Below are 71,674 nucleotides of genomic sequence, written 5' to 3' on the forward strand. Positions count from 1 at the left end.
AATTGGGTAGCTGGCTGGGGCCCCCACACTTCAGGCCCCCCCGAAACCTTGTACAAAACCTTAGGTAAAGGTAAAGGGACCCCTGACCATTAGGTCCAGTTGTGGCCGACTCTGGGGTTGCGGCTCTCATCTCACTTTATTGGCCAAGGGAGCCGGCATACAGCTTCTGGGTCATGTGGCCAGCATGACTAAGCCGCTTCTGGCGAACCAGAGCAGTGCATGGAAACGCCGTTTACCTTCCCGCCAGAGTGATACCTATTTATCTACTTGCACTTTGACGTGCTTTCGAATTGCTAAGTTGGCAGGAGCAGGGACTAAGCAACGGGAGCTCACCCCGTCGCAGGTATTCGAACCGCCGACGTTCTGACCAGCAAGTCAGTTTAACCCACATCGCCACCCACATCCCATTTATGGACCTAACAGGTATCTATTTGCACATGTTGCCATGCAACCAGTCCATGCAGAATGTAGGCACCCTGTATATGGAAAGGAGCAAACCAGTGATAATTTAGGGAGCAGGCTAGCAGGTGGGACCCATTACTTACATCATAGGAGCCCACACAACACAAAACACTGTTGCTGTATGTAGGTTTTATTTTATTTGTTTTTTGTCTTATATTTGGGAAATGTACATCCAGGTTTTTTTCCTTTAATTTTTTTGGGGGGCCTCCCAAGAGAGTGGGGCCCTAAGCTATAGCTTGTTTAACATATACATAAATCTGGCATGGCACTTACCAGAAATTTAGGAACCCTTCAAGACTGGTAGGGGTTATTTATTTATTTATTTGCAAGTGGCTTCTGCAAAATGTCATTGAAACAATAATAGTCCACTACTGGGCCATCCACATATTGTGTTATGCTGACCCAGGTTCATCACTGATAGAGGGCTGCTCCTACATAAATAAATAATGCAGGCTGGGTGATGTTACTGTTGCATGGATGCACAGCTGATAGAACAACCATACCCATTAATGGCTCTGTGTCAACCTTGGTTGGTTGGAGGTCTCAACTGGAGTTCCAACAGACTTCGTCATGAGCCCCTGACTGTTGAACATCTTTATCCATGAGTGGGATAGAGAAATAGAGGGGATGCTTGTCAAATCTACAGATGACACAAAACTGAGAGGGGTAGTGAACACCATAAGAGACAGAATAAATATTAAAAATGAACCTGACTGGCCGGAAAGCTCAGCCAAAACCAACAGGATGAAATCCAACAGAGACAAAAGCAAAGACCTGTATTTTGGCACCAAGAACGAGAAGCGCAAATTAGGGTCAGGGGAGATCTGGCTTGGCTACCAACCTTGCAGAAGCTAAGCAGGTCTGGGTCTGGTCAGTGCCTGGATGGGAGACCTCTTGGGAACCACATGTCCCACCAACTTGGATTCCATGATGTAAGAAATAATAAATAAGAACAAAATTGTAACAGCAAACTATTAGGCTGCATTAACTGAAAGATGGTGTCCAGATCAAAATAAATTAACAGTTCCACTCTATTTTGCACTGGTCAGACTGTTTCTGGAAAACTGCGTCCATGTACTTTGTATATGGCACTCTAGCAAGGTAAATATCAGTCTAGTAATGCAACACTAATTGATTTATTTTCCCCAGGCCTTTAAAAAAAGAAAAAAGGTATGGTTTTTGCAAACTTGCTCCCAGCACTTTAAACAGTAGTTGGTCCAAATAAAAGTATCATCATATTTCCTCTTTGTTTCAGGGGGAGCGATCTCTCGCCGATTTCATTTCTGCCTCTCTCCATGTTTTGGGCAGGGAAAAGTGAACCTGCAGCTTTTAAAGCACATTCCTGGGTTGCCTACAAAAATTAAAAAAGTGTTAACTGATGCATGTTGCAAACATTTCCCTTTCCCTACATGCTCCAGTCCCTTTGAAGTCAATATGAAACCTCCATTCATAAAAGGCCTTTAGGCAAAATACTACTTTTCAATCAATGCCACAGATCTCACTAGCCACTTGCATTAAGCACAGTATATACATTTGCTCTTTTTCCCCATGAAAGCTTATGTGTACACCTAATTCAGACTGAGTGTTTGAGGCGCTGGATAACCACAGGGACCCATCGTGCCTCCAGGCCATACTGCAGTTTCTCATTACAAATAACATAGGAAGAAGTCTGTGTACGTCTCCCTGAGTTTGGGTTTTGATGCTCTGGAATTTCTCGCAAACCAGATATTTGTTATGATTTATCTCATGTTTATTGTGGCAGATCCCTAATAGAAAAGGATGGTGGTAGGGTAAAAAAATTTTGGCTAAGTGTTTTCAGGACAGTAGCTGGTATTAGAAAGGGATTAAAAGAGCTATTTAACAAATAACCAACTGCAAAAGTGCCCAGAGAAATCAATCCACATTTCAGTTGCAGTGTGCAGTTTTGAAAAGTCTGTTTTGTAAAAGTCATAATTTCAGGGGTGTAAATACTCTGCATTATTATTATTATTATTATTATTATTATTATTATTATTATTATTACTAAACCTAATTTACCTGCCAATATATTATTATTATTTATTTCACTTGTTTCAAGACAAACCAAATTTTGCCCTTAGAAAATGTGCCATCTGAAGAGATTGTGTACGCTTAGCAAATCTGCATATATGTTCTTATTCTGTACTGGGTAAAGACAGGGGTGCAGGTTTTTGAAATGTTGTTGTTGATCTCTCACCAGACGCTGAAGTTACATGTGCCGTGAGAATCATGAGAAGTACTACACATAAATTAGGGTAAGTATGAATGCTGCACTTACAAATACACTGAAGGACTTACCAACCTGTGTGTTTTTCTTGAGGGTGAGATAACCTAAAAGAATTATTGATCTCACTCAGCAACTTTGTTGAATCAATGCCTTGCTCAAGGTGCACAGATACATTGTGGGGTCAGTGTTAGGTGGGTGGAGATCCCGCCTTTTCCCTGCCTCAGGCAGATATTCTGCTCAACAACTGAGTTACCCTCAAGTGCCACCTCCCTGTTCTTCTTTAGCTCCTAGTCAGAGCCAGTACAAGAGATCGGAAGACAATATTCTTTCCACTCTGTCAAGGATCCAGAGATCACGTTAAGGGTGGCTGAATTCTGCCATAAAACTTAGGGAACAAGCTGTGCTACCATAATGACTAAGGCCTTAAATGACAAGTTTAGGTTATATTTTAGTGATTAAGATTTAACTTATATATTTTTAACTGCAGCTATATCTGTATTGCCCGTTATACCCAATTGCAAATTGAAATGTATCCGTATCCTGTTTTATGACTTCCCTGATATTGTATGCAAGCTGGAACTGCTCTGTGACTGAAATTAATAAATTCTATTCTATTCTCTACTCTGCTTAGGTTTCTTTGTGAAAAACAAAACCCGTGAAATGGTGAATCTCTTCTCCTTTCCCCTCTGACAAATACAAAATGGTGGCTGCCTTCTCCTGACATCCTGAGTGAAGTTGGCAATTGGGAATGGGCAGAAGAAAAGGCATAGAGACAGCTCCTAGTCAAGGAAGTAGGGTAATACTGATGTGAATGGGTCTGGCTCTAGGGGTTGGAAAGTCTTGCGTTTTGTAGGAAGGCACCTGCTTGTCTGCAATTTTGCTGAGCCAAAGACAAGGCAGGCTGAGACTGGCTAACTATAAAGGATACAGGTAAGGTTTTGTACAGGGACGCGGGTGGCGCTGTGGGTTAAACCACAGAGCCTAGGACTTGCTGATCAGAAGGTCGGCGGTTCAATTCCCCATGACAGGGTGAGCTCCTGCCAACCTAGCAGTTCGAAAGCACGTCAAAAGTGCAAGTAGATAAATAGGTACCGCTCCAGCGGGAAAGTAAACGGTGTTTCCGTGCGCTGCTCTGGTTCGCAACCCCAGAGTCGGGCCACGACTGGACCTAATGGTCAGGGGTCCCTTTACCTTTAGGTCCATAAATTACCATATAGCATATATTCAACACAAAAAACAGGATCAATTAGTTGTTGACAGGGCGTAGCGTGGGTTGTCAGCACCCGGGGCAAGGCAAGTAATTTGCGCCCCCTAACCCGTGGATTTGCGCCCCCTAACCCGTGAATTTGCGCCCCCTAACCCTAACCCCCAGATGTTGTGCCCGGTGCAGCCGGCCCCCCCTGCACCCCCCCGCTACGCCACTGGTTGTTGACAAAGGACAGCTGGACATATAAAGGGCTCCATTACCTTCAGTAGCCTAGGGCCTCATCAAACCTAAATCCGGCCCTGGGTAAGTGCTTGAATCCTGCTCACAGAATTATGCTGGGCAGAAACTGACCCTATAGTGTTATTGGTCCAGTCCCACAGAGCATCATTCAGCCAGCACCTTCTGTGCCAACTTTTAAATGCCTGCTGAAAACTTTTCTATTCTGCCAGGCCCAAGCAGTCAATTAATAGCACACCCCCCACAATGGTTTGTTTCTGATTTCTGTTTGCTCTTAACTTGTTTTAAACTTGATTTTATTTTATTTTCTGACTTTATGTTTTTATATTGTTGTGAACCACCGTGATATATTTTAATGATACTGCAGTATATAAATGATTTAAAAAAATAAATAAATAAGTAAGTAAATACATAGATACATGCAGTGTGGAGGTACCCTGAAATTGCTCCTCCTCTCTGCCTTCTATTTCAGAGGGAAACCAACAGAGGACAGCTGTGGAAAATCAGTTCTTCATTCTGACTGATCATGCCTGAAGTTATGGAAAGTGCCCAAATAATACTCCCTGTAGCTAGGCTAACACCAGCTTCTGAAAGGGGAGGGTTCAAAGGTTGAAAGTTCTGCACAGGGCTTGAGTTTCCAGCTCTAAGATTTTCTCCAAGCTCCTTTCCAGCTTGATGAATTTTTAACCTTGAGTTTTTAATCCTATTTCAGTTATGAACAAGCTTTGGTAAATAGCCGTGTACTAGGAAGAAAGGGGGACAACCCAAGATGGATGGAGGTTCTTTGACCTTTCCAGTCAGCCAAAGCATCCGATAGGCAGACACTTAATGGGGAAATCAAATAAAGTGACTCTAGCGGCTTTTTAAAAGTCCGCAGGGAAAACAGTACATATGTTACATGCTTTTCATTTCCACATTTCAAGAGCATCAGCAAAAGCAGTGGCTCAGGGGGGGAACAGACCCATCATCTTATCCCAAACAGTTGTTTTTCTTGTCTTCAGAGCTGGAGTCTTTTTGCACATTTTAGCATGTGAGAGGAGTGAGATGGACGTCTCCAGGATTTGCTTTTGTAAAAGGGGGGGGGGAGAAGAGACGCATTAGGAAAAGGCAGAACTGCCTCTTTAAAACCATGCCTTGAACTATGTATGTCTCTAGGGTGTTTATTGTGGTCTGTGTACAAAATGGTACCTAGTGTCTTCTCTCTCTCTTTTTCTTCTGATGAACATACATGTTTCAAAATCTGTTTTCTTCTATGTCTTTGGCAATGTATGGAATAGTTCTCTGAGGTGAAATAGCAAAAGTGGGGGGGGGGGAGGATGAACTTGAAGATGTGGCAGAGCCAGTGCTTTTTTCTTTAAAAATGTTTAGGGCTACTCTCATTTTGCTACCCATATTGAGATACTGCCCCTCAATGAGGCCAAACTTAGATTCACAAAATGTTTAGGGGTATGCGCACCCCCAGAAAAAAAGCACTGGGTAGAGCTGATTGCTGGTGTAAATTAGAACTGAACTGAAACCATGCTGTGGAACCTTTTCTAGTTCAGACTCCCTCTGGTCAACCTTCCAGGATCCACATGCCAGATGTCAGAAGCACTGGAGGTCACTGTGGACAAAGCAACAAATGTGAATTTTATCTTTACAACAGGCTGTCTTCAACATACACTCAGCCACTCAAATATCCATTTAGGCAACCAAGCAGACTTCAAAGACACATTGCAGCCAGGCAAAAACATTCAAGGAGCAGATGGATTAGGGTGGGTAAAGTGCTGTTGCTTGAGGGGAGTTCTGGAGGCCAGCTAGAAAGGCCTGGAGGGCCACGTTCAACCTGTGAGGCTGAGGTTTCCCACCCCTGATAAGTTTTTCACATTGTCAGAACAGGCCTCCTTTCTTCAACAGTGCTATGGCACTTCTTATTCAAATATTGAAATATTCCGTTGTTCATTAAAATTCCCCTTTCTTGCTCATAACTCAGTTCATTCGCTATACATGATGCTGCCATGTAAGCCAATTTGATTAGCTACCTGGCATTGTGCTGAATGTCACCCCATTCACAATATGATCACTTATTGTCCGGCCCAGGAATCATTGCCCTTGCTCTCAACTGCCTTCAGTTCCCCTTAGTGATGTCACCATGTAGCCATATCTTACACAAAGTTCCAATGTCTTCCTGGACAGTATATAATCCCCAATAGTTTGTGATCACCAGTCTTTCAGAATGCTGATGATGGTGGGGGAAAAAAGGGCCACAACATGTATATACTCACAAATAATTTTTTGGAAAATATTTCTGTCCGCCCCCTGAATTTACTACTTGTGAACTGAAAATTAAAATGGGCTAATATTCTGCACAATCTTACAGTAAAGTGTTATGTTTTATTTTGCCCTTAAGCAGGCCTAGACTTGCTACTAAAATTTGAAAAACTCAGATTTCAGAGCATTTTGAGGAGGGACCCAGTAGTATTGAAATCCCTATAGAAATCCCTATAGAAATTATTGCAGTGAATTTGAAAAATTGCATTTTTAAAAGGGGGGGGGAGGAAAGATGTAATGGTTGCATAATTGAGCATTACTTCATTTTGTGACAAGTTCATTCTTATGCTATTTAGCCTTCCTCACCAAATTTGCCACATACTGCAGCATTTTTCATACCACATGCCTTTCTTCCAGACTCTCCAGCTTTCTCAAGAAAGGTCAGATCCAGTTGTATGAACTTTCACACACACACACACACACACACACACACACAAGCACCCTCTTTGGAATTTTATGAAAACTATGTTGCAGGGCAACCAATCGGTAAAACACATATTGTGAGAACAAGTAGATATTTGACCCATGATGCAGTGTGTCTGTCAGTGAAAGAAACGTGAATAAATATCTTGAGACTGCAGCCTCCAATGACTTAGTAGCCTCTGAATGAAAATGAAACTATCTGAAATCCATTGCTTTAAACAATTTTCTTTTACTATGTAATTTATTCTATGAGTTTTATACACCCCCAGGCAAGACTAGGAGCCGCAATCCTCAAACCAGTTATTCTGCTCTTGTCTCTTGCCTCTTTGACCAAAGTGGGGATCTTTTGGCCCTCCAGCTTTTGCTGGGCTGCAGCTCCCATCGCCCTCAAGTCACCCAAACATAGTGAAGATTTCAAGGAATATGTAGTCCAGCAGCAATACCTGGAGACACATTAAGTTCCCCATCCCTGCTTTAGTGAGGCTACTTTTTTGGTAAATGCCTTAAGACAAACATTTTTGGAAGCCTGGGAGTCATTCTGGACTCACAGCTGTCCATGGAGGTACAGGTCAATTCTGTGTCCAGGGCAGCTGTTTATCAGCTCCATCTGGTACACAGGCTGAGACCCTACCTGCCCGTGGACTGTCTCGCCAGAGTGGTGCATGCTCTAGTTATCTCCCGCTTGGACTACTGCAATGCGCTCTGTGTGGGACTACCTTTGAAGGTGACCCGGAAACTACAACTAATCAAGAATGAGGCAGCTAATTCTCCTGTTAATCCTTTTGGGTTAAAGCAGGTTTGTAACTAGCCACTTGCATATTCACCCGTGGCAAGTAAGAATTGTCTCCAGTCAATTAGTCAGACAAAATGTACCCTGGAGGAGAGTTGGTTGTCTCTCTCTGCCCCCCCCCCCCCGCCTTCCAGTTTCTTGACATGTCACAAATTGGTTCCAGAGGTGTTTGGGAGAACGACAGGCTGGTCAAAAGAACTGGGAGCTAGCAGTTTTTGTGGACTTGTTCCCAAGGCTGGTTTTTAAGAAAATGTAAATCTGAGATGTTGTATGCTGTCCTAGGATTGAAAGAATGATTTCTACTGCTGAGATTGGAGAAAGTTTATTTATTAGAGTTTTCATATCATGCCTTTCCCTCATAAAATAGATCCAGCAACAGTGAACAAATTTAAAATAAACAAAGGTCTTTATAAGTAACTTTAACTATGCCATATCAAAAAGCAACAGAAGCGGTTCAGAAAAGTCAGCACAATTTATTGGAATTAGGAATCATGTTTAAGCATGCTTGGTGCTAATCAACACTTACTATAGGAATAATGATCATTCTCTCGATGATGAAGTTATAATTTTTAATCTGTGATTGCAATTGTAGGAAGAGAACAATTTGGCTAAAGTCGATCACGACTGGACTTAACTGTCAGGGATACCTTTATCTTTTTTATGCCTTTGTGACTCTCCCTTTGATTTCAGTTGTACGAGGTGGGTGAAAATGCAATGTTTACATCGAGAAAAGCTAATGGATTTTATTCTGTGAACCACCCTGAGGCCTCCAGGTGTAGGGCGGTATATAAATTCGAAGAAGAAGAAGAAGAAGAAGAAGAAGAAGAAGAAGAAGAAGAATACAGTGGTACCTCAGGTTAAGTACTTAATTCGTTCTAGAGGTCCGTACTTAACCTGAAACTGTTCTTAACCTGAAGCACCACTTTAGCTAATGAGGCCTCCCACTGCTGCTGTGATGCCGGAGCCCGATTTCCGTTCTCATCCTGAAGCAAAATTCTTAACCTGAAGCACTATTTCTGGGTTAGCAAAGTATGTACCCTGAAGCGTATGTAACCTGAGGTATCACTGTAATAGCTTAAAAGTGTAGATTGATAGCTGACATGTTTAACTTGCATGTAGAAAACAAAAGGTCACGTCCCAACTCAAGAATCACTGGGTGGCATTGAATAAATCTCACACTCTCTTTCTGCAACTGTAAAATGGGGAGCGTTGATCACTTTTTTTTGCAGGCATGCTGTGAGGTAAGAGAGTTACAGGCTGCAAGCAACTTGGCACACAGTTAGATAAAGAGTTCTGGAGAATGTGAAAGCTTGCACACACTTTTGTGACATTTGGGTTGACCCAGCTATGGATCTGCATGCAGAATTATCAATAGCAATAACTTTCAAAATGTTCATCCCAGCAGTGAAATGAACTGTTCTTCAGCAAACAAAGTGCTTGAAGGATTTGTATGATAGAGATAATAGTCTTCTTTCCTCCTTTAATCCATTCATAATACAGGATCATTGTTGAGGGCAACTGTGCCTTTTCGACGCATTTCACGAAAGGGCCCAATTTTGCGCAGAGGCCTCTAGGCGCAACAGTGAGACGAAAGAATAACAGTAATTAAAGAAAGCAAGAAAGGAAAGGTTTGGTGATAATTAGAAACAAAGTAATTAAGAATCCAATAAATTATATGCACACATATAATTAGAACACAGGTAAACACACTGGGCATTTGCTCTGTTGGGGAATGGAATAGCAGAGTGTTGAGAATGCAGAGATTGAGATATAAAATTAGCTGCCGTGAAATGTTTTCCACTTGGTTTATTGCTTGTCCAGTTCTGACTGGTGTAACTTGTAATTAGCTTCTCTGCCTACACTAGTGTGGTTCCAAAGAACTGTGGATTAAGGAGAAACTCTAGAATTTCTCAGCGTCTTGACAAGTTACAACCTGAAATGCTACACTTAGTCCATTAAAGGGTTTTTCCCCCCCGTCTTCCTTCCCCCCTTCACAGTGACATTTTAGTGTAGCTAGGGAAATTTGCCATCTCGCCATTTATCATTTTCAGGGCATGGATAGAAAAAAGGAGGTTGCTATGAAGAACACAAATAAAATGGATTGCATGTATAGAGGTGAGCTGAAGAAAGCTGATAAATACACTCCCCTGAATGTCAGCAAATGTCACTTGAGAAGCCATTTGCTGCTACCATAAGAGCCTCATGAACCAACAAAGAGGAGTAGGGAAACCAAGCAGAGCAAGCTGGGCGGACGCGTTTCTACATGAATAAGCAATGAGCGTGCTCAGAAGTTACACCAGAGAAGTTGTTAAACTTGATAGATGAAGCTTTTCATTCGAACCTCTCTCCAGCCCCATATCCTTAAGAGGCATCAGAGAATATAGGAGACCTCTTTGCAATGCATTGTGGGGTTAAAACATTATATTTCATTCCTACTTGCTCAAAGAAATAGCTTTATTAAATCACTGTGTTAAGCCACCCTAGCAGCACACACATTATCTCGGAACAGAACAAGTCGACAGCGTACAGAAAAAATGAACAGGAAGGAAATAGTATAGCACCATCTACTGGATGGAGGTGCAACAAACCAATCATTATGCTTTTATTTTTATCTGGCCACACCCTCCACACTTTCATCTCTTCTGTAAGAACAAATCTTTGTCTGCATGGCTATTGGTCGATGACTTCAGTGGTGGTCATCTGGCTATGCTTCAGCAAGACCTTTGGTTCCACATGCTTCCTTACTTTATGCAGTGGCGTAGCGTGGGGGGTGCAGGGGGGGCCGCCCGCACCGGGCGCAACATCTGGGGGTTAGGGTTAGGGGGCGCAAATCCACGGGCTAGGGGGCGCAAATTACTTGCCTTGCCCCGGGTGCTGACAACCCACGCTATGCCACTGACTTTATGTTTAATATTTCCTTCCATCAATTTTTCTGGAACAGACATTAGGCTAACCACCCTTGCAATTTTCAAAATCCGCTCTGGATTCTCTTTTAAAAAGTGGTTTGCATTGGCCACTTCCCATTCCTCAGATATGGCTGACCTTAGGGACAACTTACATTTTTATTTTTAAAAAAAGGCAGCAATTTCCTCCTTTCTAGCATAGGACCTGGGGATCTGGGGGGGTTGTATTTAGTCCAGATCAACTAGTGTGGAGCACAAGATTCCACAAAACTAAAGAAAAAAGTATCCTAATCAGGTCTCAGTCATTCGATGTTGCAAAACCTGAGTGGGATTTAATTCTTCTAAGGCAGCAAATTGCGGCCTTCAGTTGGCCGTGAGGCTAAGTAGACACCGGGAGAGGAGCAGGCAAAGTGTCAGCATGCCATTTGGCCAAGAGTTATAATCATAGAACTGTAGAGTCGGAAGGGACCCTGAGAATCATCTAGGCCAAGCCCCTGCAGTGCAGGAATATGCAGCTGCCCCATACGGGGATTGAACCTGCAACCTTGGTATTATCAGCACCATGCTCAACCAGCTGAGCTATCCAAGTACTTTGTTAACATTTATTTTTATGCTTGCTGGGTTGCTGTTTTTTAATATGCATGACTCAGCCGAAGGTATGAGTATACATACCAAAGATATACAAAATAAAAAAATTCCTTCCAGTAGCACCTTAAAGACCAACTAAGTTAGTTCTTGGTATGAGCTTTCGTGTGCATGCACACTTCTTCAGATGCACACTTCTTCAGTTGGTCTTTAAGGTGCTACTGGAAGGAATTTTTTTATTTTGACTATGGCAGACCAACATGGCTACCTATCTGTAAAAGATATACAAATTATATAAATAAAACATTTGGCTTGTTGTTATATTGTCTAGCAAGGGGAGCATGCGCCATTATTCATCAATTTTCCACTTGTATGGGATCTGCCATGCGCAGAACATGTTTCCCTAGCTATACAGTCATGTTTCCCTAGCTATACAGTCATACCTCATATTACGTCCGCTTAATGTTACGTTCTTTCAGGTTACGTCCCGCGGCGACCCGGAAGTACCCGAAAGGGTTACTTCTGGGTTTCGCTGCTCGCGCATGCGCAGTGGCGCAAAATGACATCATGTCCATGCGCAGAAGTGGTGAACCACAACCCGTGTGTGCGCAGACATGCCGCTGCAGGTTGTGCTCTTTTCATGTTGCGAACGGGCCTCCAAAATGGATCCCATTTGCAACCAGAGGTACCAATGTAAAGTCATTTGTTTCAATGGCAGGGTGCATACAGCCTTTGCATGAATGGCTCTCCCTCAGTGGCGTAGCGTGGGGGTGCAGGGGGGGGCCAGCCGCACCGGGCGCAACATCTGGGGGTTAGGGTTAGGGGGCGCAAATCCACGGGTTAGGGGGCGCAAATTACTTGCCTTGCCCCGGGTGCTGACAACCCACGCTACGCCACTGCTCTCCCTTCACTGACATTAGCGAGGCACCTTCTCCTGTACATCAGAACTCTCTGTATGCAGATTGTTCCCAGATCCTTGGCTAGTGGTAGCTGTGCTCTTCGTTGGAGGTGATTGTGTATGTTTCACTTTCCAAATAGAGGAATAAAGTGTCCTATGAACAGGGTGCAGAACAAAAACCATACTGCGTATTTTTAATTTAAATGGCCAAACACTGTAATGCTAGCTAACCAGCCATTCTTGTCTGTTAATAGCATCCATTGGTTTGTAATAATAATAATAATAATAAAAACGGGAATACTAATGACTAAAATTTTGTATGCATTGCCTTTTTGTGTTTTCATTTTTTAGGCCTCATTGGCATTCAATATGGCACACTTCCTTTGAAACATATTTATAAAATAACTACGGTATAATTAAATCAACAAAGCCATCTTTAAAGACACTTAATAGCTCAGTTTTTCATTTCATAAATTTGTTTTATTTTTTAAAAAAGAGGGAAGACAAGAGTTCTGCCTCAATTCAACTCTTCTGTTTCCCTGGGATTTTTTTTCTCGTACTCCTTTGCATCTTAAATCTGTGTATATCTAATTTTTTGACAACTATTGATTATTAATAAAGTGCTCATGAAAGATACGCTTCATAGCTGCTTCAACAGGAATAATGTTTTTGTTAATGGGGAATGTAACATATCTTGACAGATACAATATAGAAAATACACCTCTCCCCCTCTAACAGCCCACATAATCGCTAATGTTGTGGTTCTGAATACACAGGAAGTGGCTCAACAGATATGGCAGGTAATAATCAGAGTGGATGCTATTTTATAAAATGTAACTAAAAATATTTTAATGATATAAAAGCAATAGATAAATAAAAGCAATTACATTTAATTTGGCTTTCAGCTTGTGAGCAATTTTTTGTTAGCTTTAATAATGGAGAAAGCTCATGCAGAAGGGCTAATGGTAGATTTGGTGTTAGCACCATTCATCAGGGCTTCTAAGTAGTACTTAGCCTGGGATATTTCCCAAGTAAAGGTAAAATATTCTCTGGGAGGGAACCTGGGACAATAATGCATTTGCCAGTATTTCCCCTAACATGCAACTTGATGGCATTCTTCTCAGGAGTTTGCAAATATTACCGTTGATTAAAATAATGCACAGGCTTTGTAAAGATAAACAAAGACTCCATTCACAGGAACAAGCGTAAGCAGCATTAGGTACTTCTGTGGGAGTTGTTCAGGAGTATGTGCCTGTTTTTGTACTGTTCCTGTGCCTTTTATGCTCAGGTGTAGATTCCCAAAGTTATCTCCACAAGCAGAGACATATTTTCATTGAAGCCGTGTGGAGGTATTACATATATCTCTCTCCAGGGCTGGCCCATGTATGAGGTGGAGTGAAGCAGCCTGTCTCAGGCAGCAGAATACTGTGAGGCAAAGTCCCCACAGGTGCCCCACCCACCCAACTGGGGTTGGGGGGGGGGGGGGCGACTTCCAGCAATATCTCGCAGAACTCTCATGAAATCGCATGAGATAGCCATGGCAACCCCGTGAACAAGGCTTCGAGGGAGCAAGGAGCAATGGGGACAGCAACACCCTGGTTTGCCTCAGGTGGCAAAATGAGATGGGCTGCCCCTGTATGTAATCCCAGAAGTAGTGATTTCCTAGCAAAATACAACAACAACAACAACAACAACAACAACAACAACAACAACAACAACAACAACAACAAATTTTATTTATACCCCGCCCTTCCCGGCCAGAGCCGGGCTCAGGGCGGCTAACACCAGTAAAATTACAATAAAAACATAACGCGAAAACAATTTATAATACAGGTTAAAATGCAATTTAAAATGCAGCCTCATTTTAAAAGTAACTCATGGATCAAAACTGTAAGGGCAGGGAAAATGTAAGGGTCAGACTGAGTCCAAACCACAGGCCAGGCGGAACAGCTCTGTCTTGTGGGCCTTGCGGAAAGATGTCAAGTCCCACAGGGCCCTAGTCTCTTGTGACAGAGCGTTCCACCAAGTCGGGGCCAGTACTGAAAAGGCCCTGGCCCTAGTTGAGACCAATCTAACCACCTTGCAACCTGGGACCTCCAAAGTGTTGTCATTTGTGGACCTTAAGGAGTAAAGGACAAGGAGTAAAGGGAAGGGACTCCAGCTCAGAGTAAGTGGAGGAGGCTTTGGGAAGGAGTTGGATTGTGAGGATGTAGAGGGGTTATTGAGTGAAGTCAGCAGGGGCATCAGCCACTTGCATACCTACCCAGCCTACCCAGATGTTCAGAATAATAGTAATAATAATAATTAATAATAATAATAATGATAATAATAATATATACCCTGCCCATCTGGCTGGGTTTCGCTTCCAACAGAATATTAAAATACAGTAGTCTATTAAACATTAAAAGTTTCCCTAAACAGGGCTGCCTTCAGATGTCTTCTAAAAGTCTGGTAGTTATTGTTCCCTTTGACATCTGGTGGGCTGGTGGGAGGGCGTTCCACAGGGCGGGTGCCACTACCAAGAAGGCGCTCTGCCTGGTTCCCTGTAACTTGGCTTCTCACAGCGAGGGAACCACCAGAAGGCCCTCGGCACTGGACCTCAGTGTCCAGATGGAACGATGGGGGTGGAGACGCTCCTTAAGGTATACTGGTTTTAACTTGTTTTAGTCTATTGTGGTTTTCTCTTCCTGTATGTTTCAAATTATAGCTGTAATTTTTTAGCGGTGAATTTATTGTTTTATCGTTTTTTCAAAACTGCTTCAAAGTTTTTTCTGCAATCAAGTGGTATATAGATTTTATGAAATAGATAAATAGTAAATGTTTGGATAGATAGATAACACACACTTATAGAGAGAAAGATAGTAGAAAGATAGTAGTTCACTAACTTTTATAGATATACAGTAATACTTTTGTAACATATTAAATTTTTAATTTATGGATATATGTATATATATATAGTTGGTTATATATATATATTCTTGGATATATTAATCTACTCAAAGGAAGCCAGCCAATCACCTAAACACACATTAATCCAATGTCAATCCTGGGGGGGAAACCAATAAAAATGATGAAATTCTAGCTACTCAGAATGTTGAATCCGCCTTTGATGTTTTCTTTAAATTCATTCTCTCACAGAAGCAATAATTCTTAGGCTCCTCCTACTGTAGAAATACGGTAGACATCATTGTTAGATTCATTATTTAAATTGTTACCAAGGTTACAAATTACCATCACTGTGAGCAACAGGTCCCTCTGAAGCAGTATCATTACAGATTAACTGTAATGTGTGGGATTATAATAAAAGGCATAAGGGATTAGGTGAAAAGGGAGGGAAATGTTAATAATAACTCAGATACAACCAGTACATATTGTGCAGGCATTGGCTAAAGGCACATTTCTAGGGCTCATGGCGTGTGTGTGTGTGTGTGTGTGTGTGTAGCTTGGGCATTTCCAAAGGACTGTCTTGTAACATGTAAAACTGTTGAAAACTTCAAGATCTAAAACAAGGCTGGCCTTAATGGAGGTTGTTAACGTGTTTTCCTCAGGTGATGTGTGCTATTTGGGAGTTATCTGGCTGACAGGAAAATATGTTCCAACAATGTGGGAAGAAAACAGAAATTAAGATGTGGCTGCAATGAAAAGGGAGGTTTGTGGCGGGTGGCCAAGGCATTTTGCCACCTGAGGCAAAGGACAAGATGGCTACCCTTCTCCCAATTCCATGCACAGAAGGTGGCTGACTTGGCAGTTGGTAATGAGGTAGCGTTGGTGGTGGCTGGGGCCTATTGGGACTGGTGGGGTGGAAAGCAGGGAGACCATGCCTGGCCATGTCTTCCTCCCTACCTGAGGCCAGCAGACAAGGTTAGCGGGTACATAGGCAGTTGTCTTACTCTGTCAAATAGTAGGGCCATCAAGTCGTTCCTTTGTACCGCTCCGCTTCCTGCAGTGTGTGGAGCCACATGACATCTGGAGCAAGAAGGAGGGGAAAGTGCCATACAGACTCCTGTTTTGCTGCGGCAGGAGTTTTTCCCAGCCGAAAACCTGTATAAAATTGCGTAAGGTAAGTTGGGAAAACCCTAAGGGATCAACTAAGTTAACAAGCTGCCTGGGATCAGGGTATACTAATCTTCTTTAATCCAAGTACTTTTGCTTAATTGGGCTGTGGATAATGCATGTATTTGTACCTCTCCAAAAAGGCAATGTGGGATATCAGCAGCACTACCTCCTCTGAAAACTATTGCACTTGCTGTTTATCTGGCACATCAAGGTATTCGAGGTGTTGCATGTATCTCAGACATTCTAACATCCTCCTTGTAATTAGAGGGCAAAATCCTCATTCCCTTATTGCAGTTGGGTAGGATGATGATGAAGTCCCACTGTGTTCAATGGGGCTTAAAGGTAAAGGTAAAGGGACCCCTGACCATTAGGTCCAGTCGTGACCGACTCTGGGGTTGCGGCGCTCATCTTGTTTTATTGGCCGAGGGAGCCGGCGTACAGCTTCCACGACATGTGGCCAGCATGACTAAGCCGCTTCTGGCGAACCAGAGCAGCGCACGGAAACGCCATTTACCTTCCCACCATCTACTTGTATCTACTTGTACTTTGACGTGCTTTCGAACTGCTAGGTTGGCAGGAGCTGGGACAGAGCAACGGCAGCTCACCCCATCGCGGGGATTCGAACCACCGACCATCTGATCAGCAATCCTAGGCTCTGTGGTTTAACCCACAGTGCCACCCGCGTCCCTGTTTAATGGGGCTTACCCCCAGATAAATGCACAAAGGGTTTCAAACCTAAGTTTTCTGATTCGCAGCTCACACTGGGTTGTATCCAATGTTAGTGTTGCTCATAATGGACCCACTGGAATCAGTGGACACGATGAACTTAGGCCCATTAATTCCAATGGGTCTACTCTGTGCAGGACTTGGTGGTGGTGTTTGGAGTTAACTTGGAAGCTTAATGGAACAGAGAATATGTGCCGGAGGAGCACACTTTATCCTTCAGATAATCACACTGAGACTCGCAGCGTAGTAAAAATAAGAGAGCTAAGTTTATTAAAGGAAATACATACTTGATAGGAAAGTTCCTGAGGTGGAGATACAAAGAGCCAAGCTTGCACTTTGTCAGAAGCACGAGATTCCCCAAAAAGATGTCTCCTCTTCCAAGATGAGGATGAAGCAGCAGGAAGCAGGAAATGAGGTCAGCAACCTTAGAGTATCATTCTAACACATCAGCACAAAAATGACAGTCTAGGAAGGTTGAAGGTCTAGATACCCTTCCCATTTGCAGTGCAAGCTGAGTTGAATCCCAACACCTAGTAGGATACAACAGAATATATCAGTGCTTGCAGATCCAGCGTGGCCCACAAAGACATCTCCATCCACTTGTTACAGCAGCGTCTGATACTAAGGACATGCCCTGTGTGGTATAATGGCTAGTGTTGGGTCTGGACTGGAAATCTGGGCTTCAGGGGCCCACCTAATTATGAAGCTGATTAGATAACCTTACCTGACCCAGCCTGGCTATGCAGAGAGCAAAAGATGGTGAAGTGCCTGAAAACCAAGTCCTCTGAATAAAGGTTGAACATACTGGAAATGATTAACCTGGGGAAGAGACAACTAAGAGGTGACATGACCGCCATCTTCAAATGTTTGAAATGCTGCCTCATAGATGATAGTGCATATTTGTTCTCTGTTGCTCTCGAGGGTAGGACACCAAACCAATGGGTTCAAATGACAAGGAAAAGGGTTTTAGCCTAAGCAATAAGGAGAAATTCCTGACATTGTGAGCTGTTCAGTGGTGGAACACAGCTATCCAGATACTATAGCACTAGATATTCTGAGTCAACAGGGGACTGGATTAGGTTACCTTTGAGGCTGGTTCATTTGTTTAGGTTGTGCATGTTTTTCCATGTACAAATATGGACACTTCTCTGCTGGCAGTAATCAGATTTGGGGGAGGAATCCGAACTTCTGAAAACTACTCTATGTCATTGTTGTTGTTGTTATCATTATTGAAAGATTTAAAAAGTACATAATTACAAGTGTACAGAGTAAGATATTGTTGTTATTCTTATTGCTATCAGCAGCAGCAGCATTTTGCATGACTCACAAAAGAGACCCAAAATCACTCACAACACAGTATAAACACAAAACCAATTACAAGAAACAGACAAAGCCCTTTAAAATCACATCTATACATATAAAAGGCAGCTCCTACAGGACCTGATCTACTGAAAAAGGCCACAAGGACTTGAAACTCTTCAGATTAAGGGCCAAAAGCCTGAGGGAGGTGAGTTTTTGCCTGGTACCTAAAAATGAATAAAGATGTTACCCGGCAAGCTGGATCAGGCCAAAGGCCCATCTAGTTCAGCTTCCTGTTCATAGTAAATCAGATGTTTTGGGGAAGCTTGCAAAGAAGACCTGAGGGCAACAACACCAGCAGTTGCAATCTGAAGCTTCCATGGAGGAATGGCAAGTGGTCCTATCTGCCTCTAAATGTCCAGGCAGGAGAGGTTCAGTTGCTTCCCAGCCCTCAAACTTGATGAAACTTGAATCATTTAGAAATTATTATCTCCATGGATTAAGGGCAGGGACATACCAGAAGCACATGGAATGAAGCTTGACCATCACCAAACCCCAAAGAGGTATGTGTAAAGTGGGACTAAGGGCTGGGGAGACAGATCTCAGTTCCTACAGTCAAGGAAGAGGAAGGGATTTTGAATGGAGAAAATGAAATAGTATTATCTTTCCCTGCCCCCAAAGAGCCATCCTATTAATATGCTTCTTATTTAAAGAAAGCCTAAATAATATTTATTATTTTCTGCATTTATTTGTCACTTATGGCATAAAGGTAAAGGTAAAGGGACCTTCTGATCGGCAAGTCCTAGGCTCTGTGGTTTAACCCACAGCACCACCCACGTCCCTCACTTACGGCATAAAACGCCTCAAATCAGCTCACAATGCAAAATTCAAAATACATCAAAAAGATACCTAAAGGTTGTTGACGAAAAGTATTCGCCATGCTGCAATGTTAAAACGACAACTCCAGTTCCACCTTCCTGAAAGATGAAGAAATAAAATAACAATATAATATAGCCTTGTGCACGACAACCCGAAACACCTTTATTCAGAAGTCACATTGTCTCCAACAAGGCTTTGCTTCTGCGGGAGTTTGTATAGACTTCCACATTTACAATGTGAACTCAGTGGGACTTATTCCTGGGTAAACATCCTTTGGGTGTGGAGAGGAGCTGCTATAAAGAGAGAAGATGAACATGGTAGCAGCCCTGGAACTGTCAGGACTATCTGTTTGTTGTTTCTGGGAATATATCCCCCCCATTCAAAAAAAAGAAGAAACGAAATAAAAACTGTTCATATTTTTGTAACTGGCAAATCTATTTCAGGCCTGGACTGCCTCCTAGGTGATGGTAGGACGTGTCTGAATGGGGTGGAGATAAGCATTATTTTTCTTGTGTCAGAAAGGAAGGAATGAAGAACAAAGGAACGAAATGGTCCTGCTGGATCAGTCCAATGGCACCTCTTGTCCAGAATCCTGTTCTCACATTGGCCAACCAGACCAGATGCCCCAAAGCAGGACCTGAGCACATCAGTGCTGTCCCAACTTGTGATTCAGGGACCCACTGAAAGCCAGTGTCTTGTGATGGTTAGAGTGTTGGCCCAAGATGTGGGAGGGGGGCTGGAGGGGGGCAGTTTCTAGTCCCCACTCAGACATGAATCTCACTGGGTGACTTTGGGCCAATTACAGTCTATCAGCCTAACCTGCTTCACAGGGTTGTTGATAGCATAAAGTGGGGGGGGGGGAGGAGAGCCAGATAAGCACCTTGAGCTCCTGACGGAATCGTAGAAACTTAAGAGCTGGACTCTGTGGGTCATCTAGTCCAACCCCCTGCAATGCAGGCATCTCAGCTAGATCATACATGACAGATGGCCATTTGACCTCTGCTGAAAAACAAAGGAGAGTGGGGATAGAAATGAAATGAAATGAAATGAAATGAAATGAAATGAAATGAAATGAATGAGTAAATGATGCCATGGACAGCAGAGGGAGAGCATAGTCACCCTGGCTGGCAGCCCTAGGAGTCCGAGGGGACTTAGATTTCCCCAATAAAATATTTGAAGGGGCCACCCCCCAAAAAAAGGTTGATGGGCATTGCCATTCAAATGGTGTACGTGCACCGCATCATGTGATCAATTGTGCAGGGCTTACCAGCCCCCCTCCACTATTTTATTCAAGTTGGCACCCCTGCTGGTGTGGGTGGGTGGGTGAGGGAGGGAGATTTGCTAGCGAGTGGCCGTCTTGCCTCTGGCGTTTGATCTCCTGAAGACTGACGTACTGAACTCTTGAGCTGTCCTTTCCCGCTGCCGGCGTCCCTTTCCGTGGGGTGTGTGTGTGTGTGTGACATCTAAGAACAGGAGGGGGGGTGAGTTGGAGGTTGAGCCAAACAATTCATCTTAGCGCCGCCGATCTAAAGAAAGCCAGAGAAGGACCCAAGACCCGGGAGGAGACGTGAGAGATGACCGCCTGGCTTGGTCATGAACTCTGCTTGTTATTTTGCCCCCTCTTCAAAGGTCGAGCCCGTCTACTTTTAGATGAACTTGGGCGGGCAGCGTGGCCTCCATCCTCCCCAAACAATCCCTGGACGGCGCTCTCTCTCTTTCGCTGCCCTTGCAGAGCGGGCCGAGGGCAGCAGGAGGAGGTGGCCGGCCGGTGACGCCACCACCGCGCTTGTTTTCTCCTTTTGGGCCGTCGGGGGGGAAACTGGAAAAACAAACAAGGCCGCGCTGGCGTGAGAAGGGCGGGGAGCGCAAGGGAGGGGAAGAGAGCCGGGCACGTCCTCCGGGAGGAAGGAAGCAGGGTCCCCAAAGGGAGCACACAAAGGAGGTCGAGGAGGAAGGAGGAGGCGCCTAACCCCCTGGTGAACCGACGGCCTCCCCGTGGACCTGGGAGGGCTTCCCACTGCCTCCGTCGGACGTAGGGCTCTCTGCTTGGACGCCAGCCAAGACTGGGCTCCTCCTGCTCTTAGATCCTGTTCTTAGATGCCCCGATGGGGTTACGCACGTCCTCGCCACTCCCCGATCATCTGGACTGAAAAGCGCAATTGGGCGGGCGGTGCGGGTGGGGGAAATGGTTAATTTCTAAAGCTGGGGGCTTGGGATTCATGCCATCGGCCCCTTTTGACCCAGAGGTCCATCTTTTTCATTCTTCCATCTTCTGTTGAGCTGGAGGGAAGGAGCAGGTGGAAGCCGTTTGGGGTCTTAGATGCGCTTTACAGACCGCACCTTTAAATCGCACACTCATCCTGTAGTTCACTCTTCACAAGCTAAGATTCCCAGCGCGAACTACAGTTCCCAGGATTCTTTGGGGAGCAGGGATCCACACTGAATGCGTTTTAAAGCTAGGACTATCACAAAAACCGTTTAGTGAAAACCTTTGCAACTTGGGTTGATTGCCCAGCAAAATTTTAAAAGCAGTTGTGATTATATTTATATTTATATATATCTCCTATCCAGCTTTCGGTTTATTTTGCGTTCCGTACACATATAGATAGGGATGCGGGTGGCGCTGTGGGTTAAACCACAGAGCCTAGGACTTGGCGATCAGAAGGTCGGCGGTTCCAATCCCCGTGATGGGGTGAGCTCCCATTGCTCAGTCCCTGCTCCTGCCAACCTAGCAGTTTGAAAGCACATCAAAGTGCAAGTAGATAAATAGGTACCGCTCCAGTGGGAAGGTAAACGGTGTTTCCACACACTGCTCTGGTTCGCCAGAAGCGGCTTAGTCATGCTGGCCACATGACCCGGAAGCTGTACGCCGGCTCCCTCAGCCAATAAAGCAAGATGAGCACCGCAACCCCAGAGTCGGCCACGACTGAACCTAATGGTCAGTGGTCCCTTTACCTTTACACGTATAGATGGCCTACAGCCTCCCTTATCTCCTATGCTTTTTAAAGCTGACAGCAGGCAGATGTTCAACAGACAAAGCCTTTCCCAGTTTTCTGCGTACCATAGAACTGTTCACAGAAACAAGAGTAGCCACTGTCATCTCAGCCCCAGATCACCTTTTCAGTGAATCTGGTGTAATTTGTGCCTTGGACCCTAACCGGATCCCTATGGGAAAGCAGGGCTAGTACACTGCAAGGTGGTTGTGGTTGTGATCCACCTCTGTAACCTCCACCTACGAAGTATCCTGTCAGCCCTCTGACAGGTCATTCACCCAGTAAGGGGTCATCCATAGAACCATAGAGTTGAAAGGGGACCCAAGGGTCATCTAGACCAACCCCCTGCACTACTCTCAGCACTAGGAAGCTATCCAATCTGCCTTTTTCAGTGGGTGGGAGTGGAGAATATCCAGTGGCGTAGCGTGGGTTGTCAGCACCCGGGGCAAGGCAAGTAATTTGCGCCCCCTAACCCGTGGATTTGCGCCCCCTAACCCGTGGATTTGCGCACCCTAACCCTAACCCCCAGATGTTGCGCCCGGTGCGGCCGGCCCCCCCTGCACCCCCCACGCTACGCCACTGAGAATATCCACTCCAATGGAAGAACAACCGCCTAACCCAGAGGCTCCATGTCTCCTAATTCCAGCTTCTGAACAAAGGTGTTATCAAAGCAGGGCATTGGAGGAGAAGTCCAGAGCCCCCACTCCCCAGCAAGGATGGCTTGTCATATTTTGAAGCAAGTGGAGTGGGTGTTGGTGCCCATTAATGCCAGAACGAACATCCCGAGTCTCTTGAGAGTCCCATGGACTGCAAGAAGATCAAACCTATCCATTCTGAAGGAAATCAGCCCTGAGTGCTCACTGGAAGGACAGATCCTGAAGCTGAGACTCCAATACTTTGGCCACCTCATGAGAAGAGAAGACTCCCTGGAAAAGACCCTGATGTTGGGAAAGATGGAGGGCACAAGGAGAAGGGGACGACAGAGGAAAAGATGGTTGGACAGTGTTCTCAAAGCTACCAGCATGAGTTTGACCAAACTGCGGGAGGCAGTGGAAGACAGGAGTGCCTGGCGTGCTCTGGTCCAGGGGGTCACGAAGAGTCGGACACGACTAAACAACTAAACGACAACAACAAACAAACAATCAAACAACTTAGGGCAGATCCACACCACACCTTTAAACCACATCCAATGTGCATTTAAAGCCCACATTTAAATCCTGGGAACTGCAGTTTCCCCCATTACAGAGCTACAATTCCCAGCAACCTTAACAAACCACAACTCCAAGGATTCTTTGGGGGAAATGCATGTGCTTTGAATGTGGCTTGGAGTGCCCAGAATTCTTTTTGGGGGCAATGGAGAATGTGCTTTGAATGGGCTTTAACCTACACCAGCGGAAATGCATTCTTCATCTCAAAGAATTATGGGCACTGTAGTTTACTCCTTACAGAGTTGCAAAGTACTGCAAGAATAAATGTGATGTGGGTCTCTAAAGAATTGGAAATAGGAATTTTTAAAATCACTGATTTTGCCAAGAACATTATCGGATCATATTTCATTAATTTTAGAAATGCAAAAAGGAAAAAACCCTCCAGTTTCGGATGGAGGTTAAATGAAGATCTATTAGATAATCAAAACATATTACAAAAAGCAGAGAAAATATTGAAAGAGTATTTTGAATTAAATGTAAATCAAGGAACAGAGCTCCAGACAGTATGGGACGCCAGTAAGGCGGTGATGAGAGGCTTTTTTATACAACAAAATGCATATTTAAAAAAAATGAGGGAGGAGGAAAAAAGAGAGATTCTGGAAACTCTGTTTAAAAAAGAAAAAGAATTTATAGATAAACCAAATAAGGAAAAAAAAACAAAGCAGACAATTAAAATGTTACAAACACACAATGCTTTTGCAGGCCTTTTTGAAGCACATTCTTCCCCTCAAAGAATTATGGGCGCTGTAGTTTACTCCTTACAGAGTTGCAATTCCCAGCAGCCCTTGGCAAACTACGATGCCCAGGATTCTTTGAGTGGAAAACTATGCTCCAGTGTGCTTTAAAGGTGTCATGTGTAGACACTTGTAGTCTGCTCCTGCTGAGAGTTTGAGGGTCCTGCTCATGCCTCTCTCCACCTGGCCTAGGGCGGAGCTCGATAGACTACAAAAGGACTGCTATTGCCCAGCAGAGAGTACAGTTTATGTTCTTTTATCTAATTATTTTTTTAAAAAAATATTTTCAAATTTTATAATCACAATAATTCATAAATTAAACTGCCTTTTAATAGTGTTTTTTAATTTTTAAAATTCTTTTTATGCATTGGGGGGATTATTCAGCTGTTTCTGTTTATATTTTGATTATGCATTTTGTGTTTTTATATTTTAATTTTATTTTGTGAACCGCTGGGTATATATAGGGTGGTATATAAATTTAATAAATAATAACAACAATACTCCAGCATCATCGGGGTTCAGCCAGGCAGTGCAAGGTTTCTGTTGCAGTCGCACCGAAGGTCGTCCGCAGTTCTTCCCAACCCTTTCTAACAGACGTTGACCTAGCAATCAGGCCCTCTGATTCCATCCTATATGCCATGGATGTTGTTGGGCTCCGGTTCCCATCAGCCTCAGCAAGGATGGTCAATTGGTCAGCGATCATGGGAGCTGCAGTCTCACAACACCTCAAACTGGGCTCCCCAGATGTTGGACTACAACTCCCATCATCCCTAGCGAGCAGGACCAGTGGTCAGGCTGATGGGAGTTGTAGTCCAACATCTGGGGACCCAAGTTGGAGAAATACTTGGACGTTAAGTCCCCTTGAACGCAGTTGGGCTTAATTCCGAAATGACTGTGGATAGGATCCGGCAGCAGACCGAGTGGAAGGAATCGCGCCAGGGTCGGTGGACGGGAACCTAGCTGCCCAAGTCTTACCCAGCGCGCATCCCCACCTGAGGCCGCTTCCGCGACAACGGGGCCCCTCTGGTTTTCCCTGGAGGGTCTACCGCCCCCCTTGCCTTCCCGGGTTCTTTGCTCCAGACGTGCACGTGGGAAGCCGTGCCTTAACCCGCTGACCCCCAGTTGGCAAGGGAGGAATCGCTTCTGCTCGGCTAGCCCTGCTGGAGGCAAGCGGTGTCTGTCTCCAGTCCGACGGCGAGGTCCCCAAAGTGGTGGGAGAGCGCCTGGCTTGCCTTTCCTCCAGGAAGGCCTGTTTAAGCGAGGGAGGCTCCAAAGTTAATGCAGCCACGGGAGGTGCCTCTTTCAAACAGCTGTTCCTCATACATATTCCATTACACCATCAGATAATGCGTCCCACCACCTTCTCAATTATTCCCAGATAAACATTTTCGAGACGTTTTGACATCTGTCTTAGTGCCTGCTATTAATTTAGTAATCACGGGAGTTGGGAAAATAAATGGAAAACGCGTATGTGTGTGCGCGCGCGCCTGTGTGTGTGTGTGTGTGTGTGTGTGTGTGTGAGAGAGAGAGAGAGAGAGAGAGAGAGAGAGAGAGAGAGAGAGAGAGAGACTTCAACCACACGTCGGTCTGCAATCCTATGCGCCCTTCTCGGATGGTTCACTCCGCTTAACGCAGATGGACTCGGGGGCCTTAAACTATACGAGTTGAAGCCGAATCAACAGGGAATGGATCCGGGAGGAAGCCTGCACGTCCACGCCCAGTTTGCGTGGGGCTAAGCGCGCCGTGGGAGTAACGCAGCGCGATCCTAAACCATGTCCGCACAGAAGCAAAGCCTCTTGAATTCAGCGGGGCGTACAATCAAGTTAAAGTCATTTCGGACCCAAACGGAGACCGTTTGTGGTGCAGTGGTCAGAGAGCTGGGCTAGGACTTGGGTTCAAATCCCCACTGGGCCGGTCTATTTCTCTGCGTTAACAACACCCCAGGGTTGTTGTGAAGATGCAATTTGGGGGGGGGGCGGGGAGAACCACGCACTCCGACATTTGGTCCTTGGAGGAGAGGAGAGCTCTAAATGTAATCAGTAATTAATAGCTATAATAAATAAAGCAAAACGTGTTCTTCAGCGCGACAGCGAAGACACAGAAAACATACAATCCCATTTCGAAGTACGCGAAGTAATAATGCACATTGCCACCTAACAAGCGTGGGCTCTCATCCATAGCTGTCAACTTTTCCCTTTTCTTGCGAGGAATCCTATTCGGAATAAGGGAATTTCCCTTTAAAAAAGGGAAACGTTGACAGCTATGCTCTCATCAAAAGAGAGGGTTTTTCTTTTTTTAACGTAAAGAATGCCGTTTCTGTTTATAGTCTGGTTGTTTTATAGCACCGATGATTATATTTTTATTTTATTGATTTTAAATTGCCAAGCGACCAGAAGACCCAGTGGATCGGGTGGCGTAGAAATGCTGAAATAGTTAAAAATAAAATAAAAGGAGGCCCATTAAGTCCGGAGTCTGAAATCCTCTAACTGCACCGCTCTCTCCACTTTTTCTAAAGGGCAGCTGGATGCAGCCCGGAGCTTCCGAGAAGGCTGAAGAAAGAGGAAAACCACAAAGAGGGAGACAGAGACCTCTTCCCTCCCCCAACCTGACCTCTGCAGGACTAACACCTCATCCAAAACACATTACGTCGGAGGATACCCCATTCATCCATTTCAATGGATATGTTTCGGATCCGGGTGACCCGCTGCGCCTCGTAACACTCGGGAAGCCCGTTTCCCTGGGAGTCAATGGAGCTTAGAGCCAAGTCAACGCTTCGGGGACTAGAACTTAAAACCAGTTTCACCATCTGCCCGGCATGTCGGCTCTCGCTGTTTCAGTCAATCCGAATCCCAGCTACGTTTACTCGGGAGTAAATCCCCGATCGGCGTGCTGGAGGGGTCTGTCCATAAGGCCGCTTAGGGCTGGGGAACATTCGGGTCCCCCGTTTTGCTCTCCTTTACAGAATGGCGTTTATGGAACGTAAAGATTTTGGGCTTAAAATAATAATAAAAAAACCCTGCCTTTTCTACCAAATGAACGCCAATAAGGTTTTTAAAAGGAATTAATACAACAAACAGGATGGACTACTCTGATCCACAGGGATATGCCTTCCAAAGAAAAGCCGCGTGTACCACCGCCTTTCCGGGCTTACTTCGAAATAAAATCCCCACTGATTTTTTTATTCCAGTTTAGTTTCCTCCTACAGGCAGCCCGGTTCAGCTGGAATGGACCGCTAGGCCTCAGTTCTATGCACACTTAAGGAAAGGTGCGCCATAGGACTGAGTGAGGCCTAGAAATCAGATCCTGGACACGTTTTCCTCTTCATTCGATGGGGCTTACTCCCGAGTGAGCGAGCATCATCGTAATGTCGGGTTGGACTTGCGGGCGGCTCGCTGCCAAAAGAGGCTGCCAGTTCCGAGCTTGAAAAATGAAGCCTTTTGCAGCGGGATGCGCCCACTTGAACTCTGAAATAAGGAAGATAAATAATGCGGCGCCTGAACGCGAGAGGCAAGAGCAACTTCGCTTCCACAGGCGAACTTTCGCAGTGTGAAACTAAGGTGCCCTTGCCCTCCCAAAACAACCCATTCAAAACCTCTTGCCAAAAAGAACAAAATTATTATTATTATTATTATTATTATTATTATTATTATTATTATTTGTTGTTGTTGTTGTTGTTGTTAAAGCATTGTTTTCTTAGGCCATGAATACAAATGCAGAATGGAATGAGAGGCATTTGGGCAGCGATCCGCAAGCCTGTTGTGCCGAATAAAAGCTCCTTGAAGATTAAGCTTAAGGCCTACCCCGGGGTAGTTTTGTCCGGGGTCCTTCCCAATGTATTTCGATACCTTCATTCAGGAAAGGGGCGCCGTGCCTTTCGCCGCTAAATCGAAACTCTTTTGTGGCTATTTCCTGTCCTTAATCCCTTTTCTTATTTTTTTTAAAGAAAACTTTTCCTAAAGTAACAGCTGTTGCCCATTCTCCATAAAGCGAGCAAGTCAAATGCAGGAGGAAGGTAGAGAAGGGGGTGCGATGGGGAATAACTTTCAATACCTCCCTGAGCTTTCCTGCTTCTTAAATAAACCTTTCAGCGCCTGCACCCTAAATCCGTCCCCTACATTTTTATCTAGGGCGGGAGAAACTTGCTGGAAAAGTACGTCTTCCAGTCCAACCTGCCCAGCTCAGGTTTACTAGCTCATTTTGTTCTCGTTCTTAGAAATACTTTGCTCTTGATTCCTTTTTCTTTTCTTTTCCCTCAAAAGAATTTAATTACAGTTAGATGGAGAGGAAATACCTTGCCAGTAAAATGGGGATTTGCGTTTGTTTGTTTTTAAAGAAAAGCTTTAGAAAACATTTTTTAATAATTAAAAAAAGACGGCAAAATCGACACATTAGGGGGGTATTTCCTTGCTAAACCCTCATGTTTATATCCAGAGGTGGGGTTTTCTACACTTCTAGAATCCCTGTTTGCACATCTGGGAGGGAAACCCCTTAGTTCCATGCACATCTGGTTGGAAGCAAGACCTCCTAGTTTCAGTCAAGACTCGGCCCGGCCTTGCCATAATAATAATAATAATAATAATAATAATAATAATAATAATAATAATAATAATAATTCAATATCCCACGGATTTCAATGCGAAAGTTAAGCATTAACTCTTCCGGTTCAAAGTCGGCCGGAGGTTCAGAGCTTCGTTCGAAACCAATTTACCCACTGATTTTCACAGGGTTTATTCCCTAATAAGTGTGTTTAGGGTTGCATCCTGGAAAGGGGACTGATTTGAACTAGATTCTGCCCCTTGGTATTTCTACATAAATAATACGCAGACGGTAGCAGACTTTTCTCCACAACTCCAGGTCCCGAGTGCGGTTTGGCCTGCTTTGAAATTATGTTCCTTATCGGATCTATATTGAAAATAAGCCCACGCAGAGATGGGTTTACTTAAATGCGTAAATACACATTTTTCTTCAAGAGGACAGAGAAAGTTGCTGTGAAAGAACTTGTCAGTAATGATTGCCGGCAGCAGTCTTTCTATATGCACGTTAATCTGAGAGTAAACCCTATTGAGTTCAATGGGGTTTATTTGCGAGCAGACAGAATTGATCTGTAAATTGACGCGAATCTCTGTGACCACGTTAATATTCGCTAACGGGAATTTGCAAAACAGAATCTCCCTGTTGTAAACGGGCCTCTCCTTTGTCTGCTCCTACTTTCAATCATTCATTTCAGCCCAGCTCTATACCCGATTACCCTAAACTGCAAAAAGCATCTTGAATCTTGACCCCCGGTTGTCTGTCAATCACTCGAAGCCTCCCACTAACGTTCTCACGTGCCCTGTGTATTGCGCTTGCGCGGATTTAAATGCATGGTGTGTGTGGTATTGTTTTTTTTCATGCGAGTGGGGAAGATCCGTTTCACGGTTCTATTCATTTGGAAAATGTAAATCCTGAATGGGGAAAAAGGCTTCCCCTCCTCCTGTACAAACGTTTGTCTTTAGCTTTCAGTGAGTCAACCCAAATAGATAAACGAGGAGTTCTTTTCCTTTTTCCTTTAGGAAGAAGGGACATCTCTGTGGAAGTTTATTAAAATTAAGCAGGGTGTGGAGAAAGCAGATAGAGAGAATATAATAATATAACATAATACTAGAACTGGGGGGGGGGGGGATTTATGAAATGGACGGTCAGTTAGATTTAAGCGGAACCAAAGTTATATACTCCTTAGCCTGACTCATAATTATCCTACGGAACTCCCTGCCACAAGAGGCGGTAACAGCTTTTGGCACAGTTAGCCTTTAATGGGTATGCTATACAGATCTCTCGCGGCTGTTAGCGGGATGGACTCCACCCAAGTTCAAAGCCTGTCTGTCTTTGAATACTAATCGCCTGCGGGGGAGCAAGGAAAAGGGTGAGTTTTAAAAAGTATTATCCATGGCCTGCTTGTTGCCTTCCCAGGGGCCCCTGGCTGGCTGCTGCTGGAAATGGACTAGAATCTAGATCAAGAGTAGCCAACCTGGTGCCCTCCAGATTTTGCTGGAGGACAACTCCCAACGCCCGAGACCATTGGCTAGACTGGTTGAAATCTGCCTGATCTCTGGAGGGCGCCCCGTTGGCTAACCCTCTTCCAGATGGACCCTCGGTCCAATCCAGGTGGCTTTTTGATGTCATCACATTCTCACACCTTCTAATCTTTCTTTGAAGCGCTTCGGAATTACGCATTTAAGATCAGGAGGGATTTTTAAAATGCGTTTATTTCCAACTTTTTTTCTCCAAGGGGCTCAAGATGGTGCACATTGCTTCCCCTTCCTCATCTAATCCCCACAGCCACTCTGTGAGGTAGGGCTGGGAGGCAGTGACCAATATCACCCAGTGAGCGTCATTCGTGGCCAAGTGGGATTGGTGTCCGGGTTTCCCAGGTCCTACACTCTGCCCACCGCAACGCATTGGTTAAACGGATGTGAAAGGTGAACAGGCAGAGTTATATATTGCCAAGAAACCACGCGTTTTCTCTAAACAGGTTTGGTCACAGGGTGGTCAAAATAATCACCCTATAAAGACAGGAGACAATTAACAAGGGGAGCAGCCTATCCACAAGCCATTTAAGTAGGAGGATTGGCTCTCAATTGTTTTAAAGCGGATTAAGTGACAGCTTGTATAGGAGGCATATATATGGTGAACATCTCCATCCGCATACGTTAAACTGGAGGATTTGGGAGTCAGCTAGCAGCCAGCCCCTAACCCAGCTAAGGCCAAGCACTTTGACTGAAACCAGTAACCCGCCCCTTCCAATTTCCTCCCAAACGGACTCAATTGTCTGCTATAGTCCGTAGCTTCCCGTCTGGTAAATCGGACATCCCTGAAGCCTGTCTGGGACCTCAAGCCTAATCAGGCATAAGGCTGCATAGGGTATCCTCTTCCTGGAAGTTGAAGTGGATCGTGGCCACTCTGTTGATTGATCGCACTTATATATCACCTCTCCTCAAAGGAGCGCAGGGTGGCATTCTTAGTTCTCCATCCTAACCCTCATTATCCTCACAACAAACCTGTGAGACAGGTTAGGCTGAGAGACAGGTGAGTGGCCCAAGATCTCTAGGTGATTCGGACCTGCGCCCCTTCAGACCGATGCCCGACCCTCTAACCACTGCACCGCACTCCTCTGTTAGACCCAAACTTAGAAAATAAGCGTTCTTTGTTCAAGTCCTTTTGCGTTCTAAAATAGGAGAGGAAAACGACCCCCCCCCCAAAAAAAAACCACAGTCCCCACTCCGTCTAAGAACATACTTCGACGTTAATCCCTCTATGGTTAGTGAATGGAGTTTACTCTCAAATGAAACCACAATCTTCCGTGTAATACGGTAATTTGGGAATAAGCTCTAGTGAGCTCGGCCGAATTTCCTTTCCAGAAGAGACGCGTAGGATTGGCTGCGTATGAATTTATTAGTTATATATCTGGCACTTTGGGCTAGACGTACGTCTGAAACCCTGGGGAGCCTCTGCTAGTCTAGACAAGACTGGCCTGACTTGGCGTAAGTCAGCACCCCATATATGTTCCGGTTATTCCAACTGTTGTTGGCCGCCTTGCGCCCAACATGCAGAAAGGCGGCGTATAAACTGAATCACTCGCGTAGGGACAGGGACAGTCAGAGGAAAGCCATACTCACAAGAATCCGGGAGGTGTGGCCACCATACATTAGCTTGTTGCAGCAAAAACAGGATTTGGGGACACGTTAAAGAATAACCAAATTCAGCTATCCGTTTGTGCCTGTCGTCGGAAAAAGTTGGTTTTAGGTGTAAGTGTAGAGGGTGGGTTTTGAGCTCGACGTCGCAACACCCTGAACATAGCGAATTCAGACGTTCTTGAAGTGGTTTTTGCAATGAACGCCTTTGATAGTCAGCTACGGGCTATCCACGTTTGCAGGGCGATCCCTGTGCCCCTGGGTCCGCAGTGCCTACTCAGAAGTAAGTCCTATTGAATTCAGTGACTCTTACTTCCAATTCCGTGAGGTTAGGATTGCAGCTTCAAAAGTGCATTTGCTCCAAAGTAAGGCTGCAAACTTTTTATTCACTTAATTTACTCACCCAGGAGTCAGTTTCCTGCCCCCACCCCCCTGCCCAGGTGTGTATAGGATTGCACTGTAATCCTACACTCTGCAACCTTACTCAAGTTCCCATGTAATTGGGTGTAGGATTGCAGCCTTAAATCTCCTTGGATTTCGGCAGAACTCCCGCTGGGGCTTTTAGAAGACTCGCAACCCTTAAAAGGTCCGGTTGTTCTCGCCTCCCCTGCCTGCTTGCGAAAAAGAAGTGTATCCTCGATTTCAGAGCGGAGAGCGCAGCGGCCGAGGAAAGGTTGCAGAATCCGAAGCCCCTCGAGAACGGATGCTCCCTCCCTCTCCATTTAAAAGTCTTGCGGCGACTTCAACAGAGGGGTGGATTTGCTCTGCCATCCTAAGCATGTTTCCTTGGACGTATGTCTGGTTGTGTTTAATGGGCTTACTCCCTTGTAAGCGCGCGTGTGTTTAGGACGCGTGTCTTGATTGCGGTGCGTAGCCTACAGCGAGAGCGCCCTTTATCTGGTGCAAAGAGTCCAGAGCGCTTATCCCGTATAAATCCGCCGAAGGTGCTATCCTTGCATACCCGGAAGTGAATATAATTCATTCCTATGGAACTTGAAGTGCAATTCTACATCTATCCGCTCGGAAGAAAGGAACATTGAGCTCGATGGATCTGGTGTCCAAAATAAAAGCAAACCCCCCACTTATCTGGGTGGTTTGTCTATTGCTTATTATTATTTATATCCCGCCTATTATTATTATTTATATCCCACCTTTTCCTCCAAGGAACTCAAATTAGTATACATCTCCTCCCGGTTTAGGATCGCGCTGCTGTAGGTCTTTAAGAAGACACAAGATTCTTCCCACGTAGCTAAGACTTTGGACGGTGATTTGGATATTGGTCGCTTTCTCCACAAGTGACCACCGCCGAACTGGGGCTATTTGATCGTATGAATAAACACGTACACGTATATATGCCGATTTTCTTACAGTAGGGTCCTAGCTCGGTGGTGCTTTGCATGGTCCCAGGTTCCACCTTTGGTACGTCTCCCGTGAGAAAAGGTCAAATGTTGATGGACAGACAGTTCTGGGCTGGTTTGACTCGGTTGAAGACGACGAATAGGCGGGATCTTTGAAGCCTTGGGAAGAGATGATGGTTCATTGCTAGAGCGCAGAACTTGCATGCTGAAGGTCGTCCCAGGTCCAGTTCTCAGTATCTCCAATTAAACAGGATCAAGAGATGGGCAGGACCTGTGCCTGAGACCACCACAGGGTTGCTGCCAGTCAGAGTAGACGATATTGGCCTCGATAGACAACGGGTCTAAAGCAACTTCCGAGGTTCCTTAAGTGGTGGGACCTGCTATACTACGGGCCTTGTCCCGTTTAACCCTTTGTGCTATGGGGATGTCTTCCGTTCCCGGCATGAATTAAAGTTCGTTATAACTGCAGCCTTGGATCCATGGGCATAGCTGCCCCCACCCAGTCAAGTAAATCAATAAAAATACTTAGCTAACTGGGGTTCTGCCCCCCCCCCAAATCCTGGCTACGCCCATGCCTGGATTTGTTGTTCTGCGGCAGAGCAATTGAGGTCCCGCTCCACCTCCGATGGTTTGCATCAGAGCAGGACTTTCGGACCATAGCTGTCAACTTTTCCCTTTTCTCGCGAGGAATCCTATTCGGAATAAGGGAATTTCCCTTAAAAAAGGTGAAACGTTGACAGCTATGTTTCGGACAGAAGTCCAGGACCCAACTCAGCAGTAATATACATTAGTCTCTAAAGAGGGAAGCGGAGCACAAGCGCATTAACTCGAGTGTTAAATGCATCTCTCTCTCTCTTTCTCTCTCTCTCTCTCTCTCTCTCTCTCTCTCTCTCTCTCTCACACACACACACACACAGTCTCTCTCTGAGTCGTCCATCCTTCCTTCTCCCTATTGATTGCGCTCTATCCAAACAGGGAGAAGAGATGAGAATTGTATTGGACGGACGCTGCTCACTCGTGAATAACAGGTTCAGTGCTTGTGCTGGCTCTCGCCATTATCCTGTAAGTTAGTATTGAGTAGCAGTAGCTGTCTAAATAGCAAAATCTTTCGAGAGGGGAAAGCACAGCTATGACCCTTTCTAGTTGACCTTCAGCAACTGCACTCTGGATACAAGGGCAGCAATGACAGGGATGTATTGGAGGCTGTGGGAGGGGGCCTATGTCCCCCTTCCTTCCTTCCTTGAAAGTCAATTTCTATTTGCAGTGATGCGATCCTAAGCATGTTGTTGTTGTTTAAATCTCCTTTGGTTCAAAGTGACCTGCTGCAACCCTAACCATGTCTACTCAGAAGTAAGTCATATTGAATTCAATGGGGCTTACTGTGGGTTATTTACAGCGCAGTCAAACCAACAATGCATGCTTGCCAGATAGGCACATGATAGGAGCTGAAGCTCACAGAGTTTTCCTGTCAGTTTCCTAGAGAGGACTCTAAGTGACACACCCACTGTGCCCTGTTAGGGGGAGGGACTAAAGATACATAACATCTCACCTGCCTAGGCACTTCCTCTTTGCCCTTTGCCCTCTGCTTTCTGAACTTCATCTCAGCAATGTAGAACATCTGCATGGCTGAGCTCCATTGCTCAGACTCCATTTTAAACTAGACTAAAGTATGTCTTTGTAACTGGATTACCATTTTAAGCCTGCCTGGACAAAGCTGCTGTATCTGTTACTCTTCAACAAGTATTCTGAGTGAGTAAATGTTATTTTTTACATTTTAAAAGACTGTTTGTGTGACCGAAGGACTTTTCTTTTTGGAAGACACCTGTGTGTGAATTTGTTTTATGTGTGGAGATCAGTGCACGCTGATCAACACACAGTCTTCGCAATAAGGCTATACAGTGGTACCTCAGGTTACATACGCTTCAGGTTACAGACTCCGCTAACCCAGAAATATTACCTCGGGTTAAGAACTTTGCCTCAGGATGAGAACAGAAATCGTGCTCCGGCAGCGCGGCAGCAGCAAGAGGCCACGTTAGCTAAAGTGGTGCTTCAGGTTAAGAACAGTTTCAGGTTAAGAACGGACCTCCGGAATGAATTAAGTACTTAACCCGAGGTACCACTGTATTCTGATGGCATGAGTATCTCAACGATTGATAGTTTCTTATCTGCTGCAGCCTTCATTCACCTTCACAGCCATTGTAACATGCCACTTAGAATCATAGAATCATAGAGTTGGAAGAGACCACAAGGGCCATCGAGTCCAACCCCCTGCCACTTGTTATCTTCCACCTGTTCTACCGCTGAGGACTTCTTGGATCATTCTTTGTCTAGATCCTCCCCTTTGACCATACTGCCTTGGGTGACCCTACTGGGAGTATGAGACCCCCAACGGCTTCGCTCACAAGGATCATAGGAATGTGCAAGCCCACTCACTACACAAGGCGATGATCCCAGGAGTGAGTACCGAAGGACTACCACAACTTAACTGGGTTGCGAGTCAGCGGGCACAAATTGGATTTCCTATACACAACCCCTTTCAGCTACTGGGCTACACAGATTTAAGTTGATCTGAGTTTTAATTTACTTTATTGAGTTTATTTACTGCTTCCCACAACCAAAGGAAGTCCAGAAGGATGTGAAGGTGTGTGTGTTTCAGTTCTAGAGCATATTTGCTCTCTTTTATGGTTGAGGTTTATGGGATCACTTTGTTAAATGATTATATATATTGTATAGCATTAGCACTCTTCCTTCCACCTTTCAAGTAGCCTAATTGTATGGTTAAAAGATTATCCCCTTTAGACTTTGTAGTTGGAAATGCAAATGTGTCGGCTAAAGTCGAGGGTGCATGGATCAGGGTCTTTAAAGTCTTCCATTCTAAGTGTGTCTTGGTGAGAGCAAGGTTCATTCAAATGACTGGGTTTTTTTACTTCCAAGTATGTTGCAAAAGGCAGGGCTCTGGAGATTTACAGGGCTTAATATTGCTACATGCTATGAAGTGGTGGGGTGGGTGGGTAAGGGAAGGAGTTGGTCAATATTTTAATAACCCTTAAATTGTACACAAGAAATATACTGATGGGAGCAGGCTGCTTGTCTAAAATGGTCAATTTTCTTCATTGGTCAACTCTATTTCTGAACATTCACTGGAAAGTTAATGTGATTTCCAGATGATATACTTTCAAAGTTCCAAGAAACAACGTGTTTAGGAGGGAATGAGCATTAGGCTGCATTCCTCCATGAAACTTCCTTCTGAGCTGACTTGTGTAAGATTGTACTGTTGGTGAACTTTTGGGTAGAGATTAACGAGTGGATTACAAACCAGTTCTACGCTCTTTTATTCCATTAGCTGCATTTCCCAGCACTTTTGACTCATATGTGAGTTCAGTGAGCTTACTGTGGATCTTGTGCAGCTTGGCATCAAAATTCTGAGAGCATCTCTTTGGAAGGAAGTCTAAAAGGGTTCAGTGGGTGTTAGAGACAGGATGGAAGGCTTATTCAAAGTAACATCGACTGAGACATTGTGGCTGATGATATCTGTAGACTAAATAGTATAGGCAAATGGATCAGTAGGTACCCTGATCCTGAAGCCTATCACAGACCTCATCATAGCTGAGATGTGTTTTGTTATGAAAATCCATGGCAGCGTATTCACAATGAGTTAAACCCTTTATGCTCAAAGTGTTGGGATGCAACTCAACTTGCTTTGGGGTACACGTGGGAAAGAATAAGTAGAGGAAGCTCCAAGTTTTCTACACTTTCCAGTTTAACACCTTCTCTCAGGTGTTAGACAGATACCCTTAGGGTTGCTGACTTCATTTCCTCCTTCTCTACCATCACTTTGGAAGAGGAGACATCTTTGTGTGTCTCTCCTGCTGAGAAAGAAGAGAAAGCATGGATCTTTGTATCTCCACCTCAGGAACTTCCTTATCAAGTATGCATTTCCTTTAATGAACTTAGATTTCTTATTATTCCTAAACTCAGAGTCTCAGTGTGATTATATCCAGGGTAAAGTGTTCTCCTCCAACAATGATTCAGTGCTCAGTTAAGCTTCCAAGTGGTGTGATCTCTAAAGACAACCACTAGGTTATACAGTATCTATTTACTAACATTGAAATCTCTTGACTGTCTAGACAGGTAGAAACCAATGTCCTATGCTGTTAACTATTTGACTGCTTTGACAGTCTCTCTTCCTTTATACCCCACCAGAAAACCACCCTTTCCATCAAAGTCTTTGTCTCGGCTCCCTTGTCCTCATCCCCAGCTGAAACAGAACTGATCTAGGCATCTTGAGAGCCAGGGATCAAAGCCCAACTTTGTCATGAAGCTCACTGGGTGACCTTATAGAATTCTAGAATGGTAGAAGGGACCCCAAGGGTCATCTAATCCACCCCCTGCAATGCAGGAATCTCAGCTAAAGCATCCATGACAGATGACCATCCAACCTCTGCTTAAAAACCTCCAATGAAAGAGAGTCCACCAATGTCAAATAGCTCTTACCAATCTTGAGATTAAAAGGGAAGTTTTGGTCTATATTTTATACTATCATACATCATTTTGATGGACATTGCTGTATGGAGTTGCTGGGAATTGGAGTCCAGTAACATAGAAGCATAGGGACACGTGGGGCGCTGTGGGTTAAGCCACAGAGTCTAGGACTTGCCGATCAGAAGGTCGGCGGTTCGAATCCCCGTGACGGGGTGAGCTCCCGTTGCTCACTCCCAGCTCCTGCCCACCTAGCAGTTCAAAAACACGTCAAAGTGCAAGTAGATAAATAGGTACGCTCCGGCGGGAAGGTAAACAGCATTTCCGTGCGCTGCTCTGGTTTGCCGGAAGCGGCTTAGTCATGCTGACCACATGACCCGGAAGCTGTATGCTGGCTCCATCGGACAATAAAGCGAGATGAGCACCGCAACCCCAGAGTCGGCCACGACTGGACCTAATGGTCAGGGGTCCCTTTACCTTTACCTTTAACATAGAAGCATAGAGTTGGAAGAGACCTTGAGGATCATCTAGTCCAGCCCCCAGCTCTGCAGGAATATGTAGCTTTCCCTGATGGGGATCAAGCATGAAACTTTGGCATCATCAGCTCCATGTTCTCAGCAACTGAGCTATCCATCTGGAAGGCCACAGGTTCCCCAAACTACATAAGAAAAGTGATCAGTGTGGTAAAGATGACAGTTTGAAGGCAAAAGAGTTACTGAATGGTGGGAAAAGAAATTGTGAGGGTAGGGCTTCTCCCCCAAGCATACTTGCTAGGGACTAAGCCCCCATTGGACATGTAATGAGACTTTGTTCTAAGCAAGCATGAAAAATATGGTGCTGAAAGTCAGGTTTCACGGAGACAGTGGAAATACAATGCAATCCTTTATCTGCCTACTCAGAAGGAAGTCCCACTGAGTTCAATGAAGCTGGCTCCCAGATAAGTGAATTGCAGCAACAATCCTATACTCTCTTAGCTGGGAGCGAGCATCACTGAACTCCATGGGGCTTCCTTCTGATTAGACAGGTGTAAGAAAAAAACTGCTCCTTTTCCAAGTAAGGGATTGTGCCGTTAGTCTGAAAAGATCGGGTAAAGTCCATTCAGCTATCAAATCACAGTAGTAGTGTCTTCCCCTACGGCCTACCCTTCATCCTGAAAATTATTCTCCCCACTTTCCTGGAAGCTGCCATGAAATGGACCCACCACCTCAAAGTCATGTAAGGCAATGCAGAGATTTCCTGCCTCTCCTCAGAGTATTGCATGTCAACAGGACTTGGGAACCAGCTGGGGAGGGGAGGGGTGAACCTGCTCACAGGCCAGGGAAGGGGGTGCCTCACTCTGAAAGGAAATGTCCAAACTCTGCCACTATCCAAATTTAAAAAAACCACACCACTGAGACTTTCTGACCCAACCATTATGTTGGAGTAGTATCCCAGTCAGTCAGCCTTCAATGATGCAATTAGGCCAACATTTCCAGGGCATAGCCCACTCTAGATTATTGCTCTGTCTTCACTGGTAGGCAAGTAGTGATCAGTTTTGCTAGGTTCTGGGTCAGTCGAATATATTTCTCTCTGTATCTTTTTCTTCCTGGCCATGATTCTTTCCTTTAATCCTCTTCTCTTGCAATTGGTAAGCCTGGACAGATGATGTATTATTGCTGCTGCCCTGCACAACATTTAGCACTCTCTCCGTGCTTATTAAGTGTCCTAGTTCAATTAGTGTCATGAAAACTGAATGTTCTGCACCTAAATGACTGAGAGTCAGTATAGTGTAGTGATTAAAGCCCACTGAGTCTCTTGGGCTTGTCGATTGGAAGGTTGGCGGTTCGAATCCCCGCAACGGGGCGAGCTCCTGTTGCTCTTTCCCAGCTCCTGCCAACCTAGCAGTTTGAAAGCACACCAGTGCAAGTAGATAAATAGGTACCACTGCAGCGGGAAGGTAAACGGTGTTTCCGTTCGCTCTGGTTTCCGTCATGGTGTTCCGTTGCGCCAGAAGCGGTTTAGTCAGGCTGGCCACATGACCCGGAAAGCTGTCTGTGGACAAACACCGGCTCCCTCAGCCTGAAAGTGAGATGAGCTCCACAAGCCCATAGTTGCCTTTGACTGGACTTAACCGTCCAGGGGTCTTTTACCTTTTTACCTTTAGTGGTTAAAGTGACAGAGAAGAACCTAAGTGACCAGGGTTCTAGGGTCTCCACTCAGCCATGAAGCTCACTCTGTGTGAACGTGGGCCAGTCACTATTTCTCAGTCTAACCCTACCGCACAGGGTTGTTGTGATGAAAAAAATGGGCAGGAGGAGAACTATGTATGCCACCTTGATTTCCTGGCAGGAAAGTTGGGATGTAAGTGCAAAAAATAAATTAAATAGAATAAATAAGAAGAGCCCTGCTGGATCAAAGAAGAAGAAGAAGAGTTTGGATTTGATATCCCGCTTTATCACTACCCGAAGGAGTCTCAAAGCGGCTAACATTCTCCTTTCCCTTCCTCCCCCCCAACAAACACTCTGTGAGGTGAGTGGGGCTGAGAGACTTCAGAGAAGTGTGACTAGCCCAAGGTCACCCAGCAGCTGCAGGTGGAGGAGCGGAAACGTGAACCCAGTTCACCAGATTACGAGTCTACCGCTCTTAACCACTACACCACACTGGATCTCCAAAGGCTTGTCTAGTACAGTGACCAACCAGATGCCTTCAGGAAGACCTAATTGCAACAGTGCTCTTCTCACTTTTGACTCCCAGTAATTGACTTGCAGAAGTGTCCTTTCTCCAACAGCGAAGATAGAACTTCGTCAGCTTGGCTAGCAGGCATTGATCTCTTCAGCTATCCCATTATAAATGGGGAGCATACTAGCAGAATAAAAGCTGAACAAGAGGGGAAAGTTGCTTGGGCCTCTCTATGTAGTAGGGAGAGAAACACAGCCTACCCAACAGAAGTGTGTGGGGTCCTTAGCTCAGTAGTAGAGCACGTGCTTTGAGAGCAAAAGCTCCCAGATTCAATCCCAGGTATCTGCAATCAAAATCATTGCCAGTTTTGGACAAAAGTTCTGCTCAATATTATGTTCATATGCCATATAATTTGCCTTCCTGTGTTGCATGTTTATGATCTGATCCCAACAAACAAGCGAAATGGAAGTCGTGAAACATTCCAAATACTTGGTAGCTGCAAGTTGACCCTCTTGGACTGGGATTTGGAGAGCAGTAGAGTGAAGTGCCACCTGGAAGAAGAGCCCGGCTGGATAAGTGCAAAGGTTAAGACTCACAGAGCTCCTGTATTCCTAGAGAAGACAGGTCTGTGTGATGTCATATCCTCTACTTCCTGTGATGGGAAATAGGACAAGGGATCTTAATCTTTTCTCCTTCCTCCTTGCCTCAGTCTCTCTCTCCCTTTCAAGCCAGTGATATGAGCAGACATACATGCCTGCGCTCTGCTTAGAGCTCAGGCTCTATTTTTGAAACTAATTTTGTTCTTTGTAACTAATCACTATTTTTACCTGCATATTTGCTGCCTGCATTGAAATGTAAGTAAACCTTTTTGTTTTTACTAAAAGTGGTTCAGTCTTAGTAAAGGGGACAGAGAGGGGAAAGATCAGGTGACCACAAATAATTGCCTAATTCCTGTCTTCCAGTAAGCTACCAAAGTGCAGAAGTATTTTTATTCTGCCATAAAGCAGTTCACAGTCTGTTTACTCTCAAATTTCTCACACACACAGGGACAGGAAATTTAAATTTACAAATTTAATCTTCAGTCAATCTCCATCATTGATGAGGCCTGCATAATACCTAAAAGACAGCTGAAATCCATAAGTGAAAAAGGCAGGGAATTGTTGTTGTTGCTGCTGCTGTTCTCTCTTACCATTTTGTGCCTTAAGACCAGCCTTACCAGATGCAGATTTGTGGTGTTACTACCAACCAAGCATCCTGTCCCTTCTTTGCTTATTATCCAGTCTGTTGAAGAGGTCTGGAGAACTCAAAAACATGACTAATGTTTTGTGATATTTTGGCTGATCTAAGAGAGTCAATGGAGTTGTCTATTAGGGCATGTGAGGCGCTGTCCCAACAACCTCTGCCTTCCTCATCTATCTCCCACCTATCTACCTTCTTAGTAAGCAGTCCAGAGGGTGGTGGCGCTACCTGTCAGGTTCCTCTTCCTTAGGCTCAGTTGCCCTTGTAGACTTCAACAGGGAGGAGGAAGGGGTGGGAACTAGAATTAGTTGGCTTGGCTCTGCCTACTATTTGGGCTCCCTGCATTTGGCCCCACTGCATTCTCAGTGGGCACCAACCACTACTGAATAAAGGCATTGCGTTCATGAGAATGTTGTCATTTCTTATTCTTGTATCTTGTATCTCATTAATCTACTGGCAGAAGTATTTAACTGACTTCTACAGTGTATTCCATGAGGGCCAAAGACCCTTCCCAACAAAAACACCTTGCTCTGGGGCACTTTACATATTAAGACCTATTCAAATTTTTCTGGGAGTAAGCTCCGTTGAACCCCATTGTAGGATTTAACTGGATACTGGATCCAGCTGTTTCATTAAAATCCCTGATAGTCCCTCCTTGATTCTCCTTGTGCAAGCAGCTCAACCCTACCTGAATAGGGCTTTCCCATTAAGGGGAGATAGATTAAGAAGAGGTCTGCATGGATTTCAGCTGTTGGACAAAAAGATGCTGCTTGTTATGAAGTTAGTGCTGCTGGTTACAGTAAAAAATGTGGTATGGGTGTGCTTCTTGAACCTAAATGCAGTAAGCAGAAATAAATTATGTTGGAAAATTAGTGGATGAAAAGCTGGGAGCAAGTACTGCTGATTTTGTTGTTGTTGTTCTCTCTTACCATTTTGTGCCTTAAGACACTTCCCTGGCCAGCCTTACTAGTAACACCATTTGTGGTGTTACTACCAACCAGCCCCAGCACCTGTCATTTTTTAGCACAGCTTACACCCTGGCTCTCTAGCTTAAGGTAAGCCAAATATAAGGGGCTAGGCCAGGGATGGCTAACCTGTTAATCTCTAGGTATTGTTGTTGCACTACAACTCCCATCATCCATAACCATCTGCAGTAATGGCTGGGGCTGTTGGGAGCTGGCCTCCAAGTACATGTGCAGGACCATATGGGTGAAATAATCAGACTTGGTTCAGGTTCTGAATGGGACTATTTTCTGTGTAAGTGCACCCAATGTTACTTAGAACTAAATGTCATTCACCATAGGCCTGCTTGAATAGTGCTCAACAGCCCAATCCTAGGTACTCAGAAGTACTCAGATGTAAGGAAGTTATTAACAAGTCCTTAACAGGGGTTTCCCCCAAGTAAGGGTGTATAGAGTCGCAGGAACCTAACTCTAATCTGAAAGGTTCCAAGACACAATGCCTTCAGACCTGGAACATCTTATTTCTTTTCTTGAAGTCCCAGCTGCTGGATCTGTTGCTCTTCAACAAGTATTCTGAGTGAGTAAATGTTGTTTTTAGCTTTTACAAGACTTTGTGTGGTTATTGCTTTAAAGGGGGAAATACCAGGAGAATCTACTATGCGTTAGAGCATCCCGGATTACTTAAATTAAAAGGCTAAAACTAGTCTAGCAAAGCTACCTTATTTCAAGCTGTCTTCTCTGGATATCAGTTTCTGATATCTAGTCTTGTGTGATACTAAACACAATATGGGTTCCTCTGTATACAAAATCTACACAGCTGTACTTCCAAAATCCAATTTTACATTTACTTAAATAGCTACGTGTAAGGGTATTACATGCAGGCAATCTATAGATATGTGAAAGAATTCTGTGTGCATGTAGGGACATGTTAAATCATACACCTGTGCAAATACCTGTAAAATTAAAATTTGGGCATAAGCATGGCCGGTGTATGGAAGCATACTTAACATGCATGTCAACTCAGAAGTAAGCTGTGCTGACTTCAATGGAACTTCTTCTCAGGGTAGAGCCTCATAGGGTTGCACTTTTACATGAGAGTAACTCCAGTCAAATCCATTGGGACTGAAACATCTAGAATTGTGTGGGGAATCACTTAAAGGATCCCTGTATGTTTTGTGAACAGTGAACACCAAGACAGGAGAAGAGACGGCATGTGAAAGTGGTCAAAAAATGCTGTTTGCTCTTGTCAATTTGTCTGTAGTCTCCCACATACACCTACTTAGACAAGAAGGAGATAAGTCCTCTGAGTGAGTTGGATGAGACTGAATCTCCCCAGCTTCACCCTCCAGCCTTGAGCATCCTTCCCTGGAAATTAAAAGTCCCTGGAGATTAAGAACATAAGAGGAGCCTGTTAGATTAGGCTCAGCATCCTGTTCCTACAGTAGCCAGCTGGGTGCCTCTGGGATATAGGAGCCAACTCCGAGGGGCCACCCCCCCAAAAAAGTTGATGGGTATTGCCATTCAAATGGTATGCGTGCATCACGTCGTATGATTGATTATGTGGGGCGGGGCTTATCTGGCTCCCCCCAATATTTTATTCAAGTTGGTACCCCTGCTCTGGGAAATCTGCAAGCAGCACCTGTTACTCAGAAGCACAGCCATGGTGGCCCCTAGGGCTGTTAACTTCTGAATGGACCCGCACGCTCCTGCTGTACGATCTCTCTGTCGCGCGCGGGTCCGTGCCTCTTGTCTGTCTCAAAAGCTGCCTGCCACCATCGATGTGTGCAAGGCAAAGGCACACTGAAAGAACTATTGGTGCGCCCTGGGGGATAATGGCCTTTTGCAAAGAAAGGAAACAGCCAGATCGCTTCGGAAAGATTCAACCTGCCCCTTCCCTGGCTTGGATCTGGGGTGAGGAAGAAGGTGGATCGATGGAGATGGAGGTGAAAGCTCCTGTGGATTTCCGGATACCTTGGAGGGGGAAATGGGGGGGGGGAGGGAGGTTCCTATGGAAGGCAGTGGAGTTGTTATTGTGTTTCTCCCACCAGGGCTCAGTCAAAAGGGCCAAGCAAAAGTGCACGTGTGAAACGCAACATTCGTCCTCTCCTCCTCCTCCTCCTCTCTCCCCTGCATCTCGCTCCCCGCCACCCCTCGATTCTGCGTTTTGTTTGGCTCTTCCTCCCGCAGGCCCAAACTTTGTTTTCTTCTCTGCTGACTGATCCCCTCATATTAAGCCGCTCCGGCTCCTTTCTCGGCGACTGCTAAGAAGTCAAGAGCGATTCTCGCAACCCCTGGCCTTTCATGCACCCAGCCTGTTTGTTAGCCCGCTGAGGCCCGCCTTAAAAAGTTTATCCCAGAGAAGCAGGAGCGTCACGAAAGACACTCAGTCTTCCCAGGGGTCCGTGCATGGTACCGTACTTTGTGGTTCTTTAGGAAGGAAGGAAGGAAGGAAGGAAGGAAGGAAGGAAGGAAGGAAGGAAGGAAGGAAGGAAGGAAGGAAGGAAGGAAGGAAGTTGGAGGAGGTTACCCAATAAATAAATTAAATCCATCTCCCTAGATTCGAATTGCTGTATTTTATGGCTGCCTAACTGCATTCGGATTGTCTATTTGTCTCCCTATTTACATGCTGTAGCCGATTCAGTCACGCTCAGAGAAGAAGACCCTCTGAAACCAACGTCCCGCCAAACCAACCTCTCTTAAGTCCATTGCTTTCAATGGGTCCTTCTCCGAGCGTGATCTCTTTTGCAGTCAACCCGTGTATTCTTCTCAGATAGGAATTATCAGGGTTGCTTCCCCCCCCCCGCCCCCCTGAATTCATAGCGACCAATTTGTAATGAAATCGAAGCCTCCTCCTCTGTTTATCTAGATCAGTGTCTCGGGAGCGCTTTTTTTCATTTGAAACTCAAAGAAAATTGCACCTGACTTCCCGGCCCAAGCCTATTTGTTGAATGCAAACAGGAATTGTGGGCTGCGCCTCTTGATGCAACATTCTCTGAAGCACCTTTCAGAGGCTCACAACTTTTAAATACCTTTCTTTCCTTTGACTGCTTTAGAAGGCGTAAGAGGGGGAGAGAAATTCCTGGAGATATTTCCTCTTCATATATGAAATTCCCCTCCCCACCGTTCTCTTTCCTTAAGGAAAAAAATATCCAATTTCCCTGCGCTCTTTCTCTCACTCCCTTGCTGATGATGTGTACACATCTTTTTAAAAAACAAATAGAGTACAGAGCAATTAGCGGTTTCAGAAGACAGAATTGAAACTTCACAGAAATTCACCTTTAACTGGGAATGCGTGTGTATGTGATTATTTAGGACCTTTGATAAAGACGCACGCAGTGTGCACAGCGAGAGCAATGCTTTTGCTACATGCAGGGTGCGATCCGGGTCTTATTGTTATGATTATCACCGGATCCACATGCAGACTCGTGACTTCCCTTGCTCTCAACAGATTTCTCGGGAGAAAATTATACCACTAAAAGCTATGGCATCTCAGATCGGTTTAGAGCCTGCTATATATATATATATATATATATATATATATATATATATATATATATATATATATATTGTGGAACAGTTTTTTGGAGTTTGGAGTGTGTAGACATGCACATGTATCAATTATCTCTATCGTATATAAATCAGGCACACAAACACGCCTTTTCTTGTTTTTTCCCTATTTTATTTTAACATAATATTCTCAGTAATCTAGCCTGACTGAACTAATATGTGTGGGCATATGGATCCTGAATTTAAAATGCATATATATTAATACCACATCCTCAACACATTGAAGCATAAGGGACTCCTGATTGCAAATACGGAACTGACTTACTGACCAGCAAGACTGCAGTATCTTTATGCCTGAAATTTTCCCCACGTTTCATGAATGGTCATTTCTCTGACACAGCCGAAGATGATCCGCGTTCTCTTTGGGGAGTTTTGTCAAATATTTGTTTAGTCCTGAGTAAGAGCCTTACAAAAGTTTCCCAGTAATCCAGGACCGAGCTTGATCCGCTAAACGGGGGTGCGCGGTGTCAAGTGAATGGCAATTTACATGATAAAGAGGGCAGCCCATTTTGTTCCGGGTGGAACTGTTACACTTGGGCCGTCGTCAGCGAGAATTTGAACACTTGTAGGAAGAAATCATCATCATCAATTGATCATGCGTCACCCAGTTTCCTTCTCCCCAAATCCTTGCATGTGTTAGGAGTGTTAAGATTTTGAAGAACCTTGGACGCTCCTTGACAGTGAGCCAAAGTGAATCCCCATTTACCTCAATGGAAGAACTTAGCCAATATTCATGCCTTTTCCTTTGAAATCAATGGGACTGAAAAGTGCTTTCCTTTGGCTGAGTCCTGCCCTGGGGTAGCGGCGGTGGTTGTTTTATTAATCAAACATAATAATAAAATGTTTATTTTCAAGTTTCGTGGGAACACTAGTTTATATATGGGGGTAGGAAAGCCATGCTTTCACCCGCTGAGCTGGAAGCTCCAGTGCTTGTGAAAGATCGCAGGGACACCCACAACTCACTTCAGCCGATGTCAATTGATTCTGTAACACAGTGACCGTCTCAGCTTAAATGTGCTGTAGCAGGAGAGAGGTGTATGGAAAGCAACGGAGGCATTATCTTGGCTGGCAGGGTTACTTGCAAATTGGAATATATTTTCATTTAGTTTTGACCTTCCACAGCACTGCTGATTAAAATAAATACAGGGATGGTGCGGAGAGAGGCGACACACCTGCGTGCTCATCGCGTTATTCCGGCGCCCTCCAAGAAATTCACACATTACAGCGTGGTGTCTGCGTGGAGTTCAGTGCGGCACCAAGACAGGCTGGTGCCAGAGAGGAAATCAGAATCCACCCCACTCTAGAGCGGTTATATTGGCTTGTGTAGACCTATCTTGAATAATTTCACCCTTACTCCAGCCACACTTTGGAACCTTCATTTGAAATAGCTTGCAGTTACGGGACTTGCCACGATCCAGAAACTCCTTACTCCGAAGCAGATTGAGTAGCATTTATACTGTACGGCGACTCCCCGGTGCTCCGACATAACAGCGCCATTCTGTGCGCGTTTAATAAGGGTGCCCCTTCTAGTGAAATCAACATGACTTACTTTGGAGTAAGGATTTTTGGCGTCGGGGCAACCGGTATTTGCAAAAGCTTCTCAAATCCGCACTTCCCCTCTTCTCTCTTGTTGGGTACTGTTCTCTTTTCGTAAAGCTTTCTGGTGGAGGAAACAAAAAAATCCAGTTGATTTTAAGCGGGGTGTCAGGAGGGGTGTGTGGAGGTTTAAGCGCTGCACTCTCCTTCTGGGCCTTGATTGATCCGCTGGCGGTACCCCACCCCACCCCCGGAAAATGTTTATGTTACCTTTTTGCCAATCTGCCTAGTTCTTCCACCAGTCTTTCAGGATTGTACTTTTCTTGCGTTGGAAAGCTTTGGGGAGAGGGTTTAGAGGCCAAGCTGCGCTTATATAGAACACGGACAGCCTGCCTGCCAAAACACTCTTGGGTTTGTTTGCCGAGGCTGGTTGTGCCTAGGTGAAATGGGAAAGGCGAGCCAGGTGGACAAGTTAAGGAACAACCCCACCCCCCAAAAAAAATCACACTCGCCATGCTTGCAAGGACCAAAGGGAACTGCAGTTCAGCCTCTGGACTCTGTTGGTTCGCCCTTTCTCTTCACAGACATGAAACGCGGATATGGAAATCAATATATAGACAGTACGGAGGGCAGATAATGGACGAGGATCGGTGGATGTAATAATCTGCATTTAGGGCTTGCTATTGTTTGGATCGAGCTCTCCCCGCTCTCTGACACACACACACACACACACACACACACACACACACACACACACACCATTAGCACTTTGCTGCTTTTCTGATATTTGTGGTAGTTGCTTTCTTTGCTTGTTGTACTTTGGCAAATCCAAGGCCATAAATCCTCCCCCCCCCAAAAAAAAAACATACACCCAGACCCGCGAGCTCCCACCCCCAGTTTGGGGGTACTTTCGGGCGAGGAAGAGAATGGCGGGCGTTTAATTGGCGCTGCCCTCTTCTAGTGGCTTGGAGCTCCTCTGTGCTTTGTTACTTTTGGGGAGGCGTGTGTATTGGAGGAAGGGGGGAGCCAAGGGGGAGGAGGAAATCAGGCTAATCAAACCTTTTGTCATGGCCAAATTCCCCCCTCGGGGTCTTTCCAAACATTTGTTTGAATAATTTACCTCCAGAATAGAAAAATACTAATTGATTTTAAAGGGCGGCGCGCCCGCCCCTTCGGAGAAAAGCGAAAACGCAGCGCAAAGACTCTTAACTGCTGCAAAGTTCCCTTACGGAATGTTGGAGCCCCGGATTTAAAGGGGCCACGTCCCTTTTTTTGGCCGACGCAGCAGGCACCACGCGACGGCTCCGTCCCCCTAAAGGTGCTGGTCCCAATCCAGGGAAGGTGGTTTCAATCCTTTTTGGCGGGAGTTGGGGAGATCAGTCCCTTCCAAATGTAGGGGAGTATTTCTGCCTTATCTCACCCGTGACGCAATATGGCCTGGCGGCCGCCCTGCCTTGAACTCCAATGTACCTACTTAACAAACGCACTTCAGATTTAATGTGGATAAGCCTGAGTCGGAATTCCCACTGAAAAGAAAAATCAGGGGTGGCGTCGGGGCTAGAGACAAGCGCTGCCTACGGAGATGGTGGGTTCAAATCTCTGCCCAGCAATGACGCGCTTCGGGACAGGCACCCTCTGTGTTTGAGCCTACCTCGTAGGGTCGTTGTGAGGGCCAAATTGCACTGCCGGTCACGGATTGCTTTAGGTGGATCGGGGCCAGCGAGCGTCGTCTCCCACCCCCCCTCCCCGAGAGCTGCGTAAACGAAGGCGCAGAAGGAAGGAGGTGGCGTTGGTTGGATGAGGTGGGAGCAGGCAGCCCAGGGTGGTTGTAGTCGAGAGCGGGGCGGCGAGGGCGGAGGGGCTGCAGGTTCAGCGCCTGCTCCCCGCTTCCCATTCAGGGCCGGGTTTTGATGCGATTCATTAGAAGTAACGAGTTGACATTAGGTAAATCGGCATTGAGGGAGCTTTTCTTCGAGTGTATGGCGAAGCTTCATTACAGCCATCACTAACAAGGCGTGCAATCGCTCTGATTGGGCAGCCTTCTTCCAACGGCGGGGCCTCGAGCAGGATGCCCCCCTAATGAGGGTCACTGCCAGAGATTGATAAGATATTCAGGGTTCCCCCCCACACACTCCTCCCTTCTCCTCCTCGCGCCAGGAATTTGGGAATTAAAAGAGAGAAAACAATTTGGAATGGAAATCGTAGTACTCTGGTTTTTCTTGTTTAGTTCTTGTTTTGAAATCCGGAGGAAAGTGGAGAATCGGACTTCAGCCATGCCTGTGCTTTGCCTGCGCTCTCTCGGCGTCTTCCTTTTCAGGCCTGTGGACGGAAGAAACTTCGCTGGGCTGCCAGACCTTGTGCGTCTTTCCTTGGGCTTGCTGAGCGCGGAAGGACTTGTTTCTGTTTAAAACCCAGCGTAGGATCCGGCTAACACCGTCCCCTGCGTTTTTGCATGGGAACGTTAACATTTCTCCTCCTCCCTGATGGCTAAATCATGAGGCGGCTATCAGTCCCAACGGCCTGGCTGGCCCTTGTCAGCCCTTGCCAAGAAGCCCGAGAGTGTCTTCTACTTAACATAGCTAAATTACAGCTTCTAAATTAGATTAAGGATCTCCCTTGCACCGATTGGTGCGGCCTGATCCGGAGCCACTCAGAAGTAAAGCCCCGCTGTACCTGGCGATATTTACTACCGTGGATGCGTATAACAATAGCATCCTTAAAGCACGTTTTCTTTGGAGTAAGCAGTAGGTACTGTCTTCCAGTAACTGTAACTATTCTTTAAAGTTTACGCCTGCACTGATATATGCATGCACGCGTGTGTGTATGTTCAATAACAAGATTTAACGGTATTCAAGACCGTGCAAGGAAACGATTTCCAGGTTATGGCTGCAGTTTGAAACACAGTGACTTAGGAGATCAGTTCCACCGGACTCAGTGGGATTTACACAATCAGGATTTTGCCCGCAGGACTGGGCACCACTTTCTGATCCTAAACACATGGGGCCATAACCCAGTGGGCAGGTGAAGCTCGATCCCAGGATTGTTTACTCGGGAGTAAGTGCCACTGAGACCAATGCTGCTCCCCCCCCCCTATAATGGGACTGTAGCCTGAAGCCAGTTTAAGTTCCACTGCAATAATTGGGCCGCTCCTAACTCTAAATTGAAGCCGCAGGGTGCGGATAAGTCTACAATTTTATATACACTTACCTGGGCGTAATTACAAGTAAATAAGGATCAACACTTACTTTGGAGTAGCCTCGTTTGCATAAGATCAGTCTGAGCGCCTGACTGTTAGTCACTTGGGACTGAATTTCTAAGTACCTGCATTTAATCAGGGTATTGTTACTTGAGATACAGTCCTCTGAAATGTGAGGGAATTATTGCGGAGCATAAATGGTTTGGGATCCCGAGTAACCGGGGGAAAGTGCAAACCTTCAGACAAGTAAACCCAAGGACCCCGTGGGGAAAGTTGGGTTGCTGGTTGAAAATAGTGCAGAAATCGGAAGACTCGAAGCAAAAGACATTCCACCTGGAATTAGAGTGCCCTTGTCAGGAACTGGAAAAAGGAACTACCCGGACAAACTATAGGAGATTTAAGTCAGAGAAACAGGATTTGCTACCAGAGAGACCTTTTTGAAAAGGAGAGCTCTGAATCCCTGCAACAAACTCATTGCAAGGGAGTTGGAGAGGGCTGCTTTAGAAACTCAACTATTCCTTTTAACAGAAGAACAACTTTTTCCTCCGCACAGAATTTATTGGCTTCGAAACTAGGCATACACACACGTTCTGCACTCTTCCTAACCGAAACCAATTCGGTTTCTTTGTCACTCTGAACAGTACAGTCCTACACGTTTGTCTACTTAGAAGAAAAGCTCGCTGGATTCAACCACTAGATAAAGGAGTTTAAGGCTGCAGCCTTAACGTCGATGTTACCAGCAGAAAAGAAATACTGAAATATATATATATATATAAAGTTTCACCTTGAACCTTTGGAAGTGGCTTTGAGCCAGTTAATACAAACTTATCCCCACTAGCCCCCCCCCCGCCCCGCCAGAGTCCTTTGCCTTCGGTTTTTACACCCGCGTGCACAACACACCCTTCACATCAACCGGATTGAATTACAGCTGCCGAGTGGGTCAAACTTAAGAGGACGTCTAACATATGTATTCGTTTCTTATTCTGAAATGGGGAAGGGAGCCTTCATTTTTTTTTAAGGATATAATTGTAGCAAGACATAATCACTGCTTGCTATTAAGTAATTCAATGAAAACCCTGTTGTTGTTGTTGGTTGTTGTCTAGGGGTGTGTGTGTAATTGTGACTGATCTGAGTTCTCCTTTCCTTTTCCTTTTATTCCGGTTTCCCTTTCTTAATTCTTCCCTGTTCTTCCCAACATTTTTTTAATTTCCAGAGGAAGCCCAGGATTGTACTGAGCACACAATCTGAGCACACACATAAAAGCAGGGGAGAGAATCTGACCCGCCTGGTAGGTCGTTCCGGACAGAATCAGGATTAAAGGAAGGTGGGGGCTGCAGGAAAGAGGGATAAACTGGGAAGCACAAAAGAAAGCAATCCCGCAGACAAGGAGAGACAACCCCCCCCCCAATCCCTCAGTTATTACATTTGAACCAAAGGCGCTTGGAGTCCCAAGACAAGGCGCGGTGGAGATGCTAAGTGTTAAGATGACGCTTTCAGGATCCGCACTTATGGTATCAAGCTCCATTCACACAAATGGGATTTGCTTCTCGGTGGCGCGGGATGGCATCCACCGAGTTGCCCAAAGAGAGACTGGATTTTAAAGCAGACACGCGCAAGAGGAGCGCCGCCTCCTCCCCGGACCCTGAAGGACCTGGAAGGAAGCCCCATTGAATTCAAAGGGACTGACTTCCGAGGAAGACAATTACTTGGGAACCCGCTTCCCTCAAATTAGGTGTTCCAGGTAGTTCCAGCACTGGTGAAATCGTCTCCGGGTTCTAAATGCTGAAACAACCCCTTCCAAACGAGTGATGAGGTGGAACAGCGGTCAGAGACGGCTCCCCCCACTCAGCGCGCCCCGCCATCCTGTCCAAAGCAAGCCCCACTGATCTCTCCCGGGGAATTGACTTCTGTTCCTCTTAGCCTGTTCAAAATCAGGGTGCAAAATGTCCTTTGGTGAAATGGATTGGGGGGGGCGGGTAAAGAAATGCAGAGCTCCAAGGAAGGAGCAAGCGTGTCGAAGAAAAGACAAGCAGGCTGCGAGCAGAGGCGTTGTACCCGCTACGACCTCTCTCCTCTCCTCTCTCTCTCCATCCCTCCCTCCCTTCTCCTCCCCTCCCGGGCTCCTTAGCAAAGATGGGGATCGAACTCTATCCCCGAGTTCTTAAGCCATCGGGTCACGGAAGTGAGATGCGGGGTGGGGGTGGGAATGGATCCTTAAAAAGAAAGAAAACATAACCCCGAACAAACAAAAAAGAGCAGGAGCTTTTCTAGTGGGACCTGAGCGTATGATTATTATTTTTTTAGAAAACCATCCCCCCAAACAAACCGCCACTTACAGGATCCGGAAAGGATTTTCAAGGTCAGCCTGGCTTGATGACTTTGGCCCGGGTGAAGAGGCGGAAGAGCGGACGGCTCGGCTGCTGGGATCTTTCCTCCGATCACTCTTTCTCTTTTCACCTCCTCCTCCTCCTTCCTTTCTGTCTGTCTCTTTCTCTCGCTCGCTCGCTCGCTCTCCGGCTCCAGCGGCTCTCAGGCTCAGCAGTTTGCTTGCAAAAAAAAAAAAAGGAAAAAAAGCGCCTCTCCTCTCTCTCTCTCTCTCTCTCTCTCTCTCTCTCTCTCTCTCTCTCTCTTTTTCTTTTCCGGGGGCTCTGTGTTCGCCAATTCCATTGACAGTTTTCAGCCAGCAGCTGCAGTCATTAAAAGGCATTTACACCCTGGCCTCCTCCGTACAAAGATAGCGCGCCAACAATTATCTGCTTGTACGTTTAAGGACAGGAGAATGTGTCCCTAACAGGCTTAGGCGAGGGGAGATGGAGAGCTCCAGTCGCTCTCCTTAGGGCAAAGCCTATCCTCGCTGTCCGGCCCCCCCCCTCTCCCACCCGATACCCGGTAACAATGCCCAAAGTTTGTCCGTGCGCTTGTGTGCGCGCTCGGGAGTTTGGGGAGGATAACCGCGGCAGGGGCCACAAAGGCACCGGTATCCAGAAACGAGGTTGGGGTCGGCATTGGGGAGATGGCTGACGCTGCGTTAGAAACAGAAGTCCGGGGTTGTCTGCAGAAAGTCGCCTTGGGGACGGCCGAGCTAAGAATCAACACGTCTTAGTCAGAAGAAGACCCGGGCTTGTTTCCACCTGCTGAGATGTCCTTTCATATTTTGCCCCTTATCCATCTTAGTCTCTAGTATGGGAAAAGGAAGCCCTCCACTGCTTGTGGGACGCATCAGCTAGGGAGGGCAGAAGCTTGTTCCATCCGATTCGTGAAGACTCAAGAGAAAGATATGGGCATTTATTATTTTCAGGATGTTTCTGCGCTAGGAGAGAATCGGAGCTCAGCTGAGAAGTGTAATAAACCCCGTCTTTTCCCCATAGTTTGTCGATTAAGCGCCTGAAGGGGCTGGGTGAAAGTTAGCGGGAGAGAGAAATACAACTTCTGTGTGGGTCCCCCATTTCTATCCGCGCAACCCCAAACGCCTTACGTCGAAGTCAAACCCATCCGTGAACCCCACGTTTAAAGTGTATGGAGACCTTTTGCTCAAGAGAGGCAGGATTCGAAGGGCGGCTGCGGCCCAGGCCCGTTTAGTCCGAAGGAAGGCCCGTGGATCTCAACAGGCCTTAACTCCGGAGCAGACACGTGTAGGATCCAGCTGTTACGAAGCTGTCCCGCTGAAAGACACGGACGGGCACGAAAGGTTCTTGGGAGCAGGCAACGTCTGGGTTGGAAGAAGGAACAGTTTGGAGACTAGTGGTAGTTTTTCTCCCCAACTGCTTTCTTCCTAATCGTGTAAGACGAACAGAGCGAAGAAAGAACTCTTGCCCCGCTTTCCCATTTCCCGAATCATTAACCTCATTTCTCCCCCTTGTCTATAATCCTTTACCTATAAGAGAATGCTTGTAATGATGAGGTGCTCTGTATAACCCTACTCCCTCCCTTTTTTTGCTGAACACGATGGTGGGCAATTCCTGGGTTTGATAAAACCGACCGCGCATCAGCACCGCGTAGGGCTGAAATTTGAGCTGGGGCAAGGGACTGAGGATAGCGAGGGAAGGATTCCTCAGCTCCCACCCCAGCCCACCCCTTCCGGCAAATATGTTAACAGAAGTGTTTAAGTACATCACTAAAAATTAAGAGGGTGAGTTGTTTTCATTAGGAATATGAACCAACGTAGCACACCCCCGTTGACAGTTTGCTAGAGAAGTGATGAATACATAATCCAGCCAGGATCTTCCAGTCCAATAGCTATTCCAACTGGACCTATTCATCTGCCACTTGGCATTTATTTCATGGGGGCTGCGCAGTGAAAAGATCCCGACCAGTTTGGGAGTCCGGTTAAAGACTCTCTCTCTCTTTCATTGCAGCATTGCGAATTATGATGATGATTATCCCCCCCGAATAAGCCAAGTCACGCGATGTTTCCCCATTTTAATTGTACATCTGCCCCCACCTCTTCCCTCTCCGCTCCCATTGATGTCTGCAAGGAGTTTGGGCTCCATGTCTCACCCCCCTGGCCCTCCCCTCGTACTACTAGATCTGCATCGGAATGCAGAGCAAAGTTTCTCTCTCCCCCCCCCCCAGGTTTTTTTTTAAAAGTTTTGAATTCCTCAATGATTCTCTCCCTCCCCCCTTCTTCTAGAAAGACGGCTTAGGATAATTATTTCAGCTTTATTGAGGGCAGATTAGGAAAAGTCTGGATGCTGCGTTTCAATACGCGTTCTACATGCCTTGACAATGTCCGCATTGTTTTGCTACTGTGTGTGAACCCATTCAAAATATACACTTTTTAACACCAACCAAAGTCCTGTCTAAATATACACAGTAAGGCTGGAAAGACATCCATGACCCGTACAAATCTCTGTAAATCACACTTCCATAGCCGCAGCTACCAAACAAAAGGAGTTACCAGCTCAAGATGCCGATTAAAATCGCCTTAAAAGGAACGCACCTAAAGGATAAATGGAGGCAGGCGGCTGGACGGAAAAGGCCGGCTTAGCTTTAGGGCCAGAGATAAGCATGCAGCGATTTGTTTTCACCTATAGATATAGGTGTAAATATGGGGTTTCCACCAGACTCCGCCCTCCCCGAATATTTTGATTACTCTTCGACCTTTAAAAAAGAAAGAAAGAATTGAGACCGGTGAGAAACCTACGAAGAGATGCAACCAATCCTGAGGATATTATATCAGGGCAATATCCCCGGTGGGTTTACGAAACTCGCTTGGGTAGGGCGAAAGGTCTGCGGGAAGAAAATCCGTGAGCAGCGTCCAGGGGCGCGCGGGGGAGGGAATGAGGACCAGTTTGGGGGAAGTTCTGGGCTGCAATCCGAGCCCACCCACCCGGCCCCTGAAAAAGAATTCACCAGGGCGTAATTATGTCTGCCACAATCCTCAAACAAACAAACAAATAAACAAAGAAAGGAGGCTGGATTGGAGTCTCCTGTGGCCCCGCGCGTCAAGACTGCGGAGGGTGGCCTGTGGTGGCCACAATCGGAAGCCAGAGCTCCACTCTCTGCGTGGGGCGTTTTCTCCCGGGTGGGAGGCGCGTGGGAGTTCGCAGCCGGATTTGGAACTCAGTCCCGTCGGCCTCAGTTTCCCGCGGTTCCTTCTTGGGACTCTCCCAGCACCAGATACCGGCGATCCAAGGGGAAAAAACGAGTTTGGCAAAGTTTTGTCTTGTGAGGCCAGCCTCTCAGAAACTCAGAGCGGGGTGGGGTGGAGGGCAGGGGAGAGAGAGGGAGAAGGAGAGAGGAAATACGGTACATAGCAAGCTCACCCTCTCCTCCTTCTCCCTCCACCCCACCCTCCCCGCGCCTCCCCTGCATTTAGATGCTGCTCCTGGCAGGGTCAGCGGCCTGAGGATGGGCCTAATGATCTCATCTAGCTTTTCTTCCCCGGCGCTATTAGTGCTCAGATAGGCAGAATGAAGCGCAACTACGTGCAAATCATGTGTAAATGGTCTCCGTTCGGAGCCCTTTCTCTCGAAGACCCAGCTCAGGGCGGGCTGGTTGGCCCAGGTCTCTTCGTTTTCTCTACTTTCTCCCCGCTTTCCTCTCGCTTCCCTTAGCTCAAAGGGGGGTTCTTCTGAAAGGCGGCGGTCATATTCCGCGTGTAATTGCTGATCCCATTCAAACGAGGCGCTGCGCACTGCCTTGCGCATCCGCCTCCCACCAAAGAATTTATTTAAAAACCATTTTTATTTAGGGAATGGAATGGTGGGGAGTGTTGGGGGGGACGAGAGACGCAGCGAGAGAAGTGGAAGTGCTAAGATTAGGAGTTGCAAAGATTAACACACATACACAAGCTTTCCTCCGATCGCCCTGCCCCCCCCCCCCGCCCCTCCTCCCGGCTGGCTGGCTGGCTGGCTTCTTCCTTCCCAACTCCCCTCCCCTTCGCCTTTGGGCGCCGTGGTAAGAGCCCTTTTTCTTACGTAGTCCCCCATGATTGGCAGGCCTGACAGTGATTGGCAGGGCGCTGCCATGGCGACGCCACAACGACACCCGGCGGGCCAATAGAAAAGCGAAACAAAATGCTTCGGCGCTGCACTCACGGTGGATTTAGGAGAGATATTATGAGGCTGTTGTCATTAGGGCGATCGCGGCCGAATCACTGAATCGCTTTGCGCCTCGGCGGCGGCGGCGGCAGCGGCGCCCGGGTCGGGAGGTGTGTGTGTGTGGAGAGAGCCCGCAGCAGCGCGCGGATGCCTGCCTGCCCGCCCGCCTGGGCACGCGTGTGCGTGTGAGTGAGCGAGCGAGCGAGCCGGTGCCTGCCTGCCCGTGTGCGAGTGTGTGTGAAAGGTGGTGGGAGTGAGTGAGGGTGTTTGTGTGCGTGTGTGAGAGAGAGGGGAGTGCGCGCGCGCGGCTGAGTGCGTGTGTGCGTTTGGATGAGGGTCTCTATGTGGCTGCGCGTGCGGGTGCGGGTGTGGATGCGCGTGGGGTGCGTGATCCCCCTGTCCCTCCCCTCTTCCTCTTCTTCTTTCTCTGCGCCTTCTCCGTCTTCCTGTCTTCCTTTCTTTTCGCTTTGATCCAGCTCCTCTCTCTCTCTTTCTCTCTCTCTCTTTTCCTTTCTCTCTCTTTCTCTTTCTCTTTCTCTCTCTCGTTTTCCGACCCCCCTTCCCCGTCCGCCAGGCTGGGTCCCATGGTGTTCAGGTCCCCTCTAGAGCTCTATCCCACCCACTTCTTCCTGCCAAACTTCCCCAGCGACCCGCACCACCACCACCGCTCGCTCCTTCTGGCCAGCGGTGGCAGCAGCTCCGGACCTGGAGGAGGAGGAGGAGGCAGCGGCGGTGGCAGCGGCGGCAGCGGCAGTGCCGCCACCGGTTGTAGCGGAGGATCCGCCGGTGGCGGCGGCGGAGGAGGAGGCGCCTCTCGAGGAGCCCCGGAAGAACTGTCCATGTTCCAGCTGCCCACACTCAACTTCTCCCCGGAGCAAGTGGCCAGCGTCTGCGAGACGCTGGAGGAGACGGGCGACATCGAGAGGTTGGGCCGCTTCTTGTGGTCGCTGCCGGTAGCGCCGGGGGCATGCGAGGCGATCAACAAGCACGAATCCATCCTGCGCGCCCGGGCGGTGGTGGCCTTCCACACGGGCAACTTTCGAGACCTTTACCACATCCTGGAGAACCACAAGTTCACCAAGGAGTCGCACGGCAAGCTGCAGGCTATGTGGCTGGAAGCGCACTACCAGGAAGCCGAGAAGCTCCGCGGGAGACCTTTGGGCCCCGTCGATAAGTACCGCGTGCGCAAGAAGTTCCCCTTGCCCAGGACCATCTGGGACGGCGAGCAGAAGACGCACTGCTTCAAGGAGAGGACTCGCAGCCTCCTGAGGGAGTGGTACCTCCAGGACCCCTATCCCAACCCCAGCAAGAAAAGGGAACTGGCGCAGGCCACCGGCCTCACCCCCACGCAAGTGGGCAACTGGTTCAAGAACCGCAGGCAGAGAGACCGGGCGGCCGCCGCCAAGAACAGGTCAGTGCCAGCCGGCTGAAGCTGGGCGTGTGTGTGTGGGGGGGGTGAGGCTTGAAGGTGGGGGTAGGCAGCGGGAGTGCGGGGCTCACACTGCCAGGACACAAACCCACGTCCATCCCACGCGGGGCCTGCCTTGCCTAGATCGGACGCCTCGCCTCCTGCAAGTCTCCCAAGAGTGAGAACGCCTTGCAAGGGCGGCTACCCTTGACCCTTTGAAAAAACGCCTTTGGGTTCAGTTCTGCTTGTGTGTGCGTGTGATATGGGGGACCTTAAATCTTGTCCTAGAGGGCTCGCTGGCTTCAACAGCAGGGATAAGGAAGTCAGTGGGCTCTGTTAAAAAGCAAAACGAGGCCCTTAAAGGGTTCCCTCCCCACCTGGGAGCTATCAAGGGGACTATGCTCCTCACACAGCCAAAGACAGGGCTCGCTTCCCCTTCCCGAATGGGCTGCTCAACAGAAGCAACTCGATTCCGCCACCCGTTCAAAGTTTCACATTCTTTCCAAACTCCATCCCTCTCCTTCACAGTTCTAAATAGGACAGCCCGCCTCTCAGTAAAATGCTTTGCAGTTTTCTGAACGCAGAATGTATGTCTCTGTGTGTATGCGTGCGCGTGTGTGCCTACTCTAACTAGGGATCCAAAAACCACAAAATAAAGGGACTTTATCTGCAGCCGAGTCCCCACACCCAGTGGAACCAACTGAGAAGAATGGGTGTAAACCCTCTTAGCTCTGGATGGAGCTCTTAATTTAATTAAAATTTTCATTCTCCTTTTCGCACGTCCTCTTTCTTTTTGTTCATAGATTGCCTATTATTTTTACCGCCATGATTGTTATTGCTACACCAACAATAACAACAGGGACAACTCCTCGCAGCGAAATGCAGAAGGGGTGCGGATTAGATGTATTTTTTTTATTTGTGCCGTGAAAGCTGTATTTGGCAACTTAACTTTTCTCCCCTCCGCCCAAGCTATAAACAGTTTAAACAAACATAATAATGCGAAGCGTTCTTCTACGGAGCGAAAAGAAGGCAGCTGTTCCTCTATTGTTCTTATTAATTATATAAAAAAACCAAAACAAATTCATTTGCCGAAAGAAAGACAGGCGAGAGGGTGGGGGTGCGGGGGTGCGGAAATAAAAATAAAATGAAGGGAAAGCATTTTTTTAAGCTATCCGCCCTCTCCTATCTCTGTTTCCGGGTGTCATTAGTTTGAGTTATGCATGTTTATGAGTATGTAAATAAATATGCAGGCGTTTGTGTGAGCAGGCGTGATTTTATTGTGTCGGTGTGCCACGCAGAATCTTCTTGCCATTCCTTATTGCTCAACGTGGCTTTAAGAATGTTGGGGTTTAAATAATAGCTTTGAAAATAAATAAGATCACAAAGAATTTTAAGGGTTCCATGAAACAATGCAGAAAATATAAACAAAGGCTGGCACTTTACCTCCTCCAATTGGACTTTCCCAGTTTATATAGCAATGTATATTTTGGTAAAGTTTAATCTGAAATGTAGAGCAGGGGGTTGAGGGGGAAGCAAGAAAGCATAAAAATAAAATAAAAAACCACCTTTCAGCTTCATCAATGGAGGGAGAATAGATCGACTCATAACAGAGAAGCCGGAAAGTTGCTAAAGGTTTGGGTTGACTCACCGAGTTGTCAGTAGGTGACTAGGAACTGTAAGGCAGCGGTGGAGGGACGGGGGGGATAAGTAAATAGTATGGAAATAAAAAGTGCAGAAACGCAATTTAAATATGTAATATATTTAAAATCACTTCACTGCGGAGGTGAAGAAGGGGATTAAAATCTTACAGGATCCAGTTGTCTTTCAAAACATTTTACAAAGGATTTCAGGGCTCGGCACAATGTTTGTTTTGTTTATTTGTTGGCTATTTTCTTTTGCCTCTGATCCTACACTTTTTTTAAAAAAAATGCACTGGCCTTTGGGGGTGTGCAATCAACTTCTCAGTGTACTCAGCGCCCCCCACCCCCAGCTCTCTTGATCTGAACGGCTCAAGAGTTCATAACCGTCCAGCGCCTTGTGTGTTAGTATTCAGAATATTCTGCTGCGGTTGCAGATTGTTTTTTCGCTGGGCTTGGTTTCCCCAGACACCCACCCTATAGAAATCCACTTAGTTGTTGACTGTTATAAAGAGCAGCGGCCGAGATTCCTTTGTCTCTTGGCGGTCTGTATGTTTCCAAAGGCAGTCTGAGAATTCGGCCGTCGGCCCCAACAAAAGCAATAAATAAATAAAACTATAAATGCATTGCTGGAAAATACACGTGTGTGTGTGTGTGTGTGTGTGAAAGAGAGAGAAGACTGAGCAGGCAGATGACTTGGGAAATGTTGCTCTCCGGACACCTTCTCCCCACAAAACTGTGTCATCACTTGGTTTGGGTGCTTGTTTATTTTATGGGTTTTTTTAAAGTGTTGCAAGTGTGTGTGTATGTCTGTATAAAGGTACGCATTTATTTAAGTGATTCACGGGGGCTATCTGAGAAGGCGCCACCCTTTGCTTCTACAGACCACCGTTTGTGACTGTCCACGTTTGTTGTTAGGGTTGGACTGTCACTCAATGGGGGCGGCGGCGGCGGCGGCAAATGCGCTAGAGGTTAGATCGAGGCCCACAGATGGCCGCTCCTCGCAAGTGAAACCGGCCACAGGGATAGAGATAGTGTGAGTAAGGGGAGCGTTAGCTTGAAACGGACTAATATTTTGCAAACCAACACGATAGCGGCCCGTTTGTGCGTTTATGTGCCTGCCTTGGCGTCTCTCTCTCTGTGTGTGCATTTCTGAACGTGCCAATTGCTTTCCTACGCAAACCCTCTGTCTTCTCCACCCCGCTCTTTTTAAAAATATAATTACAGCGTTTCTTTTAGTCTGTGCTTTCCAAGCGACCTTTTCTGTCCGAAGTCCCTTTGCTTGCTTTTAACTCTCTCTCCCCCCAACAACAGCCCCCCCACCCCCTCTCCTTTGATTTGAAACACTTTTTGCGGAGGGAGAGAGGGCCATTGCAGGCAGGAAGCTGGCTTGCAGCGCCGCGCTGGGCAGCAAAGAGAAGGCGGCAGCGGGCCCCGTGGCTGGCCTGAGATCAGGCCGAAAGAAAAGAGAGAGGGGAGGAAGGAAGGATTCTCGATAAACCAGGCTAAGCGGTTGTTTGAGCGAAGGGTTTGCTGGAGAAAAAGGGAAGGTGTCTCCGGCTAGATCGGGATTGTTGCGCCCTCTTGGCAAGCGCCTTTGGGATCCGGGTCCCCTCCCTAGCCATGCGCTTTTACGCGCCTGGATTGCTGCGTTCGAGGGCCGCGTTTTCGGGGAGTCTCGCCTCTTTCCCTTTCTGTGTGGCTTTCCTTTCTGAGCAAGGATCTGTGTGCTCTTCCTTTGTCTCCCCACACCAACCCCCAACCCCGCGTCCTGCAGGCTCCAGCACCAGGCGATCGGACAGAGCGGCATGCGGTCCTTGTCAGAACCGGGCTGCCCTACCCACAGCTCGGCGGAGTCTCCGTCCACGGCGGCCAGCCCCACCACAAGCGTCTCCAGCCTGACGGAACGAGCCGAGACGGGCACGTCTATCCTCTCGGTAACCTCCAGCGACTCAGAATGTGATGTATGATAACGGAACAAAAAAACAAAACAGAATACTACAAAAAAATAACAAATAAAAAAGGAGGAAAAACAAACAAACAAACCCTTAAAGGAGGAAATAAATAAATAATAATAATAATAATAAACCAATCAGGAAAAAAGGCAAAAATAAGCCCCCCCTTTCTCCACCCACCCACCTACCTACCCCGAGCGAGCGAGAGCAGCCGCCCCCCTCTCCGAACTGCCCCGGCCTCCGAGGAAAGAAAGCAACAACGAGCCGCTTTCAGAACACTCGTAGGCAGAGCAGCGAAACAACGAGAGAGAGAATTACAAAAAGACCTTTAAAAGAGTTGTTGTTGTTGTTGTTTAAAAAAAAAGGAATTAAAAACCCAAACCTTTACCAAGCAAATGATTGAAATAAGAAACAAACCACCCACTTAGGCAAAAAAATAAAAAATAAAAACATAAAGGAGCAAACCACAAGTTGGACAGTTGCTGATTCTGGAGCGGGGAGAGAAATAATGCTAATGCTCATACTTTGCTATTATAAATATTATTATGGCGAAAGGAAGAAAGAAAGGTGACATTTGTATTCTTTGTAGGACGAAAGCACGTTCCAGCTCTACTTTTCTTTTCCTCGTTTTGATTTTATTGTTCGCGCTTTCCCATGGACAGCATCTCACCCATTTTGCATGACGATGATTCAATTTGTATCTGGGGAAAAGGGGGGGGGGATATGCTATTCTCTATAATAAATGAACAAAAAGGAAAAAAAAGACTGGGGTGTGGGACGGGAGGAAAACTCCGATCAAATTTGTACAAAGAGAGAGAGAGAGAGATGCTTTTTAAAAAGAAAAACGTTTAAAGGAACTCTTTGAAGAGGGAAATAACAAATGTTTATCGCCTTTTTTGTTGGGTTTTTATCAATCTTTGTCTCTCTGGATCTGTAATCCCCCCCCCCCAAAGTCCAAGCGATGGTCTAATCTAGATGCATCCCCCCTCTCCTGCTCCGCCTCCTCCTTTTCTCCCCCTCCGTCGTTGTTTTTATTTTATTTTTATTTTTTAAGAATTTTTATTCTTTTGTTCAACAGACAATCATTTTCTTCGTAAGCACCTTTTTTTCTACACGTCTGTCACTGCCTGTGTGGGTACTGGTTATAAATGTGGAAAAAGAATAGTTATGACTGTAACAGATTTTTATTTTTATTTCAAAATTTTATATGAATTATGTATATCTTAATGATGCGGTCATTTCCCCCAGTTTGTAATATATGTGTAGAAAATTGCTTGTATATTATATTTGCTCTTCTCTTTGACTTTTCTTCTCTCTGTCCCTTTGCCTTCTTCTCCCTTGCCTCTTTCTTTCTTTCTTTCTTTCTTTCTTTCTTTCTTTCTTTCTTTCTTTCCCTTTCTTCTTCTCTTTCTTCTCCCCCTCCTCCGTCTTCTTCTTCTTCTTCTTCTTCCTCCTCCTCCTCTTTTTTTTTTAAAGAAAAACCTGACTTGAGTTCCTTGCACAAACTTAGTTGTCAAGAGGTGATGGACTAGGTTTTCAAAAGGGACCTCAACGGTAGACGAAACGAGGCTTAGAGTGCCACAGTCCTCCTCTTATGCAAAAGCATTTTTGAGTATTTAAATAGCAGCTTTGGGGGTCTCTTCTAAAACTCCACGTAGGACACTTATACCACTGTTTCCCTTACTGCGTGTTTATCTATATGTACAAACTTTCTTAAAAAAAAAAATCAAATACAGTATTCCATTTTTCTTATCTATTCAGTGACGTTGGTGTTTTTCCTCTGCTGCACGTAGAAACAGCCGCCAAGAAATGCTGTTTCGTTTTTTAAAAATCTCTTCTCGTGTTGATTCAGTGATTCCACCCCTTTATGCAAGCTAGCAAGCCCGTTAAGCCGAAGCACTCAGAGTTAAGCCAATTTTTGCTTCCTTAACTTCTCAAAAAAAGAGCTTTCTCTGAAGTAAGTCCCGTTAAGTCCGGTAGGACTTCTCTGAGCTGCAAAGGTTAAGCCCCTGAGCCTAGCTTGGTCGACCATATAGTGTGCCTGTGGTTTGCACAGGGCTAAGAAAGCTGCCCGAACCTGTAACCTCATGCAAATTTACTTGGAAATAAATTCCATTGACTTCCATGGTAATTACTTCCAAAGGAGTGTATGTTTATGGATCGGGATGCAAGCCTGCAAGGCTACTTGTTATACAGCGCAACCCTAATCATGTCTACTTAGAAGTAAGTCCTATGGCATACAATGGGGCTTACTAGCTGGTCAGTGGTGTTAGGCTTGCAGCCCGCTAGAACCCCATCGCAATCCGTGAGGCTTTCTTCTTAGTCAATATTCTTGAGGTGCTGGGTGCGAAATTGCGCAGAGTGGGCATGTACGTTTGTACCCAGACAATCGGGTGCCTGCACCACTGTAGATGTGTGAGTTGAAGCGAGGGGTTACTTGGTTTTTTCTCTCCTGTGTGGCATGTTGCTCTCTGATGAAGGACCTGTGAGAAAACGTTGGGACGCCCCACGTTCCGGACAAAAATATAACCTGAGGTTTGCAGGGTCTGAAGTACGTGCGTAAACGTAGGCATATGGGCGTGCGTATAATTCCTAGCCCGCGCTCCCTTCTAACTCTAGGCTGCTCGGATACTCTTCCTCACTGTGTGACACCAAATCAATTTTCCTGCAAGTAAGTGGCATCGACCTAACTGGCGGTCCTTACTTCGGAAGAAGCACGGGTCGAGAGGTTCTGCTTAGGCGCTTGGGCTGGAAAGTGGGCATTGACCTCGAATCATCGGCAGAACTTCTCTCTTGAATTCTGCACCATTAGGAAATGGCTTTCCAACACGGTTTCTCCATCGTGTTTATTTCCTTCTCCCCCCCCCCTCCCAAATCAGTTTGACGACTTTTTAATTTGTTTTGCTTAAGTAAACTCCAGAGTCCAGTTTAGGACACTTTAGGGTGTTTGGGTATTTTGGGGGTGTGGGGTGATGGTGGGGGTTTGGGGGGGGGGATGAGGGGTGTCTGTAGCTTTAAATGCAAACGTGACAACCAAGCAGCCGTCCGAAGCCACCTCACAAACCCCTTCTTCCCTAATCAGTTGTCGGCTCCTCCCCTCGAGTCCTAAGTAGATGGTTAATGTGTTGAAAAGAGCCTTTCTCTGCCCTCGCGAACAGGGGTCCCGCGTCACCTTTGGCGCATTCAAAAGTTTTCGCTTGGCCCCGGGGCAGGTTAGTCAGGCGTGAATTAAGAAGAGGTGAATTCTAAACTTGTTTTTACTTGAAAATACAATTTTGAAACTTTGATTGGGATTAAGGAGCAACGTGCCTGGAATTTTTCTTGACCATTTCCAAACTCGTTTGGGATTTCCGAATTACATTGCTCCCGTGGCTTGTTGTGAACCGACGTAGGGGGCGGGGAAGCGAGTGTGCGCGCGTGTAAATGGGACTTTTTTATTTGGGGTATTATTATTTTTCTTGCTAAGCAGAATGCGGAGCGTTTGTGTGTGTTTGATGGTGGGATGTAAACCGCACTCCCAGTGAAACCCCGACCCTCGCCACCTCGCACGCGAAATTAAGGCTTGCAAGCCTATTGCCCGCTTGCTTGGGAGTAAGCCCCGTTGGACTTACTTTTAAGAAAGAGGTCGTGGGATCAGGCTTGGCACTTGATCCACCCGACGTGAAAGGCGGCGAAGCCCCACTAATTTCCAGCAGAAGAGGTCGAGGCACGTGCTTCCTTCTTTCATTGACGGGACTTGGTCTGGATCGTGACCCTGTTTTATGTGGGCCTTATGTAAACGTGTTTTTTAAACAGGACTATCAAAGACAGAGAGAAAGGGGAGAGAGAAATCTACTTACTTTGATTGACTTATCCGTTTGTTAGGAATATCATGATTTCGAGCTTAACCGAGGTGGGAAAGGTTTCTAAAAGACAGAAAAGCTGGAATGTTGCAGAAATAGTAAAGCAATTCAGGAAACTTATTGGAATATTGAGGGAGGGGGAGGAATCAGGCGAGAGGCAGAATAACTCTGGTCCTTAGAAGATTTGGACCCTGGATCTTTAAAAATGTTTAAACAGGAACCTATCTGCTAGGTGTATGATGCTTATGAAGGTGTATTTCAGCCTATCGCCACCTTGCAGTGGTTCATCCAAAGTCCTGTTCCACTACCAAACTGGTTTAGTGTTGGATTTTTGTTTTCTTTTGTTTTGTTTTGGTAAAACCACAACAGACACCCATTTTCCCGGTTAAATCGAATTACCTGCAGTTCAAACAGGTTAGAACTAGCAGCAAGGACGGGTAACCCCTTGATCCTAAATGCTTCTCCTTGGAAAGCGATTCTGTCCGTGTGCTCAGGATCTGCTCAAATCCAAGCTCTCGGATATAACGACGCTTCCCCCTGCCCATACATTGGCGTAAGCTAGGAGGGCTCCCGATCCACGCATGCTTAAATCTCTCTGTGTTCCATGGGACTTACTCCCAGGTAAGTACAAGTAGAACAACAGCCCGAAAAACAGCGACCTTATGCCTGGGAAGTTCGTCCCATTGACTTCAATTGGGCTTGAACCCTTGTAAGCGCGCGCGGAAGTGTAGCCTTGGGTCGCATTCACTTCCAGGGGACTAAATCAGCCGAAATGGATTGGTGCTGGCCCTTAGCTGGGTTCTGAATTGAGACGGTAAACTTGAGCTAACGTCAGGTCAGGATCACTTACCGCACCCTCCTCTCCTCGCCGCCTCTTATTTTCATTGTAGGAAAAGCGGAGGCTGAGATCATACCAGCTCGCAAGCCAAGGGCAAGGTCTGTGTTAAATGTGTTGGCCGAACCAGTCAAGGCCGCTACATTTCATGCACAGGATTTTATTTCGCCCCTTTCCAAGAGTGAACCCACTGAAGTAAGTTGGGGGCACCCCGCTTTGTCCCTCAAGTAGCCCCGAAGACCAGGAGAATTCGGAGGGCGAGGCGAAGGGCCCCGACCCCTGCAGTCTCATCAAAGGGAAAAAGTCGCAAGGGGTGGCGGTTTTCTGGGTCCCCCAACGTTTTAACAAATTTGGGCATTTGCGGGAGTCAAACCCGCAAGACTAGTGTCTTGACCCAAACTTCTTTGTGGGGACGTCCTGAGATTTTGCTTTCACTACTGGAAGCCTCGTGGTTTTTTGCGTGAGAAGTAGCTTGAAATTATCACAAGATGTGAAAGGGGGCCTCCTCGGATCGCAGAGATCCTGTTCTCACGTTTTATTTCGGATGTTTGGGGTCTGCGGCCTGAGACTAACCACGTTTGTCTTGAAGTCAGTCTCTGGCTTCCTTCCAGCTATGAATGTTTAGGCGCCTTTTAGCCAACCGGGTGCTTGATCCGAAGCACATTTGGAATCCAAAGAAAGTTAATGCGAATCAAAGCATGTTCACCGTAATGGGTCTTAATTAGGACCTCCTACTCCTGTTGCCAGGAATTATTTTCCCTGGTGCGTTTGGAGGTAATTTTATTAAACAGGGTTTACGTTTCTAGACTAACGCCGTCCCCGTCCCCCCCCCCAACCTTTTTATTTCGGCGCTCGGAGACCATTTCCATCTCTGGAACAGTCTTAGGACCAGGCAAGACGGTGCGAAATGTTTCCCTCTCCTTTTTATTGTGAGTCGCCTATTTTGTTTTCACCATAAGGCGGGATATAAATTATTATTTAAGAATAATAGTTCAGCCGGAGACTCTGTGCCCTGAAAGCAGAGCCCCTCCGCAGACAGAACAGCCATCTGGAGTCCTCTTGCAAGTATTACAGCCGCCGGCTCCTTTATCAGAAGCGACGGAATTGTTGTTTTGAGTTGCCTTTCAGAAACGAATTTCTGTCTCTTTTCTTTGTTGCTTTGTGCCGTCGGATGCAGAGGCCGCGCAAAGGTTTCCTACCGAGCCCCAAGCCTATGCGTGTTTACTCGGAAGTAAGCCCCACTGTGTTCACCGTGGCTTAGTCCAAAGCAAGGCCGCCTTGGACTCCAAACCTTGCTCGGGGGTGGATGGATGGCTGGAAGGAAGCAAATGCTCTTGAAATCGATGTAACTTACTTCCAGGTAAATGCATTTAGGATTGGGTTGCTAGGCTGCGTCTTCTTCTTTCTCCGCTCGCCCGCTTTTTTCTTCCTTCTCTGCTTCTTGCAAGACACAAGCACCACCAAGTGCGGCCTGGAGGATTTGGGTGATTTTTAGCCCCCGATCCCAGACAACGCTCAAGTTAATGAGCATTTCCTCCGCCCTCCTGCAAACGCTAGTTTCCCCCCACCAAGCTGATAAACGAAGTTGCTTTAGGATTTGCATTCGAAACCTAAATGGTTGATTGAGGTGTAAATCTATGAAAATCTGCATTAAAGCCTTCTCTCTCCGGCCCCCGCTTTGCTCTCCCCCCCCCTCACTAAAGCCATCTGCCCTGGGAAGATAGGGCCTATCGAAAAACTCCAAACTGGGGGGCTTACCTCTTCCCCCCCTCCCCGCATCTCCTTGATTTGGCCGATCGTTATCGACAAACCCCTTCTCCTATATTAGTTTATTATCCGGGACAAGCTGGACTGTTGATTAAGATGAAATTACTCGGAAGCTGAAGTGCGTTTGATCAATAGGCAAGAGAGAAGCCACAAGACCTTAGCGCGCCAGATGGCAGACAAGGCGCGCAGCGCCAGAAAGCCCCGACGGGGCAGAGCGGCAGAAAAGCACTAGGGGGCGCTGCAGAGAGGGGTGGGGACGACTTAGACCGAAGTCTAGGTTTCCGGGCTTGGGGATTTGGGTCTGGGTTCGTGCGTGTGTCAGTGTGGAGTGTGATTTCTGTTGCTGCGTCGGGGAAAAACCCGCTCCGCTCGCGAAGGCACGTTCCCATGTCTGGACTGACATCAAATGTCTCCACCAAACTAGTTGATTACACCGGTTTATGGATATAGATTTCTATATGCACTTACTTGGAGATGACTTGTGGAACTGAAAATGCATAGGATAGGATTTTAATTTTATTTTTTTTTAAAGTCCAGACTTCGGCTAGATTCGGTTGTCAGGTCTATACGATCTCCCCGCTTGGTCTCTCAGATGGCTCAAGGTCCTCCTACGCCCAAGAAAGTTAAGAATGAGTATGTGGATTTAAGTCGATGTTGCCTCGCTGACCCAAAATCTTGCTGCTTCGTATGGGATGGGGGGTTTAAGGCGACATGGTCTACCTAAAGCGAACGTATGAGAAATTTTCGACGGGGCTTGGTCGAAAATTTATTGGCAACTTACTTCTCTTGAGTTTCTCCATTGCACACCGCCTTTCCGCCAAGGCTTCAGAAAGGGTCGATGGTTTAAAATTTTAGAATACACAAAAATATTCTCAGGCGAAGCTACCTGCTTTGGGCTTCACTGCTTCTACCACTGTTTCGCCATCTTATCGTTTGGATCGGGATTTCTTTCTTTCACAATTTAATACTGAATTAGGAGGGACTGTTGAAGAAGTGGGGGGGGGGAGCAATAACATGAAGAAACCCAAACCCGAGATTAGGTCAGACCTAATGGCAGAGAAGACAGGATCACAGCGGGCTGGTGCCCAGGGGAAACATCATCATCATCATCATCTTCATCATTATTTCCCCCATCTTCGGCTTTTCCCAACAGGTTGAGGGAGAGACTCCGCTTCAGGGCCAGTTCTTCTGTCTGCCTCCGAGGCAGCTCCATTCGTGTGTGTGTTTGTTAGTGTTACAGTAAATTCTCCATCGTTCAAGCTCAATGGGAGCTTTTCTTCGCACTTCAATGGGCGATGCCTTTTTTTTTGTTTTGTTCTTATGAAGGTCTTTATTTAAGCAGGCAGATTAATGCAGGTGTCCGGGTAGGTGCTAGCGGTGCGTTGTGTATGCACACCTATCCAAGTAGATATGTAAAGCCCTTTGTTTGGCGAGCGTGGGTGTCACCTGGAAAGTCCCCCCCTCCCCCTTGAATTCCCCCCAGCCGCGTTGGGAGCTCTCTTTGTGTGCCTCTATCCGGCCTCCTCGCACACCCCCCAACCCCCATCCACTCCCTATTGACGTGGGGGGGGGCGGCCGCGCTTCCGGCTCAGGATCGGTTTTCGATCCTCTCCCTCTCTCGGCCTGATCAATTACAGCTGGCTGTTGCGACGGAGCTGGCCTCGCCTCGCCCGTTTTGGCTCCCTCCGTCTCCAGCCTCGCCGAGGAAGGTTAGAGCCTCGGCCTGCTGCAGTGAAAAGAAACGGGGACGTTGGTGCCCTGGCATGGCTCTGATTTCCTCGGTTAGCTGAGCACAACTTTTCTATTCGTGTTTATTCATGCAGACCCTCATTGAGCTCCACACTGCGCTGCGCTGCCCTGGATTCAGCGTGTGGGGAAGGAGAGGGGAAGCGCAGCCGCAGCAAACGCTGGGGAACACACACACACACACACACACACACACACACACACACAGGCCCCACCACGCATAGATCCCCTCTCTCCTACACACACCCCACGTTATAGCAAGGAGAATCCCCTTTTCCTTCTCCCCCACGCCTGTCCCATTATATCAGTACAGTGGTAACCTCAGGTTACATACGCTTCAGGTTACAGACTCCGCTAACCCAGAAATATTGCTTCAGGTTAAGAACTTTGCTTCAGGATGAGAACAGAAATTGTGCTCCGGTGGCGCTGCAGCAGCAGGAGGCTCCATTAGCTAAAGTGGTGCTTCAGGTTAAGAACAGTTTCAAGTTAAGAACGGACCTCCGGAACTAATTAAGTACTTAACCCGAGGTACCACTGTATTCCATCCCCCAGCCGACTGCCCCAAACACAAAGGCTTATACCATGCAAATAGACCCAAACTCACACAGCCCTGCCCCTCCCAAATACCATATCACCCACCCATATCTCACTCACTCACTCACTCACTCACTCACTCACTCACTCTCACACACTCTTAAACCAGCCTCCCAATAATCCTGGCAACTATAGTTTACGCCTCATGCTTGGGTTGAGAATGTGCTTTAAATGTATGGCGCGCACTTAGCCCTCTCGACCTCGTGCGCCCAAGGCAAACTCAGAGGCCCACTTCACGCGCACCGTGGAAACCTCGGCCTTCCGCACCTCCTCTCCACCCGAGTTGTCCACCCAGCCACGCAAGACCAATTAGAAAGAAGTTAGCAAATGTAGAAAGGGGGGCCGGCTGGGGCGGTGGAATAACCCAGAAGCACCCACAGATTAACAAGGGCAGAGAGAGAGAGAGAGGAGTTGTTGAGGAATAATATTCCAGGACAAATGTTACCTCGGGGAGCGCAACTCCAGAAAGAAGCAGTCAAACACCAGCAGACATAGATCCAAACGCTTCTGGAAGGAAGTCAGAGCTGGACTTTGTGCGGAAAGCTGCTTTAAGCATCTGGAGGGAGCAAGGCTTCGGAATACCAGTTGCTGGAGACCACAGGACGGGAGAGGGCTTTTGTGCTCGGATCTTGCTTGTGGGTTTCTCACGGGCATCTAGCTGGCCACTGTGGGTACAGGAAGCTGGACTAGATGGGCCATTGGACTAGATGGGCCATTGGCCTCATCCA

General features: G+C 46.5%; 1 protein-coding gene and 1 long non-coding RNA gene across 2 annotated transcripts; one reads left to right on the top strand and one right to left on the bottom strand.

Moving 5' to 3' along the window:
- Window positions 1-16,726: 16,726 nt before the first annotated feature.
- Window positions 16,727-53,154, bottom strand: LOC310702932. Its single transcript, XR_014523807.1, has 3 exons — window positions 52,957-53,154; window positions 19,051-19,118; window positions 16,727-18,042 (listed from the first exon to the last, which is right to left on the bottom strand). It is a non-coding gene; the product is annotated as an uncharacterized lncRNA (long non-coding RNA).
- A 4,011-nt stretch (window positions 53,155-57,165) lies between these two features.
- On the top strand, window positions 57,166-63,914 carry SIX3 (SIX homeobox 3). Its single transcript, XM_083497960.1, has 2 exons — window positions 57,166-58,573; window positions 61,985-63,914. Exons 1-2 carry the CDS (start codon window positions 57,747-57,749, stop codon window positions 62,175-62,177), a joined length of 1,020 nt encoding a protein of 339 aa, XP_083354086.1. The 5' UTR covers window positions 57,166-57,746; the 3' UTR covers window positions 62,178-63,914.
- Window positions 63,915-71,674: the final 7,760 nt, after the last annotated feature.

Source organism: Podarcis liolepis, assembly GCF_965112155.1.
Source record: "Podarcis liolepis genome assembly, chromosome: 3".
NCBI classification, from domain to species: domain Eukaryota; kingdom Metazoa; phylum Chordata; class Lepidosauria; order Squamata; family Lacertidae; genus Podarcis; species Podarcis liolepis.

Coding starts and splice junctions, on each gene's coding strand:
- SIX3 (XM_083497960.1), top strand. CDS start 57,747: ATGGTGTTCAGGTCCCCTCTAGAGCTCTATCCCACCCACTTCTTCCTG. Junction 58,574..61,984: donor GCGGCCGCCGCCAAGAACAG/GTCAGTGCCAGC, acceptor CGCGTCCTGCAG/GCTCCAGCACCAGGCGATCG.